This window comes from Tamandua tetradactyla, chromosome 17 (assembly GCF_023851605.1).
Source record: "Tamandua tetradactyla isolate mTamTet1 chromosome 17, mTamTet1.pri, whole genome shotgun sequence".
NCBI lineage: Eukaryota > Metazoa > Chordata > Mammalia > Pilosa > Myrmecophagidae > Tamandua > Tamandua tetradactyla.
This window is the reverse complement of record NC_135343.1, coordinates 67,695,743-67,767,831: the sequence shown is the minus strand read 5'-3', so window position 1 is coordinate 67,767,831 and position 72,089 is coordinate 67,695,743. Positions and strand designations below refer to the sequence as shown.

The following is a 72,089-nucleotide window of genomic DNA, read 5'->3' as shown; positions in this document are numbered from 1 at the left end:
AAAGCGGCATTTTTCCTCTCGAAGAGGGGCTTTGTGCCTCCCCATATTGGAGGCCCTCAATTAATGTTAAATAAAAGAACAAGTGGGTTAGTTCACTTCTGAAGACAACTGAAATGGAAGGACAGTGGACAAACAAGCTGGTAACGGAAGAGAGGACTAAATAATTCTAGAGCGATTGAAAAAAGGGTAAAAGCATGGTAATGTGGTCGTGGTAGGACATCCATGTGAGTTCCCATCAGACCCCAAGAGCTACCCAGCTCTCTGCAGATGGGATTCCACTGCCTGCTCAGAAGAGCCCACTCCTCACCCTGTTCCAGGTGTCCTGACCCTCAATTCAAGGAATACTGGTTAAATAAGTGGTCATTTGGACTAATGAGTTATCTGGAGCCCAGAATAGAACTTTTGACACATCCTACAAAAGAGGGATTCTGTGCCAGTGAGTTGTAGGGGTATGGCTAAGGATGGAGAAGCCCAGCACTTTCCAACAAATCCAGTCTACTAACTGAAGGTCTCAAAGCTCCTCTGAGGTTTCTCTTTTGCCTGCTACCAGGTTATCTCCAAGATAAACACCTTGAACCTGTGGCCTGCGGGTCTCCATCAGACCCTACCAAACAGGGCCACTTCCTGTCACGACATCGTCTTGACCAACCCACTTAGTTATCTCCAAACAGCCTTCCAGCGCCCATGTGCACCCCACCTGTGGACAAGAGCTTTAAGGAAAGTGAGCTAAGAGGGCTCAGTCTCCAAAAATTCATATTGACATGCACAAGCAGTGTGGGACTGAAAGTTTTTGAGCAACAAACCATTTGCGAGTGTGTAACATGCTTGTGAAAATATTCAAGGCATAATTAGATAAATAACAGATCCAGTGTCTATTTTTACTTTGCCTTGATGAGAAGCTTTGCAGGAGAGAGTGCTGGTAGTTAATTCTCCTTAACAACAATCTGTGTAATCACAAACCCCAATTAGCCGTGCCTGTTCTATGCTATACCAACTATTTCCTTAGCGCTTCACATCACTACTTTGTAATTAGCTTTCATCTACACGAGCTTTGACTAAAAAAATATAAAAGAGTGTAAGTGATTGTACTGCCACTCAGTATTCTGTGAAATAATCGCTAGCGATTTCAATCAGATTAATTTTATCACCCGTATTAAGGAAAATTACCTCCCTCTTCACTCTCTACAGCTGAGGGCTATTTCATTTCCTGAGATGTTCATAAAAGCATAATATAAAGCAATCTGTAATTGTAAATATCCTTCCCTAATAACTTTGAGATATTTCCTTAATACATCTTTACATTTGGAGTTTCCGTTCCATAAAATACAGTAACAAGTGCTCTATTATGTTTTAAGTGTGTGCTGTTAAGCTGGACAACTTAGTGCTGTCCTTCCTGTTTTTACATTGGGTTATATTTAACTTGCAGATAATGGGAACAAGGTTTAAAAGTGATGGAGCGGAATAATGGCGTTACAGCAATAATATATCTTGCCTTTGTGAGGAATAGAACCGATGGCCGTATTTCAGGCAGGCCAACACTGATGCCATTTTTCACAGCTGACAACTTTCACCTTCACCCAAACTCCAGATAGGCTTCCAAAAGCTTTTCCAGCCAGGACACAGGCCTGTCGCCACTGGCATCCTTCTTAGGACCCCTTCTGAGAGGGTCATAAAGAGGGGGTGGAGGAAAACAGGAAAGGCTGTTGGTCAGCTCTAATCGTATATGCACTGGGCATCCAGAGATCCCCAAATGTGGCAATCCCAAGGGCACGGCCCCCGCCAGCACGGAGTTGACTACAGGGACATCTTGAGTCCCCATAAGATGCGAGCCAAAGCTTTCCCAATGGACCCAGGCTGTAACGGAGTAAGCCACCCATGTGATGTGCTGGGTAGCAGGCTGTGTGGATGGACCCCGCAGGCTCTGCCCCCCTGACCTTGCATGCTGTGACCCTTGACCCTACAGCCTCTCTGATCCCTGACTCTGCGGCCTCTGACCCCTGACCCTGCAGACTCTACCTCCCTGACACCAGTGGCTTCTCAGGTGTGTCAGGGCATCGTTGGGCTGGTACCAGTAAAGTGGATTTTGAAATGCTCAGGATTCTGAGCTCAGAAGCAAGCCAAGCCCCAAAGCTCGGGACCCTGCAGAATCTACTTGAAATCTCACGAATAATATTAAAATACGATTTGTATCCAGGGCTACTAATCCATAGCTACATATGTGAAAAGCCTACCAGCCTCTAAGACCAGCACCTGGACAGCGCAGGTGAGGCTGTGGGTCTGGTGCAGAGAGCACTTAAACCTGCTGAGGGCCGTGGGTCAGTGGGTGAGCGAGGGAACCCGTGTCACCCAGTGCAGTGGACCTTGAGTTGTCTTCACGTAGCCAAGCCCCGGAGGGAAATGAAGTGTTCCCACGACTTTGATCTGCTGGTCCGCAGCACACACCGCGGTATTGCCTGCTCGACTCACAAGTGTTCTCTCTTACTTAAAATTCTTCATACTTCTCCATTTCCTGGGGGGCTTGCACAGATTCTTTTTCTGCAAAATAATATAATATGGATGAAAACTTTGGGTTAGAGAGAGGAGAAGAAAAAACTAACTAAACTGAGGCTTTTGTTCCTTTCCTGGGTTTTTCCAGTGCAAGAGAGGAAACGATGAAGGTGTGTGTTTCTCTGAGAAGCACTGCCCAGTTCAGAGCATTCAGAGCTTACATTTCCCACATTGCTGTTTTCTAAAACAGTGTCCTGACCGCCAAGCAGGAGATGTCTGGAATGGCAGCTGAGGTCCGGGGCAGCCCGTGACACCTCGCCACCTCTGAAGACAGGCCTCGCAGGATGTGGGACTTTGCAAACTAATCAGCCTCCTTAGTTTCATTTCCCATGCTGTCTGGGTAGTCAAAAGGAAAGTGTTTAACATATGCTCTCGCCTTGTAGATGTTAATGTTTCCATCATGATGAAGACCTTTGCAAACATGAAGATGTTATGTGTAATTATGGAGGAGACTCAGTCTTGTGCACGTCACAGGAAATTGAGCATCCTAGGAGCTTCACACATTTATGTGGAGACAGTAGTTGGGTCTAGCAAACAACTCTAACCCTGACCAGGAAAACCCTGAATTTTATGATCTGGTAAGTCCTACTTAACTATATTCTTAACTACAGCTCACGACATTGTCAATGTTAGTGAACGATTGCAGGTGAAGTAATTTAGGACCAATAAATTAGAGATGCAATAGGTATGTGTGTGTGAGGGAGGGAGGGGATAATAAAGTCACATTGTACAAGTAGATAAGTTATATCTGAATACCTGCCTTGCCATTGGACATTATTGGTGATTAAAGTAGCCTTCTGGAGGAAGTTAATCCTCTATTATTGTCCCCGAAGTTCTAAGGTGTAAGGAAAAGCCTGTAGGGAAAAAATAAAGGCAACTGGGACTTATGGCCACAGCTGTGAGGCTGGTGAGTGAAGATTACAGATGAGCAGAGAAATAAGTGGGGAAACAAGTATCAGCACCCACAATGTCCTATTGGTGGGATCTCTTTAGAAAAGTTCAACTGCTTCAGCTTTTATGGAGACTGAATTACACTATCAACCTAAAGTATCTTTCTTTTGCACTGTAGAAAAAGTACCCTGAGAGAAAAGTTCTAAATGTTTGTATATTTCTTAACCTGGGAATTTTAAAAGCTTACAAATAAGAATCTAGTTTAGAAGCACCACATTAGGAGCATCATGAGGTCTTGGCAACTTCATCTCTTTGTTATATAACCTGATCACTAAGAGAGTTTGGACTTGTGTGAGAACTTCCTTTAAGCCCATTGTGACTGCAAAGAGAGGGCAACTGGAATAGCCTCCGATTCCCAGGTTTGCGTACATAATTCTGACATTTGATGTGATGAGAAAATCATCAAACCTTCCACTAACTTTGGTTGCAGGTGAGGTCATAAACTACATGAGGCTAATAGTTTCAAAACATACTGTTTCTGCTACTCAGGGAGCCATAGTAAAAAAAGAGTCTCGAGTAAGTTCACCACATACTGACCATTCTAGTTGTCCTTTAGCTGCCAGCATGAAATAGAGATGGATGGGCTAGAAACGGGTTTAAGAAAACAAGGTTTACCTGCATTATGCAGTTGAACAATTGCAACTTCTTATGCCAACGTTTGTTAGCACTGGCTATGTGCCAATGCTATGGAGGGAAAGATGAGTGAACTACAATCCACATCTTCAAGGATCTCTCTCTCTTATCCTCAGACAAGAGTTCCCTAGTACTTGCAACCTGAAACACAACGGCATTTGATTGCTGCCCTCTTTTTTGGGTCTTATTTTCTGTTTTTCAGAGATGACTTTTTTCTTAGAAATTATTTAAACAAAACAGATTGAAATGTGGAGACTGAGTCTAAGGAAGCCAATGTAAGGTACCTCAGCTCAGCAGAGAGACCCTCCTCTGTTTAGTCCTGTGCCTGTTATGGCAGCAAACAGGCAAAGTGGTATTCATAGATTGTCATGGAATGAGGTCAAGAATGAAGAAATAATTTTTGTCTATACATAAATTGCTCAAAACAAATCAGGATGTGGTTATGTCCAGCAAAATAACTCCCTGGTCAACATTTTCCAGGTAGGACACCTTTCGTTTTTATTTTGTTTTTGCGTGTTTTGGTGCTTTTATCTACATCTTTTTGTTTTCTTCCCCAGTGGTTGCTCTAGAGTTTACAATATACATCTTTAGCTTATTACATCTGTCTTAATATCATAACACTCCTCATATACTGTAAGAACCTTACAATGGTATACTGCCATGTCCCATTTCCCAACTTCTGTGCTTTTATTGTCATATTTTACATATGATAGAAACCCCACAATACATTGTTAATACTTTTCCTTTAGACAGTCAATTCCCTTTTAAAGAACTATAAAAATGAAACAATAAAAGTATACTTACCCATGTATTTACCATCTTTGGCACTCTTCATTCCTTTGTAGTGTATTCTTCATTCTGAATTTCCATCTCACGTTATGTTTCTTTAGCCGGAAGAACTTTCTTTAATATTTTTTGAAGTGCTAGTCTCTGATGAAAAATTCTCATTTTTTTTGCCTTAACACATCTGTATTCAGCATTTTTGTTTGTTTGTTTTGGGGGGGGTGGTGGGACCGGTGGAGTTGGTTCATGGTCTGGGAATTGAACTCAATTCTCCTGCATGAAAGACGAACATTCTACCACTGAACCACTAGGCTTCATTTTTGAAGGCCCTTTTCAAAGATAGAATTCTACATTGACTAATTTATTCTTTCAGCACTAAAAAATATTGTTCCACTGACTTTTAGCTTGCATAATCAGCATTCGGCAGTCATTCTTATCTTTGTTCCTATTACATAATGTAACTTTATTTTACATAAGGTGACATAGCAGATATCAAGATTTTCACCTTCTCACTATTTTTCAACAACTAGATTATCTTTTACCTTGGTGTTTTAGTTTTCAAGCTGTTGGAATGCAGTATATCAGAAATGGAATGACTTTTAAAAAGAGAATTTAATAAGTTACATGTTTACTGTAATAGCTCTGAGAAAATGTCCAAACTAAGGCACCCAGAGAAACATACCTTAATTCAAGGAAGGCCAATGGGTCTGAGACAGCTCTGTCAGCTGGGAAGGCACATAGCTGGCATCTCCCTTTCTCATGGGCTCCATTAATCTCAGCCTCTGTTCCTGTGGGAGTTCCTCACTTTACTTCTCCAGGGCTGGCTTCCATCTCTTGACTTCCCTTGGCTCTCTCCAGGTTCTGGCTTGCTTAACATCTGATGGTGACATCTGCTAAGCTCCAAGCATCTCCAAACATCCATGTCTGTGTCAGCTGTGCTTTCTCCAAAATGTTTTCTCTTTGAAATGACTCCAGTAAACTAATCTAGACCCACCTGGAATGGGTGGAGCCACATCTCCATGGAGAAAAAATCTGATCAAAAGTTTCTGCCCAACAGTATTGAATCAGGATTGAAAGAAATAGCTGCTACCACAAGATTGGGTCAGGATTAAAGCATGGCTTTCTAGGGTACATAATAGCTTCAAACCAGCACACTCGTGATATTCCTCTGATGCTTCATTGAAATTCTTGGACCAATGGATTTATACTTTTCACTATATTTGGAAATTTTTCTGTCATCATTTCTTAAATTATTTTGCACCCCATTCACACACTTTTCTTCTTAGGATTCCAAAACACATACGATAGACCACTTAGTATTTTCTTACAAGTTTGTTCATTTGTTTCATCTTTTTCACATCTGTGTTTTAATTTGATATTTTCTATTGCACTGCCTTCAGTTTCACTGATCATTTGCTCTGCAGTGTCTAATGTGCTGTTAATTCTGCCTAGTGAAATTCTCATTTCAGATATTGTATTGTCAGTTGTGCACTTTCATTTGCTTCCTCTTTATTGTATTCATTTATCGCTTCATTATGTTCATGTTATTTCTTTAAATCCTCAAACATATTTATAAGAGCTGTTTTAAGTTCTTTGTCTGCTAATCACATCATCTGTCATTTCTGCATCTGTTTCTATTGGCTGACTTTTCTCCTGACTATGTGTCACATTTCCTGGCTTTTTCAGCTGTGTAGTAATTTTTCTTGGATACTCTACGTTGACAGTGTTATTATGCACCTGCATTGCATTGCCTTTAAATAGAGTATTGGACTTTGTTCTGACAGACAGTTATATGGCTTGCAGATCATCTTTACCTTTTGGAACTTTATTTTTAAACTACATTTGGAAAAGCCAGAAAAGTCTTTTTAAGGGGTTAGTTTCACTCTACTACTAAGGCCTGGAACTTCTGGGCCTCTACTGAATACCTTAATAGTCAAGAAAATCTCTCCATTGGGGCAAGTTGGAACATGTCTGTCTGCCAGCCCTGTGTCAGCTCTGGGAAATGTTCACTTTACAACTCATTGGTAGTTATTTCTTGCTTATGGAGTTTCACTCTAATTATGATGCATCTTAGTAGCTAAAGTCTCGAGGAGACTCTTGTGAATCTGGGGTGAGTGCAGGAGTCATTTTGCTTGTTTCTCTCCTATCAGGGATTTCAATTCTATGGTGCCTGCAGTCCAATGGAAAACAATTATTTCATGTATTTTTCCCTAGTTGCTTATGGCAGGAGGCCAGATTCATTATTCCCACATGACAGAAATAGTCATGCTCTTGGTTTTTAATATTTAAATTCCATAATGTATTTATGTCTATCAATATGATTTTTAGATGATTATGTAGAATTATTATATTTATTTCCCCAAAACTCAATAAAACATACTACTAAATAATGTGTGGAAAAGTCTTGTAGTGCATTCCTTATACAACCAGTAGAATCATGGCTGGTTGTGCTAAGATTCAAAATTTTCAATCAAAAGGTTATGCATCTCAAATGTTGCTAGTGTTAAGTGACACCGTGCAACTGCACAAAAAATTACTGTGGGTCAATAACCAAGTTAATCTTTTGGTGATCTGGGATCAGTTTTATGCATTTTGCATCTTAATACAGTATTTTATTATACATATTAAGGTTTTAGTGTGTTGGTTATAGTTTAGGATGTTAGCTGGGAATTTTGTATTCTCACACACAGTGTAATTTTTCACATTTAAGATAATGGAAAATGGCCTTCCAGTTAGTGCTTTCAAGTATATATCTCTTTTTCTGGATAAAATTCCTTATATTAAACATGAAATACTTGTATTTCCCACTGGCAAAGTCTTCCTTCCCTAAAAAAAATTCTCAAAACTCCCCAGAAGGGTACATTCTGAACCTTAGCAAGCCTCAAATACTATCTAAATTTCTAGAGAATAGTTTTTAGAGGTCATTTAAACAAAATCATAAAAAGATTATTGGAGAAATATTTGAATCCTGACATTTGAGTCTTGGTGAAATTTAGGTAATTAAATCTTGAAACATGGTTACTCTTGAAGTGGCCCTAACAAATAATAGAAAAAAAAAATTCAGGAAAGAATCTGAAACCTTTTGACCTGTAGAAGAATTAATAGCCTGACAAGCTCTTGTGATGAGTACACATGAAATGTCCTTTTTACAAAGAAGATGACTGTTATTACAAACTTGTGACATATAGTATTAAACAATAGAGAAATCCTGGGGTAGGGAGAGATGCCTGCTATAGATACATTCAGAAATACTCAAACTTCTCCGAATGATTATTTTTGACCAACACTCATTGTTATGAAAGGTTCAATAAGACTGAAACCTTTTAAAACACAAGCACCCAATTTGCTAATGATTTGTGTCTATGTGCAAATCAAATTAATTGCACTATTTCTGGAAATATTACAAGTAGACAGAGAAATTTCACATTCATCAAACCCATTTAATCCATCTGGAGCTCTTTTTGAGAGGCATTAAAAAGATTTAGCTGTTTAAGGAATGAACGTGGCTATTTGGACACCATTATTTAAAATTATTAAAACACGCTGCTGGTTTCCCTAAATTTAGTAGCATGAAGCCCAGGGCCTCTTATGGCACTCTCCTATGCAGAGAGCCCATCATGTGTTTGACATTGGCCTCGGTTGTTTTATTTTAACAAAGCTTCTGGCATCATAAGAGCTCAGAACAGTTTCCCCTTCAAGAAATATATATTATTAAGTCTCTAATTAGAAAGGAATCAAGAAATAAGCTGTCAGCTGAAATTTATGATTACTTATAAAATGTTAAGGGCCACAGTGGTTCATTTTAAAATGCTGGCTGCCACTAGCATTTCCTTTCCTTTTGCTGCAATCACTTAACAAAGGAAAGCATTTCTGGACCACAAAAATTACATCTCAGGACTCACAGAAGTGATGCGCAGTGAATGCTTTGCAGAATGGAAACTAATCATTCTGATGGGATGGGTTTTAGTCTCACTTACAGAGCCTCCATTTGATCATTCTCTGAATACCCTTTTAGGGAAAGAAATACAACTACTTCCCCAAATTTCTAATGTCCTAGTTTGGTGGCATTAATAGCCGTGTATGGGTGAGGCTAAAAGAGGGCAAAGCAGATGGGTAAGAGAAGTAAAAGATACATTCTACATGGCTCCAGGCAGTTTAGCAGAATACCTGCTGCTCCTGGTAAAAGAAATAGCGTGGTTCTAGCCCCTTTCACCCAGGGGACAAATGCACTCCTCCAGCTTGTCCTATCACAGCATTCCATTAGAAAACAGCTGCATCTCCTTTCTTATATTAAACATGGGTTACACTTTGTGAAAAGAAACATACAAAGTACTGGGCCTATGACTTGGCTCCCAACATTGATTTTGTTTGCCTTTTGGTGCAGGCATTTCTGCTCTGGCGTGAGGCTGACCCATGGAGTCAGCAAGTCTGTACTATCCTCTGACAAGGGCAGGCTCAAGATTCGAGGTGGAAACGGCCTTGCTGATCACCCCATCCCAGCTGCTGGCAGGAGCCCGCTCAGCCCCAGCCATTAACAGAAAAGTTTCATGGGATGTTAAATAAAGAGACTCGGGGATCCTTTTTAAATGTGTTTTGAATGTGAATATAAATCTGAATAAATCACATAAACATGCTTACAGCCAGTTGCAGAGCTGACCCTTCAGTGCTTCTCACTTTTCAACATTTATTGCCCGACTTTCACAAACATTTTTAATTCACTTCCTTTTCAAATGTCTTTTATGCTTTGTCCTATGTGGCCCCATCAAAAAAGCTGGGGAATTTTTCACCATGGCAGAATGTTAGGCACAGCTCCCATGGCTAACAGACCCCATGCTCTCTCAATCACCCCAAATTTAAAAGTGTACAGTGGTTCCAGTTTATCCCCTGGACTGCATTCCGATTCTTCTCCATCACTAGACTGCATTTCCTTCATGAGCTACATGTCAGGCATCCAGGCTGCCTTATGTTAACACCCTTACATCTCTGCAATGCTTTAGGCTGGACATTTTCTTTTTCTTCCTCACACCAAATGTTAGCTCATTCAATTTGCTAGCATCAAAAGCAGGTGAGATATTTTCCTGCTATACGGATTGGGTTAAATGTCATCTATCTGGTAGGATCAGCTAAGAGAAATTAGGGTACCTTTGTTTCCAGTATTTTCTCTGCCCCTGTACAGACCGCACTATGCCCCATGCAGCAATTGCACTAAATCTCACTTTGAGGCAATGTGCTTTCATTCTGCCCCTAAGCCACTATACTTCCTGCCCCAAGTTCCTCTGCTTTCCTACCCCTCTTTCTACTTCCACCAAATCTTAATTGCTCTCTATTACATTTAATAAGTCATTGTCTTTGACTTAATTTCCTGGCTGCCAAAACAAATACCATACAAGGAGTTGCCTTACACAACAGGAATTTATTGGCTCATGGTTTTGAGATTAGGAGAAGTCCAGCATTGAGGCATCAGCAAGACAATATTTTCTCCCCAAAGACTGTGGCATTCCAAGGCTGACTGCTGGTGATCCTTGGGTCCTTTGTTTTCCATCACATGCTGTGCACATAATGAAGTCTTCTCCTTTCTCTTCTGAGTTCCATTGGCCTCCAGCTTCTTCCCATGCCTTTTCCCTCTATATCTGAATTTCATTCTGCTTCTAAAGGACTCCAGTAGACATATCCTGACTTAGTTGGCCACACCTTAACAAAAAATAACCTGGACAAAAGGTCCTATCTACATTGGGTTCACACCAAAAGCGAAGGATTAAGATTAAGAGCATGTTTTTCTGGGGTACATTATTTAATCTGCCACAGACATTTAGAGCAGATATATGCATTTGCGATAATCACATCCAAGCTCTGTATTTCAAGTGAGTTAACTGAAGAACTTATTGATTGTACGGGGTCATCGAGCTAGTCAGTGACACAAAGGATCTTGTGGATTCTAATCAAGGGTGGTGTCCTCTGAGTTCAAGACTGGGTCTTAACTCAGTGAATAGTTATTCATAGTTATATGACAATGTAAGCATTTAAACATAATGCCAGTCAGCTTCCCAAAACAAGCACGTTTATTTAAATGGCTCCTTTGTGCTTTAACTGAAGGAGGCATGAATGGAGAAATTTTGGGGTACTATGTGGAGCCATGATCTTTCAACTGTGGTACCTTCACCTAGACTGGTAACTACCTCCATTGTGAGTATTAACTGGGAAAGAGAAAACTGCCCCCACCCCACTACCACCACCACCAATTCATGGGGCCCTCCTTTTGGGACATGTTTCCATGAATGATTTGTATCTTATGACCTTCAGTTTAATCTCCAGAAAATGTTCTTCAAGTTCTTCAACAAAAGGAACCTCAACAAAGAGTAGACCCACCCAGCAAAAAACTCTCAACTCTAAGGAAGCCACAGGCCACTGGAGCAGAGAGCAGTGGTGGTGATGGCAGCAGCCCTAGAAGGCATTTGAACAGCTGCCCTGTTTCATGCTCAAAACCGTTTCGTCTCCTCAACGGATTGGTTCTCCTGATGGAATGCCACCATGTACACTGTGTCCTTAGGCAGTGATGTCCCTGTCTTCGAGTGTTCAAGGAGATGGTAAGAGAGGAGAGCATGGCTGGGAAGGAGGCAGCCCTCCATGAACACACAGTCTGTGGTTTTATTCCATATCTTTCTTGGTTACGTATTTTGACTATTGACACCAAAAGATATACATGCACATTAGTAGCCAGTCCCTGCTCAGAACATCTGAACCCACTTCAGATATTCGCACTTTCTCAAACCAATTAAGAGGCTATTATTTTTAATGTCTTAATGCTTTAAGGTTTTTGCCTCCCATCTTATAGCCTTTTTATTTCTCTCAGAATTCAATGGCAGTGAGCCTTTGTAAGGATAAAACAAGGGCTCTATAGGCCAAAAAAGCTATAGAAATATATGGTATGATCATTCCTTTTTATTTTGGGGGAAATGTTCAGATTGACAGGAAAATTTGCCCTCTGAAAAATCAGTAGATTTGTTTTAAGAACACAAATGCTAAAGCCAAACCAGGTCCCCAAGCCAGACCTCGGCACCAACAAATGTAAGGCTTTACACCATCACACTATGAAGTTTAAAAGCCTCAATATTTAGTTATGGGAAATGCCATAACTATATAAATTGAAGAAGCAGACCCCTGATTTGTACACACAAATATTTATATAAATATATATGTGTGTATGTGTGTATAGATTTATTTTTATACATATATATTTGCATACATAGCAACTTATATGTGAGGGAAAAAATCACACATGCAAACACGCTGGCTGCTTCCGAAAACTTGGCCCTGAAAGTTTACCGTATTTTGCCATTGGCAGATGTTGTTGTTGTTTTTATCATTGGAGACGTCGGCATTTTTACACATTTCAGAAAGGATCGTTGAAATCACGACTGCTTTTTAAAACAAACTTAAAGTTATCATTTACATCCAGAGTCCAAAACAAGGTACCAGTAGGAATTGGCACGGTGTATTGGCTCTGTGATGAGTTGCCCTTTTTCCCTTTCCTAGACAAATGCAGAATGACGTGTGTTCCCCTGTTCGAACCGGTCACCTTTAAGAGTCCAGGGATGGCAGCCACTGGCGAATTACTCGCCAGCCTTCGCCAGAGATGTCTGCCCATGCAAAACCTGTGACAAAGGACTGAAATGACAGCACTCTGACTCACTCGTACATTGTGTTTGTTTAGGAAGGCCCTAGAAATTGTATTTCACCAACCACATTCGCTATCAACACACAATTATCTGGCTTAATCATGTGGAACAGTGGCAAATTCACCTGGGGCTTAAGAACTAATGACATTCTCGTCTGAGCTGCTTTAGTGAAATGGCCTAGCACCTGAAGCAGGAACAGCAAGATTGCTCAAGAAAATTTGGTTTTCTGTTTTCATTTCACAGCATAGGGCCTCTGCTCAAATCCACAAACGCTCCTGATTAAATAGCTGTGGTGGTCGACTCATTCTCAGCTATGCGCGTGGCTCTGAATGTACATGGAGCACCCTGGCCTTTACAGGAAAAGAATTGTCTGCAACTTGTTTGTGATGCATTGTCTTTTTTGATGGAGAATAGAAGTAAATAAATTGACATTGAGTAATTTTGGGGTGATTACAGTTATTAGTTTGGGTGACCCCTCTAGGGCTCAAGACAACTCTAAGCCACTGGCCCCAACAATGCATTAAGACGCTCAAGTATATATATTTTCATTTCCTCTTGCCATCTGTGGTTAGGGATTAACATTCTGCTGACTCCTGAAAAATCCAGCCCTTACCCTTGGACTTAAACCCCCAATGTGCAAAGGCTTTGTAGAGTCACTGCTGACTCGCTGCTAAATCCCAAGGAGGGGAGAGGCCGATTTTCAAAAGATGGTGGTGATGAGAAATTGAGTGTTAAGACTTCCAAATGCGTCAAACAAAGGGTTGGATGCCACACTTCTTTTGGAGGGCAGTGACAGAAATGGCCTTTGTTTACCAGAATAATGATTTATTTTCATGAGCATGCAGAGGCAGACCAGGATACTGTTTTCTCTCTGGTTGTGTGCTTGAGACCAGGTGTTTTTTCAGTGTGATTTTTGTTTTATCCCTCTCATTATCAAGGGCCGTGGGGACTCAAAGATGATAAGTAGAATGCTTTAACTTCATCAAAATTAGTTGCGGCAACTGCTAACTCTGGGGCTGGGCTTCCTGGAAGCTGACCATTTAGAGAAAATTTGGAAACCCTTAGGTTCGCCAGCTCTAGATGCAAATGCAGATGCTACATGCTCTGGCCCCAATTCATCCTTCCTGCCTTCTCACCTCACCAGCCATAACCCCTCTTAACCCCACCCCTAACCCCTGCCCCTGAAATACACAGAAATACATAAGCTGGGATTAAAAAGTGGTATGGGCAGAGTTAATAATAATGATAACCTCAAAGCTGTAAAGATTCAAAAAGAAAAAAGAAGAGAGAAGCAGGAAAGCCTAAGGATGAGAATGTAAAGCTGCACTGCCTTACTGAGATGGAATACCACTTTTATAAAGGCAGGGTCAGGGTGCATCTATAAGACAATCTTTTGGTAATTGACCAACTAAAAGTCTGAGCACCAAAACTAACCTTCCTTCTAATAATGTGCCTGATGGCACAAGCAGCTTTCCCACAAGCCTCCAGCGTGGGTAAATCAGTGGCGCTATTTTTTGCCAGCCGATTGAAGTTCATATGATTCCCTGGTAGGCACCTGCCAAGGCTACTGCCTCCATTGCTAGGAGACAAAATGCAATCAACCCTCATTGCAAGGTTCACACAAAGTTACCACACACTAATCAAAGAGAGTGCACGGCTGCTAATCATTGGCCAGAAGCAGCAGTTCCTGCTTTGCGGGGAAACAAGTCTGCCAAAAGCTACAGGTTACAATAAGTTAGATATTTGTCATAACGAATAGATACATACAATGCATTTACACATGAGGAATTGGAGCTCAGATAGGAAATTTTATTAGTTCAAAATCAAATCGCTTTTAGGAGCACACCTACAGCCTGCATTGGTACTTCTACCAATTCCGGGAAGTCAAAATCATCTAGAAAAATCTAAATCATACCTTTCCAAAATATTACATATCCAGAAGCCCTTTACCTTGAAAAGAGTTCACTGTTGTCTTGTTTTTGCATCCACTTTAAATTCAGTCTAACAAAGACCCTTAGTTCTTTGTCTCTCAGTTTTTCTACCCATTTTTCCATGATTTTGATGAGCATTTGGCTGTTGCCCACTATAACTGAGGGATATAAAGTTTTATGTGGCATGATCCTGCCCTAAAGGAAATCACAGTTTGGGTGTGGTAGAGGTACAGGAAAATAAAATAGTAACTTCTACAACATGCACTAAAATTATAGAGCAATTTATAGAACTTCAGAAGTACAGGTAGAAACAATTATTTCTTCCATTGGAAGAGGAAAGTAGAGAAACTTTCCACAAGAACAAGTCATAGTTACTCAGGGTTTTAAAATATTACTAAGGGTTGGGTGGGCCACGGTGGCTCAGTGGCAGAGTTCTCGCCTTCCATGCTGGAGTCTTGGGTTCGATTCCTGGTGCATGCTCATGCAATATATATATATATATATACTAAGAGTTTTGTTTTAGTTCATCATAGAGGAAAGATGGAAAAGTGGAATTCCAAGTGGAGAGAATAGCATTTATTTACTCAATCATTCATTTATTACCTTAATATTTAAAACTGCTGTAGGCATTGGAAAATAGAAAGCTTTGAATAAGTGTGATCCCTGCCCTCCTGGAGCTGGAAACTTAGGGGAAGAGACATAAAACTGTGAAATAATGACATGATTATGAATTGCGATAAGTGGCATGAAGGAAAAGAGGGGGTCAGAGGTGCAGAACTGAGGAGGTGACATGTGGAAACGTTGGGAGGCAGGTACAGGCTGAGGGAGCTCCCTGTTGGGAGCATCACAGAGCTACCCAGACCAGGTAAGCTACGCCTGTTAGTGCAGAGTCAGGACCTGCAGCCCAAAGAGGACAACGCCAGGCCACAGCCTTCTTTGCAGAATTCTGGCTTTAATTTTTTCTCTGTACTAGGTATGCTACGTATGGCACATGTATGTGAATCGTGGTTCTATTTACAGGTGGGAGACAGACGAGAAGCAAATGCGTATCGTGGGTATAAAGTAACAAGAGAGAATCAGGGAAAGATAATGTTAAAATACATACATGGTTTGGAGCAATGGTGGCTCAGTGGCAGAATTCTTCCCTGCCATGCCAGAGAACCAGGTTCAATTCCTGGAGCCTGCACATGCAAAAATAAAAATAAAAGTAAATAAATAGATACATACATACATATTTGAAAAAAGAAACCATGAAACGGGAAAATGTTCATCTCCTGGGGGATCTGTTCTTTCTTTGACATTGCCAAACTACTGCTTTCCCTCTCCTTCATGGTCCTGTGGCAGAAGTAGTCCTTACTCCTGTCTCTAACAAAGAATTTCACCCTGTCATGCAACAAGTTGAGACTATAAATTGCATCTGACCAGTCAAACCTCCATGATGTATCCATTTAAACAAACAAAACCACTTATCTCTTTCTTAGCTTGCTCGAAAACTTTTATGTTGTTCCACGATCTGCAGGTTTCTGAAGAAATCTCATGATTTCTAATTAAGCTGGATGAAATAGAAAATACCCACACCAATTTATTACTGAAAAGACTCCCATTACTCTCTAAACTTTGGACCATATCTCCACTTGTGAAAGGAACAAAGCATTGATGAGCTATAAGCTAACAACTGTGAGGTAAATGGTGGGAGAAATGTGTAAGCAAAAAAAAGGAAAAAGATCAAGTGTCCCAAAGTGGAAAACTCTGGATTAAGACTTCACAGAAATCCAGAATCAGCTTGGCCGCTGATTAGCTAGGGACAATCCTCATTATTCTCTGATCTTGGCCTCCATTCCTCCATCAGATGTAGGTGGCCCCATCTTCCAATTTTATTGGTCACTGCAACAATCAAATGAACTTCCGTGGTTTAAATAAGCAAAAATGCATATTTAAAATATCTAAGTTTATTATAACATCATTACAAATAAGGTTGCTTAGATCATCAAAAAACATTTTAAAAAAAGCTCCACTGAGGGAGGAAAAAATGATGGAAAACTCATAAGGATAGAAAGCAATTTGCCCAGAAAGTTGGAGAGTGCTCTGAGCAAACCCACCACCACCTCACAAACTATTCTTCTCGTGAATTACCCATTATGCATTCCAAAATAACAACTTCTTACTCTTTACTAAAAAAAAATTCCTTTGCACGGGCTGTGATGTGTTGACACTGGGCTCGGCTCCGGGAAGGGTTGCGGCTCCCTGAAGGCAGGTTCACCCCCTTGGGGAAGGGCGTGATGGCTGCCAGATGTTAGGCACCAGTGTTGCACAGGTGTGCCTGTTTAAAGACTCTGGGCTGGTTCATTGGTCCTGATCTTGAGATTCTGATGGTGTGGATGGGGAGAGGATTCCAAGGATTTCAATGTTTCACCATCTCCCCACGTGATCCTTGTTATCAGGCAGGGTTGAGAAACCCCGTGATGGGCCTTTAGGGGCCACTGCCAAGTTTTATGCAGGAGACTGACACCACCTAATCAAACACCAGCAGCACTATGCTAGGCAGGGCTAAAACCTTTCTTAGAATCAGCTGGAGAGAGTTTAATACTCCAGTTTTCAATCCCAGGCCAACTAACACAGAAGCTCTGGGGGTGAGATCCCAGCACCACGTTCTTTAAAGCTCTCTAGGTGATTCCACTGCAGAGCAGATTTGAGCACTGGTGCATTACCAGGCATTACTCTCCGTGGCCCCTTACCCAATCAGGATGACCCACCTGTCTGTCTCTGGCAGGTGTGGGGCTCTAGAATGAATGTCGGAACTCATTGGCTCAGCCATGAGCATCACTTGCTTTATTTTTTTTTTCATAGAACTTATTACCACCCAATATCTATACTTCAGAAGTATTTAAAATGCCTGCATCACAAATGCACACACCCACCCAGGGTAACACAAATGTGTACACAGTCCGTCTACCCTTTCAGAATGTGTTTCTTCAGATCTGGGACTTCGTCTGGAAAAGCGCTACCTAGTATATGCGCAAAAATATTTTTGTGTTCTCATTGAAATGATATTAAATATATAGTATCAATTGTTGTGGGAGGGAGTAAATATTAATGTTAGCTTATGCAAACTTAACAGCAGATGGAAGAAAATACCTGACGATTAAGATCTTGTTGGCAGTGGCAATGTAGAAAGGATCTTGTGCAGGGAGAGAAGCTATCCGATATCTGGGCCTACTTCTACTAGTAATATGACCGTGTTAGTAACACAGCTTAACCCTTTTAAAGGAAAAAGTCTTGTAGGGAGCTAATCATTACTAAATCTTTATGTCACAAAGTCTGTAAAAAAGAAATATTCAAGTGGCTATAATTCTTTATCTTACAAAGTTGCATACCTCCATAAAACTCAACTCAAAACCAAAGAAGCAGTAAATTTCCATTTACCACATTGAATTTGGGACGCATGATGTTATCGTGCTGAAACAATGCCATTCTGCATTTAATAGCAAAGAGTTGTATTTGTGCATCTTATTTTTAACTCACCTATGTGATTCTTAGGATTTCAGAGCATCATTTGAAACCCTTTTGCTGCTCTATTGTTGATATTTTCATTTCAAACAATGAATTTGTCTTTTCAGTGTAATCTTTTACCTTAATGAACACATAGATTTAATAGCTCATATATTTAGGGACATCTCAAAATACAATCCTGAAAAAATGTAAAGTGGTAAGTTTAATCAAGCTTTCTATGTGTGATGACCATGGCATTCATAATAAATATAAGTTTTCTGCAGAGATCGGATTCCCTCATGCTGTAAATATGGTGCTAATGGCAGGTTCATTTGAGTAAATGTAAAGACTTGGGTTTCCAAAGAGTGTGCTAGTAGGAAACATCTGAGTTTATATGCATGTATTTATAGGTAAATAAGCATAAAAAAGGCAGAAGTACTATAAAAGGTCAACAGCAGTTATATAAGAGTAGTGAGATTATTAGTCATTTTTGTGTGCCTTTTTGTTTCTGTTTTTAAATATTCATTACTAGAATAATAATAAGTACTCCTTTTTACTAAATACCCCATTATTAAGTGAAGGGCTTCAAACAGTATATATAATATGAAGCTGATTCTCTACATTACAAATGCATTTAAATGCGTTGAAAATAATATGTAAGTGCCTGTATGTCTACATACTCCTAAATACAGTAATAACTAGTCCCTGTAATGAGATTACAGATGATTTGATTTCTTTCTTCATGCTTTTGTGTGAGTGGTAGACACCTACTAATGAGATGGTTCCCAATGATTCCTGCCACCCAATAGCCGCGCCCTGAGTAATCTGATCAGCTTGGGTGTGTGGGATTAGCTTTTAAAAATGCAGTTGCTTCCCTCTCAGAGCTCTCTCTCTCATTCTCAGATTGCTTGCCCTAGGAAAGGCAGATGCCTGCTTGCAAGGTAACCATATGAGAAGCATGTGTGTCCAGGGACCGGGCTCACATGAGCGAGCTCAACAACAAATCTTCGCCTCCCCTGCAATAAAGCCTGGAGAAGCCACTACAGCCAGCTGCTGGAGCACAATCTCGGGAGAGACCTTGAGCCAGAGATACCCAAATAAGCTTTATCCAAATTCACAGATCAGCCCACAGAAACAGATCATAGATGTTTGTTGTTAGTGAAGCCACTAAGTGTTGGGGTAATTTGTTATGCAACGGTAGATTACTAATGCAATGGATTTTTCTCATTTTTTAAAATAGATACATTAAATTTATGATCAGAAAGAAACTTTTGGCGGATTGGTTTCCTGTCTTCCCTCCTTCCATCATTTCCTTCTTCTTTCTCTTTCTCGTCTCCAGAATAATATGACTGAGAAGGATTATTCAATATACTGGAAGCCCAATCCCAGAAGTTCCCTGTCTTCCTGTTTGGATTGGACTCTTATTTGTCATTTCCCATGGTGAATTGTTACTATAAGTCATGATTTTTTAGATAAAAAGGGAAAGTAACAAGGTTACCTTGTGTTTCTGGGCACTTTATCCTATGGACTGGCATTGTTCTCACAACAAGCCCAGCCTTCACCTTGAAGTTTTCTTTTTTTGTCCCCCCCACCCCAGGCAAGTACTGGGAATCAAACCTGGGTCTCCAGCATAGCAGGCGAGAACCCTGCCTGCTGGGCCACTGTGGACCACCCCTTGAAGCTGTCTTTGAGTCTATAAAGAGCAACCTTTCTGACTTTTGCCTTAGGATTCCTCATCATAAAGATAGAGTAGCAATTTCTCAACAAGTAACAAAATTAACAAATTAGGGTCATCCCAAGACACTATCCAAGTGTACCTGCCTTGCTCTAGTCAGACACACAAAAATCAGAATATTAAAGATGGAGAGCAAATGGTGGGCAGTACAGGGATCCATGTAATTGGGCAATTCATTGGAGGCCAACAGGTATGTCCCAGCCCAAGGGGCCCCTAGCACCACTTCTTGCACAGACACTACCATATATACAGAGATATACTGATCCCAGAGTCCACATGATGCATCTGGATCCATAATAATATGGTAATGTTACAGAGTGGGAAATAGTTATGGTGTAGCAGATGAATGTGTCTTTATTTCACATTCTAAGAATCATCATGCCACAGGATGGAAGCAAACACATTTAGAATACGATATGGATGAGCCCCAGAATTCCTGCCTCAGAAGCTAGGTAGCACTTTGATAGAAAATACTTTCCCTGTTTATCAGAGTTGCTAGCCTATGGTGAGCTTAATTAAAATCAATGGAGAAAAAAATTGAATATTGAGAAGCACTATTTCGGGATTAAGAAATGTAAATCAGTCAAAATATGAAATACCCAAATAACATTGAGTCATGGTCTTTGTTTAGTGATCACTTTATTGATCCATTGAAAGCCACCTTTCCTCTTTTCCTCTCTTCTGCTCTCGTAGAATGAAGAGTTGGTAAAGGCTTCAGCTTTTAGGGAGGGAATTCCTCCACTCTTTCATTTTGTTCACACTGTCTCCACCCTTGATTCATCTCTTATTCTGTTTCTCTATTCACTTTTCCACTGTCTGTCTGTGTTGCTCTTTTATTCACACTTATATGTGTGAAAGAATGCCAGCAGTCTGCAGGAGAAGCATGTGTTTTCTAGTGGCCTGGAACTGAACATGTCACTTCTGTCATGAGGAAAATACCCATTTCTCCCTTTTACCTCTATTGAGCCCAACAACTCCTCTTTGTTTTTTGCATTTGAAATTTGGAGTCAGAAAGAAGGTAACTGAACCACAAGTGCAGTCGATTTAATGTGAGAAATATTCCTTTATTTTAAAGGGATTTATTTAACAACAGAGGTGCAATTTACAAAAACGGTAAAATTCTTCACCCTCCCCTCTCTCCAAGCCCTTTGTCTGGTGACTTTGGCATTCTGCCCATAAAGGGAGAGAACATTTCTCTGATTTCTGTGTATTGGTTGAGCCAACAGAATGAAGTAGAAGTGCCATTTCCAAGCATAGCTTGTGAGATCCCACAAGTTTCCAATTTCTCCCTCTTATAGCTCTGCCATCACCATGGAAATACACCCAGGCTAGCCTGCTAGAGAACGAGAGACATGGCACAAAGTCCAGTTGCCCTATCTGTCCAAGCTGAGACCACCCTGGGTCATCCATAATAGTCAGTCCCTAGACTTGTGATCGAGTCCATGCAAAAACAGCAGAGCCACTGAACCAACCAGCATCTGATCCTAGATATATAAACAATGAATGCTTTTTGTGGTTTCCCACTGAAAGTTTCGTGGCACTTTGTTACACAACGCTATAATGACAATGGACAACGAATATGGCAGAGTTTCATTGCCTACCCCCATTAAAAGTTAGTAAGACCCATTGTAGAGACTCATTTGGGAAGGAAACTGGCATATAAGCATTGTTACGTGTGTCTGTGTAGTCATGTGTGTGTATGTGTGTATACACAGGTGTGCACAAGTATCTTATGTGTTTGTATGAAGGAGAGAGAAAAGACACAGTCATTGTGACTACAGAACACACGTACTTCTTTCTCTAAGGATGACACTGGATAATCTTCCCACAGGATAGTCATTCATTCATTCACTTAATTATCTATCAAGGAACTACAACATACCAGGCATAGGGGATGTAAAGCTGAAGAATCTGCTATCTACTCGATGCCATGCTGGAAATATATAACATAATGAAATGAGTGCTCTACCTTCTCTTTCTTTTTTATAATTATAAATGTGAACTAATGTTCTCTAGCTATTAGTCATTATTATTTGTAAATACTATGTTCTATTTAATCAGCTATGAAGTGAAGGATCCAAATGAAAAAAAAAAAGTCAGTTTGGGTATTCTTCAGTCCATAATGTCACAGCTTAAAGTAAGATTCTCCTTAAAAAAGAAACTCTTGATGTTGACTGTATAGAAAAATAAAGTATATGCTACTCGGTGGGTGCCAGGGACCTATATTATGTCCTACTGTTGGTTACAGAATTTTCAATATTTTCTTATCCTTTTTCACTCATATGAACTGCAGCTTATAGCAGTGGTAATCATTTCCTGTGTTTGAAAAAGAGATGAAAGCATTCATGGATGAAAGCAAGTTGGATTTAATCTCCTTCTCTCTCATCCAGTGCACTGTACTGATCATTTTCCAAAAAAACAAGACTTAAGCTCATTTTTGTCATGACAAAACTAGTTTCATAATAATCAGATGGCAATTCCTAGTGTACACAATTCTAATATAATTACCAGGAGGAAATGTAGAGGGAGTTGCAGGTTTGAGATAAAGAAAAGCCTGTAAATTTTTGTATTAATGTCTCAGACTCTCTTATTTGTGCAAGTAATCAATCTTCGGGGGAGTCGAATAGTAATTCTTTGTGAAAAAAAAATGACAAGAGTCAGAGGAAGAAAGAAGATAATCTGAGTTCCATTCGGTACACAGCAGGTCAGCTGTGATTGACAAAGCTCATCACAAAACTATAGCTGGTGGAGTAATCCCAGTAGCAGAGTCTCATTTGCAGCCGAAGCAGTGTTAATGACATGTTTAACAGCTGCTTGTTGAAGTTTGGAATCTGCATTAACCTGCAGAGCAGTGAACAGAGAAATGAGGGAAAGGATTGAAATCAAGCCTTCATTATTCTGACAGCCCAGGTGAAAGGGTGCTCAGAGGCTTGGAGAAGAGGGTAGGAGGGTCTGGAAGGCGCAGAGCTCAATTGCATAGAAGGACCATCTCAGAGATGACAGAGTCAGATCAATAAACACAGAGGACTACAAAAGCAAACCTCAGGGACAACAAGGCAGGCAAGCAGGCAACCAGAATGGAGTCATGGCTCAGGACAAGAAACATCACGCTTCCAGTGCAGTCGCTCTAGATGAGCTCAGCGTTAGTTGTCCGTTGAGCTTGTCACATTGGGAAGACCAGGACGTGCTGTATCTTTGGGCTCCTTTCCCCACCAAGATACATTATTTATTCTTCCCAACTCCAAAAGCAAAAGAAAGTATGTGTCATCATTTATTTTCCAAACTTCCTAAAATAGTAGTAGTTGCACCAGCCTGAATACACTACTAAATGTTTTTGTCTTAAGTGAAATTCCATATAATGCCCCTTTTGCTCTGTGGAAGTCTATTTCTGGCCATCCTGTGACAAGGGTCATCCACAGTGAAGAAGAAAAACGGCATGGAAGAGGTGGCAGGGGCTTTGTCACAGCCCCAGCAGGCTGGGATACCTGTGTAGTGGTGGCTTGGAGTTATGGACCCCAGACGTTTATGGACCCCAAAGACAAAGAAGTCATCACCATATGACAGAAGCCAAGGACAAAGGATGGCCAGCAGCTAGCCCCTGAAAGCCACCACTTTCGGGGAGAAAGGACTGCCTTGATGACATGGCAGTTTTGAACCTCTAGCCTCAAAACCATGAGCCAATGCATTACTGCTGTGGATGCCAACCGATTGTGTGGTGTTTGTTTTAGCAGTCAGGAAATGAAAACACCCTGAATTACAGAATTTTAGAGGTCATTTCATCAACCCCTTCATTTTTCAAATGAGGAAACAGAGGCCCAGAGAGACTGGCTTTCTCTAAACAAGTAGGTCAAAGGATGAAGGTTTCACGGCCTCCTGGAGCACCACGCAGTTCGGTGTATCCTCATCACCTTTCCCTGCAGCCCACACGCAGTCACCGAATGGAACGTCCATGGCCATTTCAGCCACCAATGCAGCCCTGCCTCCAAAGCATCCTTCTCCATCCTCGAGTCACTTTATCTCTCAGGTCCTTTGTGTCCTGTGTGTAAAATGAGGACGTTGGAAAAAATTATTCGTTTTTAAAATCTATTTTATATGCCAGCTTGTATACAAGATGCGTTTAGGGTTAAAATGGTTTCTCCAGCTAAATGACAACCAGACCAATGATCTCTAGCATTCCCTCTATCCTGTCCATTTTTTTTTCTTTGTATGCTGTATGGCAGGATCACATTTCATTATTTTTCCACGGGAGTATTCCGCTATTGCAGCACCTTTTGTTGAATTTTTGTTTGTTTGCTTTGTTTTGGAGGGAAGTGCATGGACCGGGAATCAAACCTGGGTTTCCCACGTGGCAGGTGAGAATTCTACCACTGAACCACCCTTGCACCCCCATCCTGTCCATTTTGACAATGGAAAGAGCAAGACCATTGGTTCCTGACTGTGACATTGTCCAGCTTCTCCAACCCAGGGGATGAGGGTAGCAACAGAGAAGGCAGGAGGGAGATGCAGGAGGGAGGAAAGAGGGCCAAGGGAAAGACAGTTCTGGAATGCTTTCAACTTTGTTTTAGGCCATGCAATTCTAAATCTAGTACCTTATTTAATCTCCATGGTACTCCTGTGGTGTAAGCACCAAAGGTATCATTTCCATTTATCCTGGAGGGAAACTGAAACATCAGAGGTTAAAGTACACTGTCGGCTGTGGCCATGGAGGAGAAGAATCCTCACCTCTTCACTTCACGGAGCACACACAGTGAAACAAGATCACTTCCTTGTTGGTACAACGCCACCTCACTCCAGCTTCGTTGCAAAGTTAGTTTGCCTCACCACATTTAGAAAGCAACAAATGCTCCAATTGTTTATCTCTTTGAGGTCTCACAGTGCAGACAGCTATTCTCCTTTCCCGCAGACTGGGAAGAGCCAAACAACCTCACAGAACTCCACCAGTGCTACCAAAGCCACATGCACACTTCTGCTTTGGATCCAGGGAGAATGCTTAGTTCTGGATCAATTTGCTAGTCATGAGGTCAATAAGCAGTTATGGAGGGGGAGATATCACACTCAACTCCTGGGACATACAAATGAAGCTATGATATTCTTATCTGATTCTGAGACTGCTTAGTGTTTAGAGCACTGAAGTTCTGTCTCTGGCTTTGTGGCATTTGGGGATCCTCTCACCACTAGCATCCCAAGAACTTCTTTGTAATTCTCAAGATACGTTTAAATGCAAATGTCTTTAGTTCACTCTACATATATGTACATATGCCTGTATGAGTGTGAATCTTCATTTTACACATACACCTACATCTGGGTATTTGTAAAGAGATCTGCATAAGTAATGTCTCAGCGCTATAGAAAATCAAGTTCAGAAGGCCACCAGGATAGGTGCGAGGTTGTGGGGTCTCCCTTGCTTCTCCCCTCCTCTAGACCAGTGCATTCCATTTAATCCCAGCCTACCCTGCCTCTTCCACTCTCAGCCCTAAAGAGTGCTGCTGCTCCTTCCCCCTACCCACTTGACATTAATATCGACACTATCTAGTTTGTCGGGCAAATGCTACATACCAGGTATTGAGTTCAACATTTTAGACATTATCTCTTGTAAACTTCCCAACAGTGAGTTAGGTAGTACTATTATCTGCCTTTGATAAGGAGGACCTAAAGTTGAAGAGTTTACATAAATGAAATAAGGCCACATAGACTCTATGGAAAAAGATTGGTGTGCAAACCTATGACAATTTAACCCTGAACTGCATAGCAGTGTTCAGGGGTTCAGTGTGCCCTGTGCCTCAATTTCCCCAGATCTGCCTAGATATGATTTGAACCCTATTTCACTCAGCGGATGTTTATTGAAAGCATCCAGCTTTGGTTGTTTGGTTATTCCCAGTCTGCGGGAAAGGAGAATAGCTGTCTGCACTGTGAGACCTCAAAGAGATAAACAATTGGAGCATTTGTTGCTTTCTAAATGTGGTGAGGCAAACTAACTTTGCAACGGAGCTGTGCCCAGCCCTCTTCTGGGCACTTCAGCCTCAACCCTGAATGAAATTGACAAAAACCCCTGTGTTCGTGGGGCTCACATACCAGTGGGGAGGGCCAATAATGAAGAAGACAAGTAGTCTGGCATATTAATTCCTATGTAACAGAGGATAGAAGCTGAATGTATAACAAAATGAGAAATGGTAGCCCTCCTCTATAATTCTCCTGGAAGCCCCACATGAAGATGAAAGGAGCAAGTCATAAACGCAGCGGGAGGTAAGGCTCCTGGAAAGGCAGGCAAGCTGGGCATCTTCAGGAGAGACCAGCAAGTCACACTTGCTGGCCACCACTCTTACCCAAGGCCTTCCCAAATGAACGCTCCTGCTTCAAAAGCTTTGGGAATCACTCTAAGGTTTGGAGTCCTGAAAACCCAATGTCAATTGAGGGCTTGGCAGCATGTTTTTGAGCACAGGCTTGTTGAGAATAAAGAGTATATAAATGGTGCATTTGATGGACATCGTCGAGACTTCCTTAAAGAAAGTGGACTTATGCAGATGATACTGAGTGGGAGGTGAAATGCCACTTGCCCTTGAAACCTGGGCAGACCCTGGAGACCTGTCCACTGGCTTGGCCTCTCCTGGGGTATGTAGCAGAGCTGGTGGCCCCACAGGTTAAGGAAGCACTTGACTTACCCTTGGAGACACCTTAAGAGGACTGGTAAATCCTGAGCTCTCATATAATACTTAAATTAAATTAAATTTCAGAATGCAGTTTACTCTACCCAATCCCTTTAATTACTAATAAACTTTTTAAAATTTAGTTTGGAGTTGCGGGAAGATGGTGGAAAAGGGTAGGTCGAGTTCAACCCTGCTCTAAGAAACAGCTAGAGAATAGACAGAAAATGATCAGGAAAGCGATTCCAGGGTGTAAGTGACCTGGGAGGGTCTCTACACCATGCAGGAAGGCCCTGGTTATAAGAGCTGAATAACTGAGATGCAGAGAACCAGAGACCATTCAGCTAGTGCAAACAGCCTAATGTACCCCTTTCAAAACAGAAGCCTGGAGCCCTCAAGAGTGAACAGACAGGGAGACAGGGACAAGGAAGTAAGCCAAGCCCCATTCCTTGAACATGTTAACTTCGTGTGCCGTCCCACAACCTGTGATACCCCCACCACCCCATGCACCTGAACCCCATCATCCACTCCACACCGCACTCCACGCACCCTGCCCCAACCTCCCCATCCCACCTACCCCCCAACACATCCCCACCCCACACACTGGCCCTATGCACTCCAGGCCAAGCCACCTCTCCCACACAAATACACAATCTCACCTAAGCCCTCACAGACCCCCCACCTCCCCCTCCTTGGCCCTACAGGCAGTAGGCTGCACATCCAGGCTCCAGACACTCACCTTCATGCTCAGGCTACAACTGCCCCCAGCCCATACAGTCATGCAATGCCACCCCATCCCCTGAGCTCTGCACAAGTGTACATCAGCATCCACCCTCTCCCCTACCCCAGATCCACGCACACAACACACCCTTGGTACACCACCCAGTTCTGGGCAAGCGATGACATGTGCATCTGGGCCACACTTGCCCCCAGCCCACACAGGTGCAATCCCTCCCCGCTGCTCCTGAGCTTTGTGTGCACGCCAAGCCTCCACCTCCCAGACCTGTGCATGCCTACATCGTCCCCACCGGGAACCCATGCATCTGTGCACCAACTCCTTGACCCCTGCACCCCAACCCCCTGCCCCACATACAGGTCTCCCTGCTCCACGTCTCCTGCACCTGCACAACCATGTCAGGTTCCCACCCACCCAATATCTCCTGCTTCTGCCCCACATCTTGGAACACCCATGATCTGTGACCCAACCCTACACACTCATGCATCTGCATCCTGGCCCCCCCTAGACCCCGCCCCCTGCACAAGGACACACACTTACCCTGCCTTCCCTGTGCCCGACCTCTGTGTCTCATACCCCAAACCTGATAGCCATGACCCCCACATTCTAGGCACCCACCCACATCCTGCCTGTACACCAGCCCCTGCGCATCTGCACAGCCCTTCCCAGCCATCTCCTGTTTCACCTTACCTCTGTGTTTCCCTGCCACAGCCTGCTCTGGTGCTCCAAGGCCTGTTTGAGCTGCACCCCCACCCTACAGCCACCGGACCGCACCTCCACAACCCCACGCTCCACACCCCATGCTCACAGGCACCAGTGTTTTATCCCCAACTTGTGCATATACCTGTGTGCAACCCGTCACCACACTCTTGTGCCCCTCCCCACACATTGCATCCTGCTCCATGCCTGTCCTCCAGATACTGAGCTTTAAATTCCTGAAGGAAATCAACTTCCAAAGCAATTTATCAAGATATTTACATGTCTTGAAGGCAACAGAAGATCACTAAGTATATGAAGATACACACAGATACAGCCCATCCTAATGACCAAATTAAAACACTGGAGGAAGACACAGACTTTTGAACAACCAATCAAAGATTTCTTATAACTCTTCTAAATAAAATCAGTGGGTTGGCTAATGGCATAAAGGAGATGAAGAAGATACTAAAAGAGCATAAAGAGAGATTTGAAAGAATAAATAGAAAAATAGCAAATATCATAGAGATTAAAGATGGTATAGACCAAATCTAAAATATATTAGTGACACCTCCCACAACAACAACAGATTTGAAGAGGCAGAAGAAAGAATAAGCAAGCTAGAGGATTAGGAAACTGTTTTCAAACATGCAAAAGAACAAAGGGCAAAAAGATGGAACAATTTGAATTGGATTTCAGGGAAATGATGGACAAAACAAAGCAAAAAATAAGAATAATCAGAAGAATAATCTCCTTCACAGAAGGAGAAAAGAAGCATAAAGGGCTAAGAAGATTATAAAGGGGGGGGAAACTTCCAAACCCTTATAAAAGACATAAATATGCAAATCAAAGACTCCCAATGAACTCTAAATAGAATAAATCGAAATAGGCCTCCCCAAGACACATACTAATCAGTCTGTCAAATGTTGAAGAGAAGCAGAAAATCCTGAAAGCAACGAGAGAAAAACAATCTACTACATACAAGGGAAACCACATAAGACTGAGTTCAGACCACTCAGATGGCACTTATATGAGAGAAAGCAGTAATATGATGTATTGAAGACCCTGAAAGAGAAAGACTTCCAGCCAAGAATTCTGTACTCAGTCAAACTGTCCTTCAAAACTGAGGGAGAGATTAAAATTTTCACAAACAAATACTGAGAGAATTTGTTAACAAGAGACCAGCCCTATAAAAAATATTAAAGGGAGTTCTGACAGCTGAAAAAAAAAAAAAGACAAGAGTTGGAATTCTGGAGGAAGGTACAGAATTGAAGAGTACCAGTAAGGTTAACCTCAAGGATAAAAAGAGAAAGAGGGAAAAGAATATGTAGATCTGACAAATAAAATCCAAAGAATAAGATAGTGGATTCAAGAAATGCCTTTGCAGTAATAACTTTGAATGTCAGTGGTCTAAACTTACCAGTTAAAAGATACAGATTGGCAAAATGGATTAAGAAATATAATACAGTTATATGCTGCTTACAAAAGACTCATCTTAGACACAAGGATATAAATAGATTGAAAGTGAAAGGATGGAAAAAGATATTCAACACAAGCTGTAACCAAAAGAAAGCAGGAGTAACTATACTAATATCAGACAAAATAGACTTTAAATTTAAAGACATCATAAGAGACAAAGAAGGACACTATACATTAATAAAAGATACAATTCACTAAAAAGAAATAACAATCATAAATGTTTATGCTCCCAATCAAGGAGCTCCAAAGGACATGCGACAAATAGTGGCAAAAAGAAGGCTGCAATAGATGTATCAACAATAATAATAGGAGACGTCAACACACCACTCTCTCTATAGATGGAATAACAAGACAGAGGATCAATAAGAGCACTTAAATGATTTGGTAAATGAATTAGACCAAACAGATGTATATAGGTTATTACACTACAAAACACCAAGATATGCATTCTTCTCTAGTGCGCATGGAACATTCTCCAGGATAGATCATATGCTGGGACACAAAATAGGTCTTTATAAATTTAAAAACATTGAAATTATTCAAAGCACTTTTTCTGATCACAATGGAATAAAGCTGGAAATCAATAACCACCAAAGAATGAGAATTTTCACAAATATATGAGATTAAATAACATACTTCTAAACAACCAGTGGGTCAAAGAAGAAATTGCTATAGAAATCAGGAGCCATCTGGAGATGAACAAAAATGAGAATACAGCATATCAGCATTTATGGTATGCAGGAAAGGCTGTGCTGAGAGGGAAATTTATTGCCCTAAATGCCTATATTAAAATAGAAGAAAGGGCGAAAATCAAGGACTTAATGCTCACCTGGAAGAATTTCAGAAAGAACAGCAAAATAACCCCAAAGCAAATAAAGGAAGAGAAATAACAAAGATTAAAGCAGAGTTAAATGAGTTCTATCTCTTTTTGGGAGAGCAAAAGAACAATGGAAAGAATCAATAAAACCAAAAATTAGTTTCTTGAAAAAATCAATGGACCATTAGCAAGACTTACAAAGAAAAGAAGATAGAGGATACAAATAAACAAAATCAGAAAAGGGGGGTTGCCACAGACCATGAAGAAATAAAAAAAAATTGTAAGAGGATATTATGAACAACTATATGCCAACAAACTAGACAACTTAGATGAAATGGGAAAAAAATCTACAAAAAAGATACACTGACTCAAGAAGAAATAAAAGATCTTAACAAACCAAACACAAGTAAAGACATTCAATCAGTCATCAAAAATCTTTATACAAGGAAAAACCAAGAGCCAGATGGCTTCACAGGGAAATTCTGTCAAACATTCCAAAAAGAACTAACAGCAATCCTGATCAAATTTTTCCAAAAAATTGAGGAAAAATGTATACTACCTAACTCAGTTTATGAAACTAACATCACTTTAATACCAAAACTGGGTAAAGATGCTACAAGAAAGAAAATTTCCTTAATGAACATATGTTCAAGTTTGCTAGCTGCCAGAATGCAATATACCAGAAATGGAATGGCTTTTTAAAAGGGGAATTTAATAAGTTGCCAGTTCACAGTTCTAAGGCCGACATAATGTCCCAATTAAATCAAGTCTATAGAAATGTCCAATCAAAGGTATCCAGGGAAAGATACCTTAGTTCAAGAAGGCCAATGAAGTTCAGGGTTTCTCTCTCAAGTGAGAAGGCACATGATGAACACAGTCAGGGCTTCTCTCTCAGCTGTAAGGGCACATGGAAAACTTGGCATCATCTGCCAGCTTTCTCTCCTGGCTTACAGTTTCATTAAGCTCCCTGGGAGGTGTTTCCCTTCTTCATCTCCAAAGGTCACTGGCTCATGGATTCTCTGCTTCATGGTTCTGCAGCATTCTCTGCTCTCTCCAAATCTCTTATTCTTCAAACTGTTTCCTCCTTTATAGGACTCCAGAAACTTATCAAGACCCATCCAAATGGGTGGAGACATGTCATCACCTAATCCATCTTAACAATCACTCTTGATTAAATCACATCTCCAGGGAGATGATCTAATTACAGATTCAAATATACAGTATAGAATAGGGGTTATTCTGCCTTTACAAAATGGATTTTGATTAAAAAATGGCTTTTCTAGGGGATATACATCCTCTCAAACCAGCACAACATAGATGCAAAAATTCTCAACAAAATACTGGCAAATTGAATTCAACAACACATTAAAAGAATTACACATCATGACCAAGTAGGATTTATACCAGGAATGCAAGGATGGTTCAACACAAGAAAATCAATTAATGTAATATAGCACATTAACAATTCAGAAGGAAAAAAATCACATGATCATTTCAATTGATGCTGAAAAAAGCACTCAACAAATTTCAACATCCTTTTCCATTAAAAACACTTCAAAAGGTAGGAACCAAAGGTAGCTTCCTCAATATGATAAAAGGCATATATGAAAAATCCATAGCCAACATCATACTCAATGGAGAACAACTGAAAACTTTCCCCCATGATCAGGAATTAGATAAGAATGCCCTCTGTCACCACTATTATTCCATATTGTACTAAAAGTTCTAGCTAGAGCAATCAGGCAGAAAAAAAGAAATAAAAGGTATACAAATTGGAAAGGAAGAAGTAAAATTTTCTTTATTTACAAGTAACATGATACTATACTTGGAAAATCCTGAGAAATCTACAGCAAAGTTTCTTGAACTAATAAACAAGTTCAGCAAGGTAGCAGGATATAAAATTAATGTGCAAAACTCAGTAATGTTACACAAGCAACGACTATACACAAGCAATGACTTGACTGAGGAGTCAATTAAGGAAAACATTCCATTGAAAATAGCAACTAAAAGAATCAAATATCTAGGCATGACCTTAATTAGGGATGTGAAGGACTTGTACACATAAAACTACATAGCATTGCTAAAAGAAATCAAAGAAGATCTAAATAGGTGGAAAGACACTCTCTGTCCACGGAGGAAGGTTAAATATAGTTAATATGTCAGTTCTACCCCCAACTGATCTACAGATTCAACTCAGTACCAATCAAAATTCCAACAACCTACTCTGAAGATTTAGAAAAGCTGGTTACCAAATTCGTTTGGAAGGGAAAGAGACCCCAAATAGCTAAAAGCATCCTAAAAAAAAGAAGAACAAAGTGGGGGGATTAACACTCCCTGACTTTAAAACTTGTTATAAAGCCACAGTGGTGAAAACAGCATGGTACTGGCACAAAAATAAAAGTGCTTACCAACGGAATTGAATTGAAGTACAAAAATAGACCACCAAATCTATGGTCAACTGATTTTTGACAAGGCCTCCAAATCCACTTAACTGGGACAAAATAGTCTTTTCAATAAATGGGCATGGGAGAACTGGATATCAATAGCCAAAAGAATGAGAGAGGACTCTTACCTTATACACTATACGAAAACTAATTGAAAGTGAATCAAACACCTAAATATAAGAACCAGTACCATAAAGCTCCTAGAAGAAAATGTAGGGAAACATCTTCACGATGTAGTGATAGGAAAAATGTTTAGTTCCTAAGCTTTACACCCAAAACACAAAAAACAAAAGAAAAAAATAGATAAATGGGAGCTCCTTAAAATAAAATATTCTTGTGCCTCCAATGACTTTGTCAATAAGGTGAAGAAAGGGCTGACCACAGTGGCTCAGCAGGTAGAGTTCTCACCTGCTGTGCTGGAGACCCAGGTTCGATTCCCGGTGCCTGCCCATGCAAAAAAAAAGGTGAAGAGGCAGCCAACTCAATGGGAGAAAATATTTGGAAATGACACATCAGATAGAGGTTTGATATCCTGTATATATAAAGAAATCATACAACTCAACAACAAAAGAACAAACAACCCAATTTAAAAATGGGTTAAAGATATGAATAGGCATTTCTGAAGAGCAAATACAGATGGTTAAAAAGCACCTGAAGGGATGTTCATTTTCATTGGCTATAAAGGAAATGCAGATCAAGACTACAACAAGATATCTGTAAGAATGGCTGCTATTAAACAAATGGGAAAATACAAATGTTGGAGAGGATACGGAGAAATTGGAACATTTATGCACTGCTGGTAGGAATGTATAATGGTATAGCTGCTATGGAAGACAGTCTGGTAGTTCCTTCAGAAACCAAATATCGAGTTGCCCTATGACTCAGCAATACCACTACTTTGGTATATACCCAGAAGAGCTGAGGGCAATGACACAAACAGACATTTGCACACGAATGTTCATAGCAGCATTATTCACAACTACCAAAATGTGGAAACAATCCAAGCGCCCATCAACAGATCAGTGGATTAGCAAAATGTGGTATAAACATATGATGGAATATTATGCAGCAGTAAGATGAAACAGCATCATGAAGCACATGACAAGATGGATGAGCCTTGAGGACATAATGCTGAGTGAAATAATGCTGACACAAAAGGATAGATACTGTATGATTCCACTTTTATGACCAATGATAAAGGAAAAACCAGAGGCTTATAATGCAGACTATAGGGGACCCAGAGGTACACAGAAACTAAAGATGGATGAACGGTTACCTAATGAGGTTGAACTTTAAGGGAATAGATAGAAGTGAAAGTGGTTCTCTAGTGGGTCTATAAGTAATATTACCATGTTGAAGTTGAACATGATACAAAGGGGTTGTATAGACCCATGTGTCCCACTGATTAACACTGCAAATATAAATAAGTCATTGCATGAACTACTGCAAACGTATGAATCTTCTACAATGAGTGTACAAGTTCAGGGTATATGGGGAAATCTGCTATTGCATGCTATGGATTATGTTTAACAGGAAAATACCAACAGTACCACAGCAACACCAGGGGTAAATAATGGGGGGAGGGACAAGAGTTAAGGGGAGTTTGGGATTTTCTATTCTGTGAGGATGTGATTATTGGTTATCTTTCTCTTGGGAGCAATGAAATTATCTAAAATTGAGAGTGTTGATGGACTACTGACTTTGGACATTATACGTGATGCCCAATGAATAGAAGTGACTGAAGGGTGCACTGACTGAGAAGTAGATTGGCTAAAGCTGGTGTATACATATGATTGAATATTGTGCTACTACAAAAAGGAACAAAGTTGTGATGCATGCAACATTGTGAATGAAGGGGTGGGACATTTGGTGAGGCAAATAAGCCAGAAACAAAAGTCCAAATATTGTATGGTCTCATTTAGAAAACACTTATAAGAAAGCTGGGGCCTAGATTGTAAGCTCTTAAAGCAGTCACATTTAGTCCAGAGAAGCAAGGGCCTTGATCTTGAGGCTTACTCCTGTGAAGCCTATGTATATAGTGGAGAACCTCTGCTATAGGGATGTCTAAGAGTTACTTCTAGAAGACCTCTTTTCTTACTCAGATGTTGCCTCGCTTTCTCTAAGCCCAACTCTGCAAGGGAAATCATGCCCCTCCCCCACTACATGGGACATGACAACCGAGGGTGAAAGTCTCCCTGGAGACATAGGAAATGACTCCCAGGAAGGAGCTTGGCCCTAGCACCATGGGATCAGCAATGCTATCCTGACCAAAAGGGGGAAAAGAAGTGTAACAAATAAGGTATCAGTGGCTGAGAGAGTTCAAATGGAGTTGAAAGGCTGCTCTGGAGGTCACTCTTGCACAAGCATCAATTAGACATTGCTACCTACCATAACTTGTCAAACCCCAAATAAAACCATTCCTGCCAATCTTAAGAAACACTTAGGGCATTATATAAGATTGTACAAAGTTTCCATGCACTAGGGCCACTTTCCAGAAACCTACAACCTCCAGATGGGTCCCTGAACCAGATAAGCCCTGAAATGCAGAGGGTCAGCCCTTTCAGAGCATCAACTAGTTCCTTCTCACTATCTCATATTTTTGACACCCCCCTCCATCATGAAAAAGTTAGAATGGGCATAGCCCAAATACCCTTAAACAGTGGGAGAAAGATCAAAGATTATGATGGAGTTATTAAGAAAAAGTAGGGTTTAACAAACGAGTATGATTGCTGAATCATTGTGTTGGTATTTCTTTTGGTCTCCAGTATCTTAGAGCAGCTAGAAGTAAAAACCTAAAGTTGTGGAATTATAACCCATATCAGACTCTGAAAATCTGTTCTACATCTAATTGTAGCAATGTGCTTTGAAATTTATTGCCTTTTTGTGTATGTTATTTTTTCACAAAAAAGGGAAAAAAGAGTTGAAAGAAAATTTTTTAAGGCAAAAAAAATTTGTTAAAGTTTTGGTGCTTTGAGATTTATTTTAACATAACAAAATTTCTGAAGAAGGAGTGCTATTCAGGTTAACCTCACAAATTATTTTCAAAATGCAATCAGCGCCCACTAATGCCTAATGAACCAAATATTCTGCTGTTGTGAACAGGACATGTACATTTTTGAACTGCTAGCATTTTCAGGTGTAATATGCAATAACTGTTAACGAAAGTTAAAAACTGGGAAATATTGATTTCTTATCATATCTGTATTTTCTCATAATGGGACAGAAAATAATTTTCACATCTTGACCATGTTCTCCAAAAAATCCATATCCTTAGTACTCTCTTCACTGAGATATTAGTAAGAAAAGGAAGATATTCAGTGATTTGTATTGAAAAAAAATCAATTCTTTTGGCCCAAGAGCACCTCTTATGCCAAGAGGAGACTCAAGATTCTCCTACTCCATCATGGAAGTAATTAGTGCTATAAACTGAATTATTCCTGTCCTTTTGTCTTGCAGGCTTATGGTGGGATTCCCCTTCCTTGCCTGCTTTGAGGTGAGGCATGGTCATGCCACTGGCTTTGAATAATGAAATGTAAGTAGAATGACTTTGTCCAGGTGAGAGCTTTAAGAGCCTGTATCTGATGGTACCACCTTCCCGCCTCTCATTTGCAATGATCCTGGAAGTAAATGTGTAGATGTCACCTGGGTCCCTGACCAACTACAATGAGCACAGCTACCTTGATGACCCACAGTGGACATACAACGTTGGTGAGATATATATCTTATTTTATTTTTTAGGGGTGGGGAATCGAACCAGGGTCTCCCGCATGTAAGGTGAGCATTCTGCCACTGAACCACCCATGCACCTTTTATTGGGTCAAGCCATGCAGATGGCAGGGCTGTTTTTTACCATAATGTACCATCTTGACCGATAACAACTGTGAAGTGGCACACACCCTCGGAATCTAAGAACCAAGTCACAAGACGCGTTCTACTTTTGGTCATTTCAGTGCCGCGGTATTCCTCCATCACAGTGGCCGTCCAAGGTGAGCGATTTCAGTCAATGGACCCTGAGTTCTCAAGTCCTGATTTGGAAAGCTCACGCATGTTTTGCTTTAATTCACTGACTGTGTGCTCCTGAATCCCACTTATCCCTCTAACAGTGAGACTCGATATTGTGGCAGAAATGTAGCTTTATCCCAAAGGTGATAAAAGATCAACTTGATCACTTCTTTCTACAACCAATAACAATCAAGTAATTCTAATCCAGTTAATCTCACAGGCTACCTCCTCCCATTCCAATATCTTATCAGAGGGGAAATGGGGAAATGCAAGCAGAAGAGAGATACGGGCAGCTGAGGGTTTTTGTCAAGCTGACCAGGTTTTAGGAACATAGCTCCTGGTTGAAATGTGAACCCCCACTCCCACCCTTTATAGCTCAATGCAATTGAGGGAAATAGTACATATAAGGGTTCCATTTAATCTTTTATAGCAAATATATACAACATACTAAATTGCTGTCTCCCTTCCCTGCTTCCTTCCCACTATTTTCCCAAGTGTGGCTCTTGAACTGATGGGTCTCTGTCAGTGGCCAAGCACTGACCTGAGAAAAGGAAATATGCAGCATGATATTAAGTGGATTCTCTGTGGTTCTGGCCAAGACCTCAAAGCTGCAAGCAACATGGAGGAAATTGCCCTCGCTCATCCTCAGAAGAGCAGTCTGCATTGGATTTCAATTGCTGCCATAACAGACTACCACATATTCTTCAGATTAAAACGACACAAATATATGAGCTCATTTTTCTGTATCTCGGAAGTCAGGCAGGCCTGAGTGGGTTCTGTGGCAAGGTCACACAAGGCTGAAATCAAGAATTTAGCCAGCCTGGGATCTTCTCCAGAGTTTCTGGACAACAATCTGCTTCCAGCATCATTCAGTTTGTTGTCAGATGCTAGTTCTCGTGGTTGTAACACTGAAGTTGCCATTTTCTCACTGGCTCTGAGCCACAGGTTGTTCTCAGCTTTAGGGCCCCCTTCATTCCCTGGCTTGTCACCCTCTCAACCCTTAATCCAGCAACAGCAGCGTGAACCCCTCTCAGACTTCAAATCTCCCCAACCTGCTCTTCTACCTTGTTTCTCCTGCCTGCGGTGGGAGACAGTTCTCGACTTTTAAGGGCTTACGTGACAGATTGGGCCCACTGAAACACCCAGGCTGATCTCTCTATCTTAAAGTCCATAACCTTAATTACACCTGCAAAATGCTTTTTCCCATATAACACAACATATGCACAAGCTCCAGGGAGCAGGGTGTGGACATTTCTGGGGGACCATTTTGCCTCCCTTGCCATCTGTGTCTCACTACGGTAACCCCTTTACCCATCGCCATCCTCAGCTTGTCCACAAGAAGAAAGGGAAGAGCTCCTGGCTGGTGTGTGCTTTGGTGCCTCAGGGGTGTTTACTGCCCCCAAGTTAGACCAAGGGTGTCTGTGGCCTGACAACTGCTGAGAGTACTTGGGGGAACTTAACTGTGTCCCTGTAGTTTGAGGGACACAGAGATGCTGCCTCTGGAAAAAACTAAAGGCAAGAGGCTACTTATGACCACAGGTCAATGAAGAGCACCCAGCAGCAGGAGGCCACAACTCAGAGCAAGGCTCAGGGTGTCGCAGCCATAAGGAAAACCAGTGCCCACGTTGGATAGCAGGGGCACATAGGAAATCCCATAGGAGGTCTGAAAAATAGACCATAAAAATATTTCACAAGAGGAAATACCAGCATTTGACATCTACCCCACAGGAGGTGGCACCATCCAATGACAAAAGCCCAAGCAAAGCAAGAACTTGTCCCATAACTTCTCTTCTCTCCTCTCCATCCCAAATCTGGAGGAGCTAGAAGGGGCAATAAAAGCACAGAAACTGAGAAAAACAAGAAAGAGGAACAAAAGGAAAGAAACCGCCTTCCCTCCCCGCTGCTTAGGTCATGCTCGAACTTGGGACAGAGGAGAAGCTCTACACTGGTCAAGAGGCTGCAGTTTTTATTTCAGTCACCTTTAGACCTCAGGACTCATTACTAATATTGAAAAGTGAACAGAGGAAGATGAGGTTTGCCTGATTTGTTGTCCCAGATGGGGGAGGCAAAATCGATCAGGACTTGTTTGAAGCAATGGTAAGAAACAGCGATTGTTTTCTGCTTACCCTACCAATTCCCATTCACCCAATAAACCAGTTACTTTTCTTTATTTATAGAGAGAGATGAAAATTCATTTAAATATATTCAATACTGAATTCCAATTTTAACTTTAATTGATATATAGTATGTCTATTTTATGAGACAGGTTCTGGAAAATGAGGTACCATAACACTCACATAATTCTGAGAAGGAAGTTCTGGCATATTTCCTCACCAACTACTTTATATGCTAGTATTTCAATGTCTCTATTCAATTCTGGAAGGAACTCTTGGAAAATATTGGTTGGAATACATCTAGTACTGAAATATGCTAGGAGGCATCCAAGGCAGGAGAGGCTAAAAGTTATGCCTCTGTAAATTACTGCAATCTAGGTTCATTTATTTATTTATTTATTTATTTATGTATTTATTTGCTTTTCTTTCAAAAATACTCAGAAAGACAGCAGTACTTGTGGAATCCTGAATTCTCTAAGTAGTATCTGATTTCTCATCCTCATTTTTTTTCAAAATCAATAAAAAAGTGACAATAACACTGAGCTTCCAAGAATGCTGTGAAGATTGAAGGAAATAATACAGCATATATAAAGCATGAGCACAAAGTACACGGAAGGGGCTCAAAAATGACAATTTTTAACACATGTAATTCTCTGCGTGGAAGTATTTGTAGGTATTTTTATTGCAATACTTACAATGCAAACAAATCTGAAGCTAATTCATTCCACAAACTTTAATTGAGCTTCTGCTGATGCTGGGGGTATAAGGTTGAGGAGATATAGGTTCTACTTCGGGCCATGGATACATCTAATTTGTTCTGAAGAAAAAGCATAGAACACATATTTAGTTTCCTATGGGACATAGACAGGTAAGCTGACAGTCTGCTGCAGTGTGATAGATAGGAGGCCCAGGTATACCTGCTACCTAGACTCACAGAGAGGTGAATGACTAAGCCCCCTGGGGAGCTGACGTGACAGTAAAGCTGTGAAGAAACATGCTCCGGAGGGAAGGCTCCAGCGGAGTCATGAGGGTTATTGGCCAGATGGGCAAGTGGGGGACAAAACCATCGTCCCCGTTGGACCAGAGCTATTCAATGTCTGAAGGGCTGCGTGTGACTAGGGGAAGATGAGGAGGTTGGCAACATCAAATTTCTTTAGGATTGAACTCTTGGTCAAGAATGAGGGGGGAAAAATCAGTCAATTAGATTGTATTGGGATCTCAGCTCTCCTCTTTAAATGAGCCATCCAAGCTGAAACCAGAGAAATGTTATGAGAACTTGCAGAAACGACTCCGTACTATAGACTGCGCAGGGGTCACGTGATTCTCCCAACTCCCCTCCCCCCCCACGCCCCGAGGGCCCATCTCGGCGGGTCTGCGCCGCCTCCGGGCACCCTTCTCCAGCAGGTGCTGTGGTTCTGCCGCCTGACTTAAGTTATTCTGTAGGGGTCATTTCATTTACCTTCTGGCCATATAATTTGGGAGTCTGCCCCAGTTGCTTCCAGGTTCATTCCCCAGCATTTCTTCCGCAGCAGCTAATCCTTCATAGCTATTCAGCCACTAATTCACCCTTTTTCCAAGGTTGTCTCTTCCCTTTTATGCTCACGTGCCAAGCTGGAGAGTTTTTTTGGAGGCATTCCACCAGCAAAGGAGTCGTGACTATAAATGTAATATTCATGGTGAATAAAACTGGATCCCTTGTTTCAAGGCTTGTCCTTCGACCAATGGGTGATTTGCTAACTGTACGGTGACTAGAAGAGAATTATTTGTACCTTTAACTTATTTACCCATTGCAGGGTAAGGTACTGGCTATGTCCCGCATAAAGCTATATTAATAATTGCTTCTTAGATATCTGTGGTTGACTGCATTGTTGTTTAAAGTAGTCGCTGCCTTTTCCTGTGGGGAGATTTTTATATCTTCCCCCTACTGGCATCAGGTTAGCCCATGTTTTAGGGCACCCTTTCCTGCAAGGGCTTATCCACCTCTGCCCCACTGACACCAACTCATCCATACAACTTGCTCTGGTCAATGAAATATTATCAGAAGTGACATGTGCTTCTCTGAGCAAAAGCTTTAAAAACTCATGTGTGGCTCTGTCATGTTCTCTTTACTCTATTAAGCTGATCCAGGTGGGAGCTGCTCCTTTTCCCTGGGTCTCGGAATAGTAGCAACCTGGAATGGATGAGTAGCAGGGGCCAAAAATTAACCTGAATTTATGTAAACCACTGAGATTTGAGGGACGTTTGGTACAACAACAAAATTCAGCATAAGCTAACTGATAAGATACCTAAATCCTAAAGACAATTTTCAATCTGATGACTAGAAAACTCTATCCTCAGATTATATATTTCACCAGAGATGTATGATACTGGTTTGATCAAAACTTTGTAACCGGGCTTACAGAAAGAGTATATACCCACCTAATTCAATATTACTATTTGATGCTGCCAGTAAACGTCATCCTGTCCTCTGGGCTCTGCAAGGAGAATAAAGAAAGAAATTCAATTTCAACAAGGCACAGAAAGCCAGTCTGCAGTTATCACCCCTCCAACTTTTGTCTTATTTATATTCAACCAAAAAGAATTCTCCAAAATTCAGACACTCTAAGAGTCCTTCCATAATGTTCCAGCATCTTCCTGAAATGAGAATGAGCCAAAGGAAGGAATTTGCCCTGCTCTAAACATCATGTGTTCTGTCTCTATTATTTCAAGGAACATCTTTGCATTCTTTTGGCTGATTACCAAAAGGTCAAAAAACTCTGTGTTAATTCCACTCATATCCATATATATATATAATTTATATATACAAAGCATTTCTGCAACCCCTGTTGACAGAAGAATCCACTGTTCAGAAGATGAGCTCATTATTGTTTTAATCCTGTGTAACTCATCAGGTCCTAAGGGACCAGGTCCAATAACACTGAACTATTCAAAGACCCAAATCACAAACCAAAAAAACAAGTTAAATACATCTCTGAATGGAATAAGATTTTTAGAGGAATGTAACTTTTTTATATAAATAGGATGTGTCTCTGTAACACCCACATAAAAGAAAATTGTTTTGAAAGTTGTGAAATTTAAATTATAATTGTAATTGCTAATATAATATCTTTTCTATTAGCATTTGAAAAAGTTACAAAGACCTAAGATGTCATATAAAGCATTTAGCCTGGTGCCTGGAACACTGTAAACCCCACGGAAATATTAGCTTTGATTATCGTTGCTGTGGTTTCTGTTGTCATTGTCACTCTTACTAGTAACTATCCATAATAATTATTCCTAAAATGTTTCAAAGAGAAAGCAGAGAATGATAGGTGTGGTGAAGAGATATATTTTATCCTTAGACAGTGAAGATTTATTATTAGAAAAACAGAAAAGCATCTAATGGTGTTTTTTTTTGTAATTTCTAGATGTTCTCTTACTTATTTTGTTTTCTATATGAGGTATACATTCTAGTTCCTATTTTACAGATGAGGACAAAGACTTAGAGAAGGAAACTTGCTCAAAAGTTAACAAAGCTCTTGAATGTGGAAACAAGAATTTGAAACCCTATCTCCAAAATCCTAATCTACTTTCCATTATAAAAAGCTTCTGATCAAATTCTTATTACATTAATTCAAGAAAAGGTACATATTTTTAAGACCCTGGTTGGTTGTGCTGTCAACACTTTCATGTTGGTAAACTGAAGGGAGGGACGAAGAAAGGGATAAAATAAGATAGCAGGGTTTTATTCCATATGTTCAATGAGATCATATAAAATTAGGGAATAAAATTATAGGAAACCAAAATATGGCCATACAAGTAATCATATGTCCAACAGTGATGGTTTTATCCTTGTGCTAGATGATAAAAGTGAAGAACTGCTTCATCAGAATACTGATACCATTTTCAAAAATAGCTTAAAAACTGAAAAACATACAGTCGGTTTGTAGCTTTTCACTGGAAAGTGAACTCTGCGTTCCTTTGAAACATCTTTCAATACTAATTGCTGCAGGAATGGCTAATTTAGACTGATTATCTTCTTCTATCCTCTTTACAACCTGCAATGTCTTTAAAGTATAAAATGAAAAAAGTAGAATTTATTTACCTATAAAAATAGTGATATCCATAGGGAAAAAATTAATGTCAAAAAGACAGGCATAAAGTAAAATAAACAATGAATTTCAAATTAGCAATAGATAAACCCAGATAGAAACTTTGGTGAGGGAATCAAGTCACAGAGTGAAGCTTCACACCTGCCCTGCTCCACTCTTCTTCTTTTTTTAACCTTTTTATTGAATAGTATAACATATATACAAAGCAAAGAAATAAAAAAGCAACAGTTTTCAAAACACTCTTCAACAAGTAGTTATGGGACAGATCCCAGAGTTTGTCACGGGCTACCATACGATCCTTTCATTTTCATATTTTTCCTTCTAGCTGCTCTAGAATATAGGAGGCTAGAGGACTGAAATTTTTTTTGTCATCACAATCGACTTTTTTCCTTCTTTTTTTCTGAAAAATAACATTTATACAAAAAAGCTATAAATTTCAAAGCACAGCACCACAGCTAGTTGTAGAACAGATTTCAGACTTCGACATGGGTTACGATTTCACAATTTTAGGTTTTTACTGCTCCACTCTTGCCAAGACATTTTTTGCTACAGATTTTGCAGAAACTCTACGCATCTGTTGCTCCAAACTATTGCTTTCCCCTCCTTAAGGAGCATCTATAAAACATTAACCACCAGCGTAGCCCACAATTTTGCACCAAATATCAAAGCAGTGGAATCATTTCAAACCATCTCTTCCTCTAATGAAAAATTAGAGAATGGAGATTGAATTTGGTCTTGGGTAGACTGATGAATGAGGGAAGAAATCATCCTTTTAATTGCTTTAAAAAAACATGCTCTTAATCCTATCCATGCCTCGGGTGAGATCCCATGGTAAATAAATCTTTCGGAGATGCTATTTTTATAAGGTATGGCCCAACTGTAGGAGTATGGGCCTTAATCTTATTACTGGAGGATTTTTGAAGCCAAGAGCCATGTGGAAGGGCATCTCAGCACCACCTGGAGGAGACGTGGTGGGGCTGCCGCCATTGCATCGCCATGTGGCAGGAATGCCAAGGACCCTGGGCCACCGCAGCCAGCCCCAGACGCCATAGCATTTGGGGAGAAAGGCTCGTTTTGCTGATGCTTCAATTGTGCACATCTCTTGGCTTCAAAATCGTGAGCCAATAAATTCCCATTGCATGTTAGTGCACTGTTTGGTATTGATTTTAGCAGCCAGGAAGCTGAGACAAAGTTCTAATCCCAGTATCCCAGAACGTAACCTTATTTGGAAATAGGGTCACTACGAGTGAAATTCGTTAAAATGAGGTCATTCTGGAGTGGAGTGGAACTTAATCTGTTATGACTAGCATCTTTGTAAGAAAAGAAGAGGCATACCTATCATAACTTGTCAAACCCCAACCAAAACCATATCACCTAGGGCGATATATAAGATTCTACCAAGTTTCCACACATTAGGGTAACTTCCCAGAAACCTACAACGTCCAGATGGGTCCCTGGACCAGATCAGTCCTGAAACCTAGAGGGCCCAGACTCTCCGGAACATCCGCTAGTTCCATCTCCCTACCCCATATTATTGACAGCCCCTTCCAACATGAAAAAGTTAGAAAGGGCATAGCCCAAGTATCCCTAAAGAGTGGAATAGAAAGATCAGAGGTGATGGTGGAGTTATACAGAGAAGGTAGGGTTTAACAAATGAGCATGATCACTGAATCATTAAATTGATACTTCTTTTAGTCTCCAGTAATTTAGAACAGCTAGAAGTAAAAACCTAAAATTGTGGAATTGTAACCCATAACAAACTTGAAATCTGTTCTACAACTAATTGTGCTGTGCTTTGAAATGTATTCCTTTTTTGCATATATGTTATTTTTCACAAAAAAGAAAAAAAAAGGTCGCTTGTTATGATTAAAAAAAAATTATTCCTTCTAGCCTCCTATGTTTTCGAGCAGCTAGAAGGAAAAATATGAGATGGTGGTATTGTAGCCCATGACAAACTCTGGGATCTGTCCTGTAACTTCATGTTGAAGAAGAGTGCTTTGAAATTTATCACCTTTTTCTTTCTCTGCTCTGTACATATATTATACAATTAAAAAAAAGTTAAAAGAATAAATTAAATAAAAAGCAATGTCACTTTAAAAAAAAGAGAAAGAAAGAACAGAAGAGGCAGACGAGATGGAGAGATAAAAGAGGCCCTATGGCAATGGAGGCAGAGTGTAGTACAGAGGCCGCAGAATTGCCAGCAAACCACCAGAAGGGAGCAAGAGGCCCAGAAGGGTTTTCCCTACAGGGGTCAGAGGGGCCCTGCCAACACCATGGCTTTGGGCATCTAAGTCCAGAACTGGGGTGGGGTCAGTTTCTAGTGTTTGAAGGCCCGGGTGTGTGGCCTTGGGTACAACAGACCTCAGCAAGCATGCAAACTGCTTGTGCTTACCCTTTTAAAAGCAATTTTCTTAAGAGAATTTTTTTTATCTCAAACCCATGAAGCTAACATTTATCCAGTGCTCACCATGTGATGAGAGCATCCCCCTGGTATCTCACTTCACCTCCTCCCAACCTGAGAGAGTGGGATTTGGAGCCTCAGTGACTCCATCTGCTGAACAGGTATAATAACTCCACCTGCTTTGTTACACTGAGGATTAAATTAATCAATCCTTTGAGCTGCTATGGCTGTCCTCATCATCCCGAAATCTTCACAGCACCCCTGTAAGGTCTGTATCTACATGTCACGGATAACAGCACCGAGGCTCAGATACTGCATGGACAGAGTGAAACCTGTGCTCCCCAGGTATTTCAATAATGAAGCACCTCATTAAGGAGGAGGACATGAGGTCCAGGGCCAGCCAGGGGTTTGGACATAAAGAGGTTAATGGGAGACTCAGGGCCGAGCCCACCAGCCTGGGTGGGGTGGATGTGGGATCCGAACTCATTGCCCCTTCCATGAACGTGGGTGGAATTGGCATGGTGAGCCTCGGTTACCAGAGGGCGTTGGAGCACTCCGTGTGGACTTTTGCATATGCAAGAGCTTTATAACAAGATCTATTAAAATTGTGAGCCTGGACTTAAAGTCGTTGGTCGCTTTTCGTTGTCGTTGTTTTGGTTTTGTCTAGCAGTACTTCTTGCTCCCCGCTCTTCTTCCTCCTTACCCATTTATTTATCGAATGACAGAGTTTGGACTCCTGGCTTAAGCTTTATGCATTTCAGAACTTATCTCTCTGTTCTGCGCCCCTTTCAGACATCAACTTGGCTGACAGGTAGTGGAGCAGATTCACTTTCATGCAATGAAATAAGAAAACGAGACGATGTCTTTGCTTCAGCAAAGCACCATCACATGGCTATGAATCTGGGAACTGGAGGAGTTTCCTTGAGAGGCAGAAGAATTTGACTTTCTTGTCTCTGATGTCTCGGCCCGATAGAAGTTGGGCCCAAGAAGATCAAGGCAGGGCGCAGGCAGAACTGCCCAGTGGAGTGTCAGCCTGCAGGTCACGTCCATGCAGGCTACAGTTCTGACCTCGGATAGCAGCCTCTTCCCCGGGTGCTTCCCAGCTGCTGCGCTCCTGCCTCACTCCTCCTAGCTTCTGTCATCCTGGAGGTCCACATTTCCTCTCTGGTTCTGGTTTTTATGTTTGTTTGTTTGCTTTTCAGTTTGTTTTGTTTTTAACTTCCCCATAGCCAGTTATTTACAAAATCATGTTCCATTAGGAAATGGAACCCAAAGAACTATGTCTCTGATTGATCTATTTCCCAGCCTGAATCCCAACTTCACTGACTTCAAGAGGCAAATCCAAAAGAGTGTAAAGGAAGGAGCACTGTCCGGTTCCAGGACCCGCTGTGGGGGCAGCTAGCTCCCGAGTTAACACCTGCTGTGCTAGGTCTTCATGAGGGTCAGCATTTAACCTCGTCTGCCTCACCAACGTGTGGGTAAAATGCAGACAACAAAAAGGACAAATTGTTAATCCTTCTGGATTAGTATTCTAAAGAGGAAGTGAATGGAAAATCACAATGAGAAGTAGAAAATCTGAAGAATCTGCATATATCAGGTTAAATACAACGTTCTGTATTTTCCCTGTGTAATCGAAACCCAAGTGAACCTGGGTCATGGATCTTCTAGCTAATTAGCTATTTTGTTAGCATGAGGTATAGGCAGAAAGGGACAGAGAGATTTGCTGTTGTTGTTTAAGGTTTTGTTTGTTTGAAATGTTTTTGTGACTATGAGAGATAAATATCCTCACTCTTAAGAAAAATGTTGGAGTTGTAGTCTTGTGATAAAATCATACCTATTTTGTTCTAGTCTCAACACAATCTTGGTTATTATGTTGATATTTTAGAGGATTTGCTCCAATACATTTTAGCAGAAGAAATATTAAATTTTGGCTCTTAAATGTTATTCCCATGAGTTTGGTTAATGGGATGCGGCTGGTGTTTTCCACAGTGGAGTGCTATGTGATTAGCCATCGAATGCCCACATGATGCTTTGCCCTCTTTCAGAAGCAAAGGGCACATTGAAATAAAATCACACTAAAGTGCTGCTCTATGCTCCTGTCCTAGGGCAGTGATCACCGCCTCGGGCAGGGCGTTACCTAACAAGGCTGGCCCGCTAGGCTAACTGCCCAGGGCACAGCTGAATGCCACCAAGCCCTGCCAGCCACTCATTAATCCCCAGGAAATCCTCCAAACACTGACAGTTATTGTTCTACCCTTTACAGACAGCTCTCCCAGCACTTTGAGTACTTGTTCTCCCCTGGAATACCTCCAGCCAGCCGGACTGCATTTGTACAGAGAAAGAATTCGTTTCCTTACAAGTAGATTGAATTTCAGCCTTCCCGTAAAGACCCCTGATGGGCCAATGGCTCAGGAAAAGCCACCTTAATTACATTTTGGCTTCTCTTTTTTCAGAAGGAGAAGCTAAGAGAATGAAGTGGAGGGAGGGAGAGTCGAGGAGCAGAAGACAAGAGCTCCCAAATGCTCCCTGCCCCCAACGCGCACCTAAAGCGCACAGGAAAGCGGCCTTGCTGGGGATGGAGGGGATGCCAGAAACCCGGGGAGGCTCATGGCGAGGGACGCTCAGCACAGTGAAGCCCCTGCCCCATAGCCGCAGGCGGGGCCTGACCTCTGGGCCCCACAACCTCTGGGCCCCATGACCTCTGAGCCCCATGACTTCAGTGCCCCATGACCTCTGAGCCCCACGACCTCTGGGCCCTGTGACCTCTGGGCCCTGTGTTTTCTGGACCTGGTGATCTCTGGCCTCTCTGACTTCTGGAACCCATGACCTTTGGCCCCTGTGACCTCTGGGCCCCATGACCTCTGGGGCCTGCAGTGTAGAAGCCCAGACTCAACTCAACCAATTGCCTGTAGCCAAGATTCTCTGCTTCCTCCAAGCTGAGTGGTTTCCCTAAAAAAGCCCATGTGATTTTTTAATATTGTAAAAATGGGAATAATAAAGACTAATTTGTCAATTTAGGGCACTAATTCAATTAATAACTTTGTGCTCTTTTAAAGAAAAGATTTTATATTTTTTCTCAGCTTTTAATGTCTTCTGAATCGGGTGTCTGAACGTTAAAAGCCATGTAAATAACAGACATCATTCTAAAACCAGAAAACAACTATGGTTTTCCAATGTTAATTAAAAATTAGGGCACTTTGATTATCATATGTATTTGTGTGTGTGTGAGAGAGAGAGAGACAGACAGAGACAGACAGATACAGAGAGAGAAGTTTAACGTTTCTAACAAATTGTACTATGACCATTTATCTTCTTCTGGAGTCAAAATGACCTTCTGTATTTTATATGCTAGTACCCTTTCTTCCAAAACCATCTCTCTACACTTTGTGCCTCAAAAGGAAAGAAAAAATTTAAATGAAAACATAGGGTCCTCTAAAAATATATTGTTGAAAATCAATGTAACCCTATTCTGACTTAAGACTGCAAGCCTGTCTCCTTAGTTGTTTAAAACCAAATTAAAAAAATTGGAAATCTAGAAAAGACACAGTCTGTTTTACAAACCAATAAATAAAAAATAATAATAAAAGACCCCGTCACAAAACAACTCAGATAAACCCTCTGGAGTCATACACAGAAAAATTTCCAGAGACACATCTTTTGTAGAGAAATCATTACCCAAATCAAAGAGATAAAGTCACCTCCACCCATATACCAAATATCCCTAGTTCTCTTACACACTTGCACGGGGCTTCCTAATTAATCCCCAATAATTCTCGATGTGAATGATTTTAATTCAGTGCAAAGCAAGTCAGCAAGCAGTGAACAAGCACCTCTGGGAAACGGCCTGGCCCACTGCATTTAACCCAGAGTCTACGTGTACTATGGTGCAAGCAACCACAAAAGGGGCTTATTTAACAGGGTGGGGCCTAGGGAACATTTTTAAATGGTTCTTAATTCAATAAGATATGCACAAATAAAATTATACTATTGGCCAAGTTCCATTATTTCTATACTGATGATATTTGGCTCCTCTTTATTTTAATCACTAGAGGGCAGAAAACTTGCAGGGGTCATATATAACCAGTAAGACAGGAGACAAGATTTCAAATCCCTTTATCTTAACATTTTAAGATATTTTATCTTTATCTTAAACATACTAATTAGTCAGCATTTCAGCCCAAGAAATAAAGGGTTGATTCCAGTTCACATTGTTTTGATATAGGCACAACTTGAATCACAAAGTGCTTCAAATAAAGCCTAGAGCCCAAAGTGACAGTTAAAGGAGGCTGTGCTAGTCTGAATCTGTTGTGTATAACCCAGAGAAGCCATGTCCTTTAATCCTCATTCAATATTGCTGGGTGGAACCTTTTTGATTGTTTCCATGGAGATGTGACCCACCCAATTGTGGGTGGTAACTTTTGATTAGATGGTTTCCAGGGAGAGCATCTCCACCCATTCAAGGTGGGGTTGCTTACTGGAGCCCTTTAAGAGAGAACCATTTTAGAAAGAGCTTTAGAGCCACGAGAGCCACCGGAACACATAAAGCCAACAGAAAGGACAGAGCCCTGGGGAAGCCATTGAAGAGAAAGCTAGCAGATCTTGCAATGTGCCTTCCCAGATGAAAGAGAAACCGTGAATGTCATCGGCCCTTTCTTTAGAGTTAAGGTATTTTTCCTCTGATGCCTTAATTTGGACATTTTCACGGCCTTAGAATTGTAAACTTGCAACTTGCTAAATCCCCCTTTTGAAAAGCTGTTGTATTTCTAGTATATAGCAAACTGCAAAAGAGGCCCTCTTGCGCCATCGGCCTTTAATTCAGCACAATGGAACATTCCTTCCTCAAAAAGGTTCTGAGCCTGTGGGTGTGAGGAATGCTGTCCACAGCTGACTTCAGCCTTGTCCACCCTCTCCCCAGGGCTTGCTGGGAGACTTGGGAAACGCCACAGAGCCTGCTGAAACCTGCACTGCTGGTAGAAAACAGACGGTCCACAGCTTCCGCAGTAACTGTTTGGCAGAACAGGTGTATAGTTAATTATTATGCGTTTCTTCATCCTTTCAGAATTTATAAACCCTGTTTCAAGGTCAGGACATGGTTTTCTGTACTTTGAATAGATTATCTATTCCAAAAATTACTTAATTTTACTTTTCTTTTTTCTGTTTTTTTTTTTTTTTTTTTTTTAGAGAACTAGGTATGTAGCTGTAAGGTAAAAACCAACAACCAAATTTGAAAGAGATGGTAAATAGTCTAAACCTGTTTTCCTTAAATATTTCTTTTTCACCCTGGGTTTCTTAAAGCTTCTTAAGATTTTTTTTAATTTGTTTGTTTGTTTGTTGGAGTTATTATTATATGACAGGTACTCTACTAACAACTTAGCACCTGCTAACTTTCATTTTCACAATGACCATATGAAGAAGAAATTTCATTTCCATTCTTATATTACACACTAGAGGACAGAAAAATTGCAGGGGTCATATATAACCATTAGGACATGAACTGAGATTTCAGTCTGGCCTGTCTTGATTTGAAACCCCTTTATCTTAAATATTTTATGATTTTGCCTCTGAAGTATATTCCTGCAGTGGATTGGCTCAGATTACAAAATGATCTAGGTATTTCATTGTCTCAGTCGAGTTCCCTAGAAGGATGATTACAAATAAAAACACTATTTCAGAAATGCATTACCTTGTCATTTCCTTTACTTTTTTTCAAGGGTCTCATGAAATAAGACGCTACATTTCAAAGCACTGAACTAAAAACCCCAAGTAATTATTTTCACCCAAATTCTATTTTACCTAAAGGGAAACTTGTATAATTAAGGAAGAGGAGGGCGTACCCCTATTTTCCCCAAACAAAGCGCTTCTAAACAATCAGAATTTTGTAGTGACATGCTAAAATTATGATGGCTTTCTATTTTATTCCAGTGTAGTACAAACATTTTATACTAGAAATTTCAAATTATCAATGTCGAAATGCCATAGGATAGATAGATTCAACACTTGTGATCCCCTTGGAAATACTGAACTGTTTATATGTTACATCTCTTCTTTTCCCGAGGGTTGCTCCCCAAAATTGTCGCCAATATCATCAATTCCCTGTGCCCTCCACCCTCACACATGCACGCGTGCACACACACGTACACACATACACACACACATCGCAATCTCATTCTTCAAGAAGTAATGAATAGAGTATTTGAATACGCAGCTAATTAAATGCACTTAGCCTACATCGTTATCAGCTTTCTATTCAGTTTAATGTATATTCTTTCACCTACGTAATCAAGGCGTAAACCTCAAAGCTGTCAACACTGCTGCCCAAATAATCAAAGCAGTTCCTGGTTAATAAAGAAACAATATGCACACAAAGTACGTCTATATCCTTATGAATTTATATATGGCTAGAAGTTCTTCAATATTCTTTCTATGAATTTCTGATCATTCAGCATTGCCAAAAAGAGAGTGGAATATAGACAAATATTTTCTTATGCCAGATTACGCCATCACTTAAATGTTTTCTATTTTAAAAAAGGTTTACCTAACAAACCTGTTATGCATTTTAAAGAGAGCCTTCACAATCATATGTAACAAAGCAGTACATACCAGAACAAAATAGATATGTTCCTTTTTAAAAGGGTATCAAATATAAAATTTCAAATATTACCATTGAAATGGCTGTTAATGTCATCTGAATGTTTTTCACAGGAGAAACGGGTAAATCCTTATTTGTTTTACAAATATATTTCACATTGATTACCAGATCACTATCAGTCTGGGAGGAATTATTTTTTTACCACCTTTCAATAAATATAAATAATCCTTGAGGAACAAAGTACATAATGAAAAGGACACAGGGATCGCCTCCTTTGCCACATGGGAACTTGCTAATCTGTGACCCGTTCACATCACCACAATTCTGAAGGGGAAAATTAGAATAGATGTGGCTGAGAAACAGAGGTTGCAGAGAAAGGATATGACATTTCTCAACCAAACCCAAAGTATTATGAAAATACATAATGCAGTGTAAGGTCCTTGCTAATAAAACAATGACCAGTGCAATTGAAATAAATATACCAGCATCAATGGTTAGAGGCAAAGCAAAATATGCACAGTGAAATTTCCTTTTAGATAAACAACACATTGCAGATTTATATTTATGTATTTCCACTAGGGTTGATAATAGGCTAAGGTTTATGTACATTGTAAACATTCAGGGTATGCAATCTTTTTAACATTACATGCTCTGCAGCAGGGAAATAGAACAGTGGACAAAGGACCAACGAAAAGTATGGATTCTTGAAAAAGTTTTTTCTAAAAATCATAAACTTTCTTTTAGTTTAGACTAGTGTAATGCTAATACTTAAACTAAAAAGATTAAATTATCAATATAGAAATTATACAGTGTAACAAAGGCAACCTTTATAGATTTAAAGTGATCTAACATCTCAACAACATAGTATTTTAAAAATGCCAAGATGTAGCACCATGGGACAAATATAATAGGCTATAAACCAACCTCCCATAACAACTAGAACAATTTCTCTTGCCATTCTCCACCTCTAGGCTCACCTCCACCCAAAGAAGATCTGGAGACCTTTCTACTCAACAACCTGTGTTTTGAAGCATTTATCACATGTCGTGAAAACGTGGCCGTGGGCTGAGCATGGCAGCAAAGCGCCTAGAGACTCAATTCATCTTCACTTAGAGTTATTAGAAAAAAAAAAGCAAACGTATCTTCACTAGATTGGGATGAAATGTATCCACATCATGGCAATATTAAGGACTTTTAATCGTCTATCCATAAGAAAAGATTAAAATGCCTCGGTTATGCGAGATTAAATGCTCATTCGGTAATTACAATGGACAGTATGTATTTCAATGTGGGAGAATTAAATTAAAAGAAAGACAACTCTGGAAAATGTACTAGTGGTAGAATTAGAGAGTGTTTCATCAGATCCTGATGTCGCTACAGTAATGAATCTGCCAAAAGATAATAATATTTTAGTGAAAGGTGTGATTGGATAAGTCACATTATTTATTAACTGTTACCCTAAAATATCACTTTTGTCTTATTATTAGGAACGGTTAGAGGGCAGCGGGGATGCCTGACACAAGGTATTAAAAATAGATTGTGTCGTCCATGGACCTGGAGAGGGGAGCTGCCGAGCCTGATAACATGGTCCACAGATGCCTCCGAGCCTGAAGCCCCCACAGCCTGTGAACGGAAAGGTCCTAACCGAGGCATCCAGCAGTTCTCCTTGTCTGCGTGTAGGTTCCCTGGGGTTGTGTCCTTTCCAAAGGCCCGAACAAAGAGCTGGTCTTTAATTTCTAAACTTGCTTTTCAAAGAATGGCAAATAGCTGCACACGTTTGAGAAGAATGCTGGAGACCAGAAAGATCAAGTGTATCAAAGTTGCTGGGAAAATCCCCCCAAAACTCCCTCCAGAGTTCAATGGCATCATCTTGGGAGGCAAAGTTTATATTGCCAATTTAACTAAGTGCTTAGATTCCAAAAACATGCATGTAATAAGGGCCATGCTGGCGAAAACAGATGCCACAAAGAACAAAACCGTTGAGACGGCTTCGAACGCAGCAGACCTGGAAGTTGGCAAAGCCACCTCTGCTTTCTGATTTCTGAGTGCCTGGAATTAATGTCCCGAAAGGATATTCATCTGAATAAAATCGAAACGGTGCTAACAAATTGACAGGCATTTAGCTGTTCATCCAGAAAATAAGAAGAAGGAAAAGAAAGTTGAAAAACAAAAACAAAAAACAAGAAAGAAAGGGGAGTGCGGGGAGAGAGAGGAAAGCAGAGAAGAAATGAGCATAGAGAACGGGAAAGGAAACTAACCAGCCCCGAATTCCCTCTCCTGCAATCCTGGGTAGATGGTAAAGAGCAAGCAGGAGGCGTCCTTGGTGTGGTGTCTGTCTCCACGTCTGGGGCAGGGGTGCTGCAGGCAGGCTAGAGGCAGCCTCACGTGTGGGGAGCGCGAGCCAAATGCTCAGGGCCTCCCGTTTATGCTGTCTGTGACCCATTTGGCACCTGAGGATTACAGATGAGGGAGGAGCCCTCCTTCCAGACAGGGAGAGCCGGCCCTCCCACGTCCCCGTCCGGCTGGGTGCGACCGGCACCCTGGTGGGCACAAGGACCTCGGGCTGACCGCGCAGCATCTGCCTGGGCGCAGCTCCCCGGAAGTGCGCGCTGGGGTCTTGTCACCTCTTCTTCAAAGACTTCAGAATGCAGTCCTAGACCGCTTGGGCCAGTAGATGATTTTTTTTTTCTTTTTTTTAGTAGATGATGTTTATCAACGGTGTCTCTCACCATTTTTATTTTCTTTCCCACTAATCACAACCTAAGAGATTGTTCCACTGGCCCTGATTATTAAAGCCCTGCATATATAAAATGCCAGACTTCGTTAAACAGGACTTTACATACTCAGAAAATGTTGATTAGATGGCACAGCAATATCCAAAATGTTGAAAATTCTAGTAAATTAACTTAAAAAAAAACAAAGTGCCTCGCCAGACATACACACTGTCACCCTCCTCCTGCTAAAATCCACACAATGACTTTGATTTTTATTGTGTTACCTGATTTAGTTGGTTTACAGTATGTCCCCAATCAATAGCAGGGCCCCCAATATTTTCTTTATTTAAAGGCCCATTTACAGCATTCGTTACATGAATCGCATCATTGCAGAGCTTGCCTAACTGATTTCTTTATTAAGAAATAATTCTTTTCCCACTTTTGTTTGTAAAACAAAGGTAGTAATGGAAACTGCCAGGAAAACAGCTAATAGCAACAAGAATCAGATACTCCAACCCGGAATATAACGTCAGTCATGTAAGTTCTGGGGCCCAGTACAAACTGATAATGTGGGACCCTTGTTCATGAAATAGGAAGGAAAGTTTTTTTCTCTGTTCCACCGACTCTGTTTTGACCTGTCGTGGTATTATTTTGTGGTTATTTAATGGTGTGCTTCTCCACGCATGGGGTGAAGACACCTGGGTGTGAGGGCCACTTGGGGAGTGAAGGACAGGCACGTGGCCTGGGTAGAAGAGGAGAAGGAGGGAAGCATCTGGAGGAGGAGGGGGGCAGCAGCTGGGTGGAGGAGGGGGAGGAGGAAAGCAGCTTGGAAGAGAAGGAGGAGGAGTAGGGGGAGGGGGAGGGCAGCAGCTGGAGAAGGAGGAGGGGGAGGGCAGCCTCAGAGCCGTCTGGCAGGCTGCAGCAGTGGCAGGAGCTCTCCCCCAGTATGGACTGCACAGTCCCCATCCCACTTCACTTAGAAAATACAAATTGAAAGCTAAAAATTTACAGAATTCAAGGTGATGACCACAAAGCATTAAACCCCAAGTGAGAGGCCCTTCTCATTACTGTTTACCAGTTCCTGTGTGACTGCACTGATTTTACCCCCTGAGGACTTCCATGGTTGAGAATTAACCTCAGTTATTTAATGAGACGACTGCCACTATACTTCATCTATTTTTTTTTTGATGTGTGGCCTTTTTTTTTAAAAGTATATAATATTAAATAGGCTCTTGAAATACTGAAAGTAGCAAGTTAATACTTAAGGGAACAAGAAGTTCCTAAAGACCAAGATTGGAAAAATAAAATTATCGTTAAGAATATTACCCACTAATATTTATAGTTGCTATTCTGATTGCCAGGCAAGTTCCCTTTAGTAGGAACATTTCCTCAGCAGCCAAATGCCACGGATTGGTCTCAATTAGACTCTGAATCAACAAAACGGTCCTAAAGACATTGAGGGACTGTAGGGCTGAATGGTGACCCCAGAACAATTTGGTCCTGCCTTCATCCCCACAACTTGTGAATGTGACCTTTTTGGGGGAAAGGATCTTTGCAGATGCAAGTAAGTTAAGGATCTGGAGATGAATTCAACCTGGGTTATCTGGGTAGACCCCAAATCCATGGCAAAAGTCTGGATAAGACAAGAGGAGAAGACACAGACACAGGAGAGAAGAAAAGCTCAGGTGATCTCCGGCAGACAGAGGAGTGATGCAGTGACAAGGCAAAAAATGCCTGGAGCCAGCAGAAGCTGGAAGAGGCAAGGAAGGATCTTTCCTTAGCGTCCTCAGAGGGAGTGTGGCACTGCCGACACCTTGATTTCACTCTTTCAGCCCCATAATGGTTAGAAAATGAGTGTCTGTTCTTTAAAGCCAAGTGTGTGTTAATTTGTTACCGAGCTCTAGGAAACTAATACAATGACAATTGGGAAACTTGAATACAGACTGCGTGTTGAATCATGTCATTACAATAAATATTTTCTTGGTTGTAGGCATGACGAATAATTGTGGGGTGATTTTTCATCACATATGGGAGCTCCTTTTGGATGAATTGGCGAAAGGTGAGCGAGAGAGGGAGGGAGAGACCAGGTGCAGCAAGGTGCTAACATTTGTGGACCTATCTAAGGGATCGTTGGGTGAATGAAAGGGCCACCAGCATTGACGTGGCCAGAAACTACTCCCAGGAGCATCCCCCTTTCTTGAGATATATTCAGGACTTTACAAAGAGTCAAAAGCAGAAGCAAGGGCTTTCTGGAAAAAAGGAAAATAATGGCACATAATCCTACGAAAGATGCAGTTTATGCAACAATTGGAATTAAGCTCATTTCAACCCAACAGAGATAGCCTGTTAGAAATAGACAGATATACTGTAATAACCAGTCTGTGATATACCTATATATGTGTGTAAGATGCTCCTTTATAATACAGAACCTAAATGTCACCCAATCACTATACCTTTTCCTTTGACAATCTCCCAATTGCCTTTGTAGGTCAATATAACCAGCTAACCATCTTGAGAAGACCCTTACTTTGGCTTGAGATCTCCCTGCTTGAGCCATTTTTCTTTCAATAAACCCCTTATATTGATTGTTATTGATGACTCAGTTTCTTTCAACAAGATCTAAGGGTGTTCGTTATACTAGGCTTTCAGCTCTTCTGTGGGCCTAAACATTTGCAAAAAAATTTTAAAAAGCAATTAGATAAATTAGCAAAGACTTCAAAGACAACTTAGTAAAACTAAAACTTGTATGGAATTAATATCATTGTGTTCATCTTAGCATTACATTTTCTAGTTATTAAATTATTATTAAAAAAACACTTTCTTTAATTATATTTGTTCTTCTAAGCTCTTACTTTGCTCTTGAGCAAGCTCACTCTGGCAATATCTATATTAAGTTCATTTGCTAACTAACAGGGATTGCTTAGACATCATTTAAAAAGGCTTTGTTTTATTAAGGCCAAAGTAGGAAGTACTTGTTTCTTAACCTTGCTATATTTCAAGTATGGAGCTTTCTTCTTGGACATGTTTGTCTTCGAGAATTTATCGGATATATCCTATATCTGTTGATTTATCATGGCTGACTTCTTTGCCCTTTATTTATTAACAATCTCCTCCCACCCTTTCTTTTATTTGACAAATTACCTTTCAGAGGAATTTTTCAGTCAGTCATAGTTGTATTACTCCAGCTACATGATTGTAACTATTTTGTCTTGGTTTCTTGCCTATTTGATAGGTAATAGAGCTAAAAAGTATGAATCAGGTGACATGAGCTCAAATCTGATATGTCATTAACAATGTGCTGCATTCGGGACATTTCAACGGGTGTGAGTAAACATGCCCAAATGCCATTTCCTTAGGATGAATCAGATCAACATCTGAACCATAGTTAAAAGTTATAAACTGATCATCAATAAGTAAAACTGTAAGCACATCATTGCTCGAAACACTGTTCCAAAAACCGACTCCCAACTCCTTCACCTGAGCCCGGTAACTCTGGAGACTGGCTGCATCTGCTTCGCACGTTGCTTCCTTTTCCTCCCTCATCTAAAACATTCTCCTATCAGATTCCACAGCTTTCAGCCTACTGAACGTCCCATGCTCCCCAGTCTCGCTCACTGTTTTCTTTCCTCCAAATCGTGACCTCCTGGCTCCTTCCTGCCAAATGCCTTCATCCTGTGAGAACCAGTTCAAAAGACACATTCTCAATCAACCTCCTTATTTTTGGAGGAAGCTGTGATTCAGCCCTCATCTTTTCTTTCCAGGACATCTCGTTCGTTTTTGTTTGTTTGTTTGTTTTTCCGCTTCATGTAGTGATCATCACTTTCTGGTTTGCTTTTCCTATGTCCTCTCTTATATCAAGGCAATGGCCTAAGCTTATTCATCTTTCCTAACCCTGCAAGGCATTTTACACATAGTAGTTGCTCCTTAAATATTATCTTTGCAGTGTATAAAAGGTGCTTAAGGCTTCAGTAACTCCCCTCAAAAAAAAAAAAATTAAGTTTTTAAAAAGCTTCCTCAAATGCAGAACTCTCAGAAGTTCCATCGATGCAGCTAGCTTGATTGGAAGCCTTGAAGCTAGTCCCGTCTTTGTGTGCGTGGCATCTGAGCACGTCTCCATGATTGCACAAAAGTGCTTAGAAACCTGCTGTGTGTAGCGTGGCTCTTGTCCTTGAGACACTTCGCAGAAGCAATGGCCACAATCCTGGTTTCTCTCCCTCTCCCTCGTAACGCCTGAGGCTCCAACCCCGGGGCGGGGTTCTCTGAAGACAGACACCTTGGACAGGGTTAGACAGGCAGGGGATTGACCAGGGAGAAAGTTCCGAAGGACAATGCGGGGGAAGCCGGTGGGAGCTGGGAGTTTCACGGACCTGCAGAGCAGGGTTGGCTCCGTGGAATAAGTGGAAGCGGAAGCAAGAAAGGAGCGGTGGGACGAGAGGACTTAGACTCAGTGTAATTTTAAGAAACCTCAGCTAGAGCGACGTGGGGTCCCTGAGCCAAGGCTGCCAGTTGGAGAGGAGTGCTGCGTCTTGTGGGAGTGGACGTGACTTGCTATTTTTTCTGCCCTGTCGGCTCCCTAGCATGGAGCGGCTCCTGGGAAGCTTCGGTGCACATGTGCTGATGGAGTGAGAGCTCGGCAACGGGAGCAGTAGGCCGAGGCGCTCCCGGCGGTGAGAGCGGTGTATATTCTTGGCCAACACAATCTGGGTGCCAGGTGTCTGCCCGGGCGCTCAGCTTGAGCTGGAGCACCCAGGGAACCAGGCTTCCGAAGGTCCACGCCGTGGACAGCACTTCTCTCCTTGGCCTCTAGGAAAATCAGCACCCACCTGGAGGAGCTCATAAAGGCACGAACCCTGGAGTATTCACTTCTTTTATCTGAAATATCGAAACCTCCCTCGGGGCTCAGTGAAACCCTCCGAAATTTTACTACTGCTTTGTGTCTTTTTTAAAAATAAAATTTAATTTTATTTGTATGCAGAACAGGAAATATCCTTAAAAGGGCTCAAAAAAAAAAAAAAAGTGGAAATTCCAAGTAATGTCCTGCACTGGTAGCTCATGGGTCCTCAAGTCCTCCCCTTGCTGAAGGTGAGTTGCGTGAACTCTTGGGGAAAGAGTGGCAGTCTCACCCTCAAGGAAAGACAGAAGAAAATCAAGAAAATTTCAGGTAAAATGGATCCCTGCAAAGTCCTACAACCTGAATAGATGGAAGTACTTGTGGGCTCTGGAGTACGATTTCTTCATATGACAATGTTTCTTAACCTTTCAACTCTTCTCAAATGGGCCAAATGGAGAACCTTCAAGAAAAACAAAAGCTTTCTAAATAAAATGCTAAATCAAATCTATGTAAAACTGGGTAAGAGGGGAATGGTGACACAACTGAACCCAATATCTAAAATACTTCTCTTCAAAAATCGGTGTGATTTTCTTTAAACAATCCTTATATCATATTAAAATGTATACATTAATTCTTACACAGTTTGGTGTTACACAAAACATATTTATAAATTAAACTTACAGTTGACCCATACAAAACTATGGAACGAAGATACTGGATTTGATCATTGGATTTTCCCAGGATTTGTCCCCTTGTCTGCAACTCAGTGAGAACTTTTGACTACACTTTATCAATTAACTATATTATCTTGCTGTATTATAATGAAACTGTTCTGTTGTCTCTGCAATATAACTGGAACCCAACTGAAGGAAGAGGTTTGGATACTCCCCTGTTCATATAACAGGGTGTCAGTTAAAAAAATTCCAAATGGGTAGATAGATGACTTCTATTAGTTGATAACCAAAGAGATTAGATAAGGAGAGACACCTAGTTTTCATTATTTCCCCTCATGTCCCCATCCTGGCAAATTTTAAAGACTACCAGGGAACAAATTTTACTCACTTCCTTAATAGTTAATTCCAGAATAACTATTCCCCTCCATGCTTGAGATGATATGTACTGGATGGCATCAATGTTAAAGTGAGTTTCGAACTGAGTTAACAAAACAGTAAAACCAAACATATGCACACGCGAAATTATTAAAGATTTGTTTATGTGCAACTCTGATATTTGCCATAAAAATTCCTTCAATTAAAATTTGATAAAAAATCAGAGTTTTTTTTTTTTCTCCCCTTTCAAAATCAGTTTCAAGAACCCCTGATACAATCAGCTAATTAATTTTTGGCCTCTTTAACTAATACCACATTTAGAGTCACATGTTATAAATCAGTTTCAGTTGAGATATTAAAATCAGATTATAAGAGAAAAGCTTAGTAAATATTTGCCTCCAAATGAGTTTAAGAATAAATATATATTCAGTAATTCATCCATATTTAGCAGATATTAATAAGACAAAGCATAGCTTTAAAATCACTTATCATTTAATACAAAGGAGGAAATAGGAAACTGGGCCTGATTAGCTTGTTTATTCTTGTCCTCAGAAATAACTTATTAAAATTTGAACTTCAAAATTGATATCATCAGTCAAATGTCAGCAGAAGTATTTATTCTGTAAATGAAGCTTTAGTTAATAGAACTTCAATTTGAAATGGTTTACGTTTCTACTCCTCCATAAGGAAAAAGAAAAAAGGGGTGGGAGTAAAGCTTTATTGGAAAGTAAAATTGACATGAACGTTTGAAATGATGCATCAAGTAAATGATGATCATTTACTTACTATAATTTAAGATTTTTTTGTGGCGGCAGAACCACCAGATATTACATTAGGAAGAGATCTTGATCTAGAGTACTGACTTAATTTTTTTTTCATTAGAGAAGTTGTATGTTTACAGGAAAATCATGTGGAAAACAGAGAGTTCCCATATATCCTCCACCAATACATACTATTTTCCCTATTACTTACAATTTGCATTAGTGGAGTACCTTTGTTACAATTGATGAAACAATATTATTATAATTATACTACTGACTGTAATCCATAGATTACATTAAGGTTCACTGTGTTGTACAACCTTGTTTTCTTTTTTTTTTTTAATTTTTATTCTTGTAACACATATGCAACTAAAACTTCCCCTTTTTGACCACATTCAAATGTACAGCTTGGCTGTGTTGATGACATGCACAGTGTTGGGCTAGCATCATCACCATCCATTACCAAAAATTTTCCATCACCTCAACCAGAAATGCTTTACCAGTTAAACATTAACTCCCCCCGTTTCCTATCCCCACCCTGTCTCCTGGTAACCTATATTCTAGTTTCCAACTTCATAAAATTGCTGACTCTAATTATTTTACATCAGTGAGAAGATGCAATACCTGTCCTTTTGTCCAGTTTATTTCACTCTGTATGACATATTCAAGGTTCACTCGTGTCACATGCTTCAGAACTTTATTCACTTTTACAGATGAATAATATTCCATTTGTATATATACCACATTTTGTTAATCCATTCATTCATCTGTTGATAGACACTTGAGTTGCTTCAATTTTTGATAACTGTGAATAATGCCACTATGAACATGGGTGAGAAAATAGCTGTCCGAGTCCCATCTTTCAATTATTTTTTATATATAACTAGAAGTTGTATTGCTGGGTCATATGGTAGTTCTATACTTAACTTTCGGAGGGACCCCCAAACTGTTTTCCACAGTGGCTGCACCATTTTACATGCCGCCAACAATGAGCAAGTGTTCCTGTTTCTCCACATCCCCTCCAATATTCGTTATTTTATGTTTTTTGTGAATAGTACCCATTCTAGTGGGTGTGAAAGAGTATCTCGATGTGGTTTTGATTTGCATTTCCCTAACAACTAAGGGTGTTGAGAATGTTTTCATGTGATTATTGGTCATTTATATGTTTTCTTTGAAGAAATGTCTAGTCAAGACCTTTGCCTAATTTAAATCATCTTTGTTTTTGTTTTTCTGTTTTTGAATTGCAGAATTTCTTCGTATAATCTGGGTGTTAAGCCTTTGTTGGATATATGGTTTCCAACAATTTCCCTCATCCTTTAGGTCATTGTTTCACTTTCATGATGCACTGATGTTTCAAAGGGAAAAGAATCGAGGCCTGGTGGGATCAGGATTTAAGCCAAGGTGAGAGTGAACTCAGGACACCATGTGCTGGTCCCGAGTGCTTAGGGTTAGAAACTTTCATAATCTTCAGGCTCCAGGGAAATCATCTGCTGTCTTACAATGAATAATTTTGTGGATTGCTAATGTTGGAAGAGAGAGGGGAGGAAGAGAGGAGAAATTGGAGGTTTAGAAAAATCATGATCTTAGAGAGCAGACAGGGATGAAAGAGCTAAGAAATGTACAAACAAAAAGCTCTGGGACACCAGTTCACGAGGTGGTCACTGCCTCTTCTTTCTTCACTTCCTCTCCACCTGAGTCTCAAGAACTGGACCTGTGCTTCATTTCCTTCTACATCCTAATGAAATTTTTTACAGAGAAAGTTACTCTAATTTCTAATTATCACTCAGAGTCACCTCAGGAGATGCCCTTGCCATGAGCCCATCGCTCGCCAGCCCTGGTGCAGACTCTGGGTGGCAGACTTCATTTTGATCATGCCTTGGGCAACTCAGGCGTGACGCCTCCCCCTGGCAGAGCAGCCCATCAGAATTCACTTCTCCAGGGAGGGGAAGCAGAGGGAGGTGCCTAAGCACTGGGCTTCGGGAGGCCAAAGAGAGTTTTGTAATCCCTTCCCTGCCAATTGCTATGTGACATAGGCAAGTCACTTCACGTCTCTAAACCTCAGTTTTCTCCTCTGTGAAACGGAAGGTATAGTAGTGCTGGCCTCGTGGGCTTCTGCATGGATTTAATAAGATGTGTATATGTGTGTATACTATATATCAGATATAAATATGAAATCAGGACTTAGTTGTAAGTGAAAGGAACTCGGCCCAAACTGTCATATTAAAAGAAAAAGATGGGAGCAGGTTGGAGAGGAAATTTCTTGACATATAATTAGCAAGTCTGGAAGCTCCAGGGTCTGCCCTCATACTCAGCAACTCCAAGTCTCACACAATTCACTCCACTGAGTTCAGAAGAGAATGGAGCCCATATAGCAACAATGCCAGACAACAGGGAGAGAGGATTGAAAGTCCTGAATGCTATAAGCATATGATAAGAGCTCAATAGGTGCCACCTGTCCTTATTTTTGCTCTTATAAGTCACGAATATCTAAATTGTGCTTACTTACAACAACCTGGAGCTGTAGTTATGTAACCCTACTTTTATTGATGAAGGAATGAATGAAGGCTCGTAGAAATGAAGACATTTGCTCCACGATTCGGGTTGTAGATTCATCCTGGTGGCATCCTCAATTCTCTCATAATTGCCAGTCTCCACCACTCTAGCTTATCATTTCGGTGGATGCATGAGATATGCAGGGTGTACTTCAGACTGCACCTTTTTGCTGGAGAAATTGAAATTAGCTGTGATGATCAGATTAACGCTAGGTCAGCATGATACCAAAACCATCCGTTAATGATTTGTTTTAGGACGGAAAGAAGCATTTTGTTCAAATCTTATTCAATGAAGTTGCCTGCATGTTATCAACTAACCAGTTTCTCTATTTTTTTATTGATAAAATCCATTCAATTCTAGAATTTTCAGTACTATGTGGGCATGATCTTAATGCAGTGATTTTGAAGAAAAATTAACCTCTGAATCTATTTCAATTCAGGTTTTGAAAATTTTGCCTGGTTATTCTACAGAAGGAAATGTTCAACATTAGCCTTAGGATGCATTCAAAGCTTTACACTTCATTGGTTTCAGAAGACATATTACATTAAGGAGACAAAGATCCTACTGTTTTAACTGGGAGAGACTCAAATAGCTGAGGGTCTTTTTTTTTCCCTCCCTCCTGCTGTATCCTTTGAAAATGCAGAAAAAATTTTTAGTTAATGGCTCATACAAAGGTCAAGTAGAATATCAATTTAAATGAACATATAAAACAACCTAAATATTCTAATTCTCAAATAAACATTTGGTGATGATGGTTTAAAAAATAATAACGATTAGTCACTTTCATGAGTAAATACATTCGATGAGCTATCATAAATAAAAATTACTTTTGAATTTTTGGAGGTGTATAAACTATGTGTAAGAAAGCTCAAGTGATTAACTTCCATCCGTAATGATCCATTCATAATTCACACTTTTTTGTATAGAAACCAATTACTGTCTCATAAATAGTTTTCTATTTTTGGAGACATGCACCAAAAAAATAAGTAGATATTTATGCTAAAATGAGATTGTTAACTTTAAACTATCCGTTCTTTCCTTTCCAACAAAACCGACTTTCAAGTTTTGGTAAATTTGCATAAATTTCTCAAAGGTAAAAGGTTTATCAGACTAAAATTTTTCAAATGTATTATGATATATGACTTATTAACATTTCTTGTTTCTAAGTTTAAGTATCTTCTGTTTCCAGCCATAGTCATTTTACCTTCTCAAATGAAAGGAAATGTTAGGTTTAAAAAAAAAAAGTTATTGTTTGCCTTTGCAGCATTATGGGTGAATAAAACAAGAGATTATCATGAAGCAAACCTATAATATCATATAATAAGCACCATTAATTGTACAGCCCTTAACTCCTAGAATCTCTAAGTATCATATTGACATTAGAACAAGGTGTTCTTTTACATCTCTGAATCTGTGTCTGCATAAGTAGAATAGTTGTATTTTTCTCTCCTTTAATTCAACTCAACAAACTTTTCTTATGGATGTCTATGCGGGATCAATACGCCAGGTAATTCCATTAGACTGATAACAAAGAGAGGTTGCTGAGATTTTTGCTTATTTGTTGTTTGTATTTGTTTATTTGTTTGTTTGCTTTGTATGCTATATGGCAGGGGCCACATTTCACTCTTTTTCCATGAGAATATCCCATTATTGCAGCACCATTTGTTGAATTTTTGTTTGTCTGTTTTTTTTCTTTCTTTGTTTCCTCATTTGTTTGTTTTTCAGGTAGTTCATGGGCCAGGAATTGAACCCGGGTCTCCCACGTGGCAGGTGAGAATTCTACCACTGAACGACCCTTGCTTGTATTTGTTTTAAGATTTGTCCTACTTTTTTGAAAAGGTGCACATATCAATTCTTCATAGAACATTAGTATTGTAATAGGGATAACAAAATAAAATCCATTTAGTATTATTTCAAAGCTTGAAGTTTGCCTTTTTACTGAGATTACAGCCTCTATTTTCAAAATAGCCAGTTTAGGAATTCACAGAACTTATCACATTATTCCGTTGACCAGTTTTATATGAAGCAAGTGAGGTTACAAAAGTCAGGGTTAAGATCAACATTCAAAAATCTGCAGTGTTTCTATACACTAGCAATGAACAAGCTGAGGGGGAAATCAAGAAACGAATTCCATTTACAATTGCAACTAAAAGAATAAAATACTTAGGAATAAATTTAACTAAAGAGACAAAAGACCTATACAAAGAAAACTACAAAAAACTGTTAAAAGAAATCACAGAAGACCTAAATAGATGGAAGGGCATACCATGTTCATGGATTGGAAGACTAAATATAGTTAAGATGTCAATTCTACCTAAATTGATATACAGATTCAACGCAATACCAATCAAAATCCCAACAACTTACTTTTCAGAAATAGAAAAACCAATAAGCAAATTTATCTGGAAGGGCAGGGTGCCCCAAATTGCTAAAAGTATCTTGAGGAAAAAAAAACGGACCTGGAGGTCTCACGCTGCCTGACTTTAGGGCATATTATGAAGCCACAGTGGTCAAAACAGCATGGTACTGGCATAAAGATAGATATATTGACCAATGGAATCGAATAGAGTGCTCAGATCTAGACCCTCTCATCTATGGACATTTGATCTTTGATAAGGCAGTCAAGCCAACTCACCTGGGACAGAACAGTCTCTTCGACAAATGGTGCCTAGAGAACTGGATATCCATATGCAAAAGAATGAAAGAGGACCCGTATCTCACACCCTATACAAAAGTTAACTCAAAATGGATCAAAGATCTAAACATTAGGTCTAAGACCATAAAACAGTTAGAGGAAAATGTAGGGAGATATCTTATGAATCTTATAATTGGAGGTGAGTTTATGGACCTTACACCTAAAGCAAGAGCACTGAAGAAAGAAATAAATAAATGGGAGTGCCTCAAAATTAAACACTTTTGTGCATCAAAGAACTTCATTAAGAAAGTAGAAAGACAGTCTCCCATTGTAGGCTTACACAATGGGAGACAATATTTGGAAATGACATATCAGATAACGGTCTAGTATCCAGAATTTATAAAGAGATTGTTCAACTCAACAACAAAAAGATAGCAAACCCAATTACAAAATGGGAAAAATACTTGAACAGACACCTCTCAGAAGAGGAAATACAAATGGCCAAAAGGCACATGAAGAGATGCTCAATGTCCCTGGCCATTAGAGAAATGCAAATCAAAACCACAATGAGATATCATCTCACACCCACCAGAATGGCCATTATCAACAAAACAAAAAATGACAAGTGCTGGAGAAGATGCGGAGAAAGAGGCACACTTATCCACTGTTGGTGGGAATGTCAAATGGTGCAACCACTGTGGAAGGCCGTTTGGCAGTTCCTCAAAAAACTGAATATAGAATTGCCATACGACCCAGCAATACCATTGCTAGGTACCTACTCAAAGGACTTAAGGGCAAAGACACAAACGGACATTTGCACACCAATGTTTATAGCAGCATTATTTACAACTGCAAAGAGATGGAAACAGCCAAAATGTCCATCAACAGACGAGTGGCTAAATAAACTGTGGTATATACATACGATGGAATATTATGCAGCTTTAAGACAGAATAAACTTATGAAGCATGTAATAACATGGATGGACCTAGAGAACATTATGCTGAGTGAGACTAGCCAAAAACTAAAGGACAAATACTGTATGGTCCCACTGATGTGAACTGACATTAGAGAATAAACTTGGAATATGTCATTGGTAACAGAGACCATGAGGAGATAGAAATAGGGTAAGATAATGGGTAATTGGAGCTGAAGGGATACAGACTGTACAACAGAACTGGATACAAAAACTCAGAAATGGACAGCACAATACTACCTAATTGTAATGTAATTAGGTTAAAACACTGAATGAAGCTTCATCTGAGCTATAGTTTTTTTTCTTCTTTTTTCTTTTTTATTTTTTTCTCTATTATCGTTTTATTTTTTTTTCTGTTGTCTTTCTATTTCTTTTTCTAAATCGATGCAAATGTACTAAGAAACGACGAATATGCATCTATGTGATGATATTAAGAACTACTGATTGTATATGTAGAATGGAATGATTTCTAAATGTTGTGTTAGTTAACTTTTTAATTAATAAAAAAAAAAAGTCAGGTTTGAGTAAAGTGGACTGAGACAGAGCATTCTGGTCCTCTTCAACGTGTTCCAGTGAGTTTCGTGAGCTGGAACAGCCCAGCTAGTGCCATATCTTGCCTTGTCTCTCACATTCAGTGTTTCCCACACTCCCATTGACATGTCCTGCTTTGAATTCAAATAACACTTTTTGCCTATATTGCTTGTCTTTGAATGCAAATCTACATGGAATTATATTGCGTTTTAATTGTTTCCAGAGCAGTAGAGTAGGAAAAGGTTTGGTAAATTCCTCCAAGTTAAAACCTAGCCCCACACCTGATCCACTTTCTAGTTGTTATAACTTGGGAAAGTTACTTAGCCTCTGCTGTTCCATTCTCAACATGTTAATAAACATATTAAAATGGATGAAAACTCATAACCCACATTGGGAAAAACAAGTACACGGTCTTCCTGAAATTGATACAGCTTTTTGAGTTGAGCACAGGCAAACTGTGAAACTAATTGTAGTAGGCATCTATTGCTGCAATAATGAATTACTCTAAAATTTAGTGGATGGAAAAATAATGAATAATTATTTTTATATGGTTTTTATGAATCAGAAATCCAGGGTGGATAACCTGGGTGATTCCAAATCAGAGACTCTCAGGGACCCAAGTGAGATGTCAGTCGAGATGTTGACCAGGACTGCAGCCAGCTCCAGGCTTGACTGAGCGAGGACCCATGTTTGAGTTCACGTGGCCTGAGAGGTTTCTGGAGATCTGCTAAGTAGCTCATTCACATGGCTTTCCCCAAGGACTTTCTCATGCCATGGCAGCTGGCATGCAAGTAGAAATAGAAAGAGAGAGAAGCTTGTATAGCAATCTCAAATGTGGCATCGCTACTTCTGCTGTATTCAGTGTCAACAAGACACTATATCCAGTGGACACCACTAAAGGGAGGGCATTAAACGTGTGCAGAAGCCAGGGGGCCAGGAGCCACTAGCTACCTACCACATAAATGTACCTTGAAAAACCTGCTGTAGAACCTGACCTGAACTGACTACCTCCTAAGAGTGAAAAATAAAATACTTCATTTAAGTCACTATTCTTTGTGGTTTTTCTTTTACTTGCAGCCCAATGTAATTAAAAAACCTATCTAGAACATCTAAAAAGGAGATGAATGTAATTATCAAATGTCTTGGGGGGAAAAAGAATTTATACTTTAAAGTAGGAAGAAACTTTATAGTCTATTTAATGCAGGGTTTTGCAAACTAGAGATGCATTTGCTTAGAGCAGCATAGTATTAAAAAAAACAATTTTAGCTTTTTAATTGGAGTTTGCATGTCTTGAGTTTGCCTCAGGCCCATGCACCCTTGTCAATGACATCAGGCCTGCTTTACACATTTCTGTTTCTGCCTGGCTCCTGACACATTTGAAATTGCAATGACTGATTTCATTCTTATCCAAACCATTTACTTTTCATATGATGAAACAAAGACCCAGAAAAGTTAGAGTGGCCTAAGCGTGAGATTATAGAAAAACAGATCAAATACTAGTATATAGGGCTATGACTTCTAATCCAGCCCTCTTTTCATTATTCTGAGACAAACAATCCTATTGAATTACCATGGGAAGAGAAAGCACTTGGGTTGACCATTCTCTCAGCCCTTTTAGCTCCCCTCTGATCTGGCTCTTTCCTGTTGTGGCACCCAGCAGGTGGGCCAGTGGCAGGACTCTGCACCTACTGTTGACTTCCAGTGTGACAGCTGACAGCATCTCCACACGCCATGCCTATACCTTCCCTCAATGTGTGGGGACTTGTAGAGGCTGTGCCTGTCTTTCAGCAATTCTTATCCATGCTCATTTTCTATCACACAGATTTGAGGGACCGATATATTACATTCTCACCTCTCTGTCATCTCATATCATATTAATGTGGTATCATTTTAGTCTATTAGAGCGCCATAACAAAAAAAGAGGTGTTAGAGCATGACAGCACCTGTCAGGGATGTTGCGAATAATTATTTGAAATATTGGATTAAACCAGTTTTATGTGACATTTGTGGTAGCAACTCATCCCTGCAGAGTAAGTTCATTGATTTGTACTATGTAAATGAAGGTGTCACTTGCAGGCTATCATTAAAGAAAATGTCCCCTTAGATAGTTATGGAATCAAAAATTTCTGCCATTGAGAAGAGCTTTGAGACCATTAAAGATCATGCTGCATCATATCTTTGCTTGTAGGGTGTTCTAGTTTGCTAGCTGCTAGAATGCAATATACCAGAAACAGAATGGCTTTTTAAAAGGGGGAATTTAATGAATTGCTAGTTTACAGATCTAAGGCTGAGAAAATGTCCCAATTAAAACAAGTCTATAGAAATGTCCAATCAAAGGCATCCAGGGAAAGATACCTTGGTTCAAGAAGGCCGATGAAGTTCAGGGTTTCTCTCTCATCTGGAAAGGCACATGGTGAACACGGTCAGGGCTCCTCTCTCAGTTGGAAGGGCACATGGCAAATACAGCATCATCTGCTAGCTTTCTCTCCTGGCTTCCTATCTCATGAAGCTCCCCAGGAGACACTTTCCTTCTTCATCTCCAAAGGTTGCTGACTCGTGGACTCTGCATCGTGGTGCTGCAGCATTCTCTGCTCTCTCTGAGTCTCTCCGAATCTCCAAAATGTTTCCTCTTTTATAGGACTTCAGAAACTAATCAAGACCCACTCAAATGGGTGGAGACATGTCACCTCCTAATCCAGTTTAACAACCATTCTTAACTAAATCACATCAACCAGGGAGATGATCTCATTAACAGTTTCAAATATACAGTATTGAATAGGGAGTATTCTACCTTTAAGAAATGGGATTTATATCAAAACATGGCTTTTCTTAGGGGGCATACTTCCTATCAAACCAGCACATAGGGTTTACTTTCTCCATGTTTTTCAATGTTGAGCTCACCAGCCACCTTCTCTGTGGAATTTTGGTGTGAAGTTGTGAACATAGTGTTTTGTTCATATTCAAATAAAGCTTTAAAAATGCCATGGTCTACCCTGTCATCTGCCTACCTCTGTGTTTGTAATATTACCTTCACTATAGTATAGCCTCCTTAAAGAATGGGGATTGTCTTGCCCTCTTCCTCTATACCACAATATCTAACATCATGTTTCCCTATACCCAGAGCACAGAGTTTATTGAATGAATGAATGCTCTATTGCAACCTTTTTTTTTTTAATTAGAAAGGGAAGCAAGTCAATTTAAGAGCATTGCTAAGTGTGGGCAAATGCTTCAGTCATATTCTTCAAAGCACACATTTCTTTACTGTGGCAGAGTAATAGTCTCACTTGCAGTTTGCAAGGATATATTCAGACACCAAATTAAGAATTTAAGATCAGATCTTCAGACTTAAAAGTGGTACTTTAAATTACCAATCTGGAATTTGAAGACCCTAGTTCCAGCCATCTATTATTACTAGGTGGCTGAACAAAAAAATATTACTTTTTTTATATTCCAATGATGCTTTAAATTGATGACAAAATACTAAAAAGGACAGCTATTCCACACTTGGCAAGTAATACTGTTGGTGGTGATGATAATGGCAGAGATGGCACTGAGGCAAGGCCAGACCTTGGAAAACTCAAGGGCCCACGTTACTCACATGGTGGGATATGACCTCCAGCCTGCAACCAGTTTTATGTTGATGATTGGTATATTTATGACATGGGGTTTCAAATCCACAAATGTGGTTTATCCCTCTACTCAATAAGATCCTTAATTTTTCTCAATAAGAGAGTTTTCTGTGTAGAGGTCTTGGAAACTGTGTTAGACGTATTTTTAAGTATTATTATGTTATTGTAAATTACCCATTTAATTTTAATATTCTAATAATTTGCTGTTGTTAAATGTGCCAGTTTGAATCTGTGATAGACCCCAGAAAAGCCATGTCCTTTAATCCTTATTTAATATTGTTGGCTGGGAGCTTTTTGATTGTTCACATGGAGATGTGACCCACCCAATTGTAGGTGGTAACTTTTGATTAGATAGCTTCCATGGAGTTGTGTCTCCACCCATTCAAGGTGGGGTTGCTTATTGCAGCCCTTTATAAGGGAACCATTTTGGGAAAAGCTAGACAGCCACAGAGTCACAAAAACCACAAGAGCCCATGCAGCCAGAGACCTTTGGAAATGAAGAAGGAAAATGCCCCTGGGGGAGCTTCATGAAACAAGAAGCTTAGAAAGAAAGCTAGCAGACGTCACCATGTTCACCATGTGCCTTTCCAGTTGAGAGAGAAAAATCCTGAACATCACTGGCCTTTCTTGAATGAAGGTAACCTTTTGTTGGTGCCT

The 72,089-nt window shown here is 40.3% G+C and overlaps 1 long non-coding RNA gene across 1 annotated transcript; it reads left to right on the top strand.

Annotated features, from left to right (window-relative positions):
* Positions 1-49,663: 49,663 nt before the first annotated feature.
* Positions 49,664-54,889, top strand: LOC143661733 (uncharacterized). Its single transcript, XR_013164788.1, has 3 exons — positions 49,664-49,831; positions 50,082-50,186; positions 52,727-54,889. It is a non-coding gene; the product is annotated as an uncharacterized LOC143661733 (long non-coding RNA).
* The last annotated feature ends 17,200 nt before the right edge of the window (positions 54,890-72,089 follow it).